The sequence below is a fragment of the Pempheris klunzingeri genome, chromosome 15, assembly GCF_042242105.1.
Source record: "Pempheris klunzingeri isolate RE-2024b chromosome 15, fPemKlu1.hap1, whole genome shotgun sequence".
NCBI lineage: Eukaryota > Metazoa > Chordata > Actinopteri > Acropomatiformes > Pempheridae > Pempheris > Pempheris klunzingeri.
In genome coordinates, this window is record NC_092026.1 from 13,248,250 (window position 1) to 13,320,338 (window position 72,089).

The 72,089-nt window shown below is 38.9% G+C and overlaps 3 protein-coding genes across 3 annotated transcripts in view; 1 reads left to right on the top strand and 2 right to left on the bottom strand.

The window, feature by feature from the left end:
- The first annotated feature begins 16,217 nt into the window (after positions 1–16,217).
- cacnb2b (calcium channel, voltage-dependent, beta 2b) lies at positions 16,218–37,039 on the top strand. Its single transcript, XM_070844911.1, has 15 exons — positions 16,218–16,316; positions 21,132–21,197; positions 24,207–24,329; positions 24,581–24,720; positions 25,872–25,933; positions 26,038–26,063; positions 27,226–27,306; positions 27,474–27,532; positions 27,636–27,745; positions 29,873–30,024; positions 30,177–30,272; positions 30,959–31,132; positions 33,330–34,037; positions 36,369–36,392; positions 37,028–37,039. Exons 1-15 carry the CDS (start codon positions 16,218–16,220, stop codon positions 37,037–37,039), a joined length of 1,932 nt encoding a protein of 643 aa, XP_070701012.1.
- Positions 37,040–39,530: 2,491 nt separating this feature from the next.
- LOC139213893 (macrophage mannose receptor 1-like) lies at positions 39,531–57,401 on the bottom strand. Its single transcript, XM_070844587.1, has 33 exons — positions 57,275–57,401; positions 56,595–56,951; positions 55,486–55,656; positions 54,598–54,753; positions 54,165–54,272; positions 53,042–53,179; positions 52,759–52,938; positions 52,268–52,422; positions 51,818–51,931; positions 50,995–51,110; positions 50,681–50,829; positions 50,390–50,589; positions 49,354–49,475; positions 49,086–49,158; positions 48,811–48,967; positions 48,571–48,609; positions 47,637–47,800; positions 47,455–47,516; positions 47,121–47,221; positions 46,813–46,955; positions 46,525–46,630; positions 45,871–45,998; positions 45,720–45,758; positions 45,572–45,613; positions 45,354–45,386; positions 44,724–44,826; positions 43,656–43,879; positions 42,622–42,787; positions 42,242–42,418; positions 42,022–42,138; positions 41,311–41,469; positions 41,098–41,124; positions 39,531–41,012 (listed from the first exon to the last, which is right to left on the bottom strand). Exons 1-33 carry the CDS (start codon positions 57,336–57,338, stop codon positions 40,747–40,749), a joined length of 4,356 nt encoding a protein of 1,451 aa, XP_070700688.1. The 5' UTR covers positions 57,339–57,401; the 3' UTR covers positions 39,531–40,746.
- A 2,170-nt stretch (positions 57,402–59,571) lies between these two features.
- Positions 59,572–72,089, bottom strand: part of LOC139213895 (macrophage mannose receptor 1-like) — an 18,514-nt gene continuing 5,996 nt past the window's right edge. The window contains exons 10-31 of the mRNA XM_070844590.1: positions 70,987–71,102; positions 70,681–70,829; positions 70,383–70,582; positions 69,366–69,466; positions 69,019–69,133; positions 68,764–68,917; positions 68,521–68,559; positions 68,016–68,179; positions 67,841–67,902; positions 67,053–67,153; positions 66,322–66,464; positions 65,920–66,025; positions 65,179–65,347; positions 64,862–64,876; positions 63,932–64,068; positions 62,881–63,113; positions 62,101–62,266; positions 61,735–61,902; positions 61,536–61,652; positions 61,202–61,360; positions 60,115–60,159; positions 59,572–60,021 (exon numbers count right to left, since the gene is read on the bottom strand). Coding sequence (XP_070700691.1) covers positions 59,780–60,021; positions 60,115–60,159; positions 61,202–61,360; positions 61,536–61,652; positions 61,735–61,902; positions 62,101–62,266; positions 62,881–63,113; positions 63,932–64,068; positions 64,862–64,876; positions 65,179–65,347; positions 65,920–66,025; positions 66,322–66,464; positions 67,053–67,153; positions 67,841–67,902; positions 68,016–68,179; positions 68,521–68,559; positions 68,764–68,917; positions 69,019–69,133; positions 69,366–69,466; positions 70,383–70,582; positions 70,681–70,829; positions 70,987–71,102 — 2,901 coding nt within the window. The 3' untranslated portion in view covers positions 59,572–59,779. The remainder of the gene's footprint in view (positions 60,022–60,114; positions 60,160–61,201; positions 61,361–61,535; positions 61,653–61,734; positions 61,903–62,100; positions 62,267–62,880; positions 63,114–63,931; positions 64,069–64,861; positions 64,877–65,178; positions 65,348–65,919; positions 66,026–66,321; positions 66,465–67,052; positions 67,154–67,840; positions 67,903–68,015; positions 68,180–68,520; positions 68,560–68,763; positions 68,918–69,018; positions 69,134–69,365; positions 69,467–70,382; positions 70,583–70,680; positions 70,830–70,986; positions 71,103–72,089) is intronic.

Consider the following 72,089-nt stretch of genomic DNA (forward strand, 5'->3'; position numbering starts at 1 on the left):
TCTTCTCGGTCAGTCTTTCTCCCACTCTTTTTGCTTTTTCATCACTACAGTCATTGTTGCCTTTTCCTTCATGTGTCTCCCCAGTCTTTGTTAAGTCCTGTTGCAGCTAATATTATAGAGTCTCAGAGCTGTGCATTGTGTGATGGCGCTGACTGCAGAGGACCCTATCGTTTCCTACATGAAAAAGGCTTACTGTCAGCCGTCAACACTCAATAGCCTGTCAGTGTAGAGCCTCGCAGATTACCACAATCTGCGCTGCTGCATGCTATGTGTGCCCACCTCAGCAACTAGCAGGGAAAGAAACTTACAGAATTGAAGAGCCATGCATGTCGAAAAGCAGGGACACATCAAGGCATGGGACCTCGTGCTCACATTTAGTGTCACTAATATCACAAGTAAAAACCCTGAGCCAAGCAAATGTATGTAAATGTTAGGAAGTCAACAAAAATCTACAAAATGTGTTATTTAGATGCACTCAGGCTTGAAAAGCTTATGATAAATGGTTCATGCTTTTCTGCCTTATGTGGCGCAAGTACACTACTCCATTTGTCACAATACATAATGTGCTGCGTTGGTCACTATTCAGTCATCAATGAGATTAGAAGGGATTGATCAATCTAACTCTTTAGTTTAAATCAGCAGAAGGATAAATCTGGGAGTCCATGATGACTAACTAGATAGAAAATAAACATGTTCTCTCTTTGAAGATTTTCCTCTAATCTTTGCGTTTTTATTGTGAAGCATGGATAGTTTTCTCTCATCATTCTTCTAAAAGCTATTTAAATGAAACAGTCTACAGAGTATCTTCAGTTTGGATCATTAACCATAAAGGTTTGAAACCACAGGTTCATGATACATTTCTTATGTGGCATGATATTCATCCAAATCAACAGATTTTAAAGATTTTTTTTCCAGGCGTAATGTCAATTTTATTCAAAATAATAATTTCACATTGTTTTTAGATCTTTTCTAGTGTAACCTTGACCACGGGTAATTAAATATTCAGATTTTTTAGAAATATTCCTCCAAGTGTGGCCTTTGCTGGCAGAGAACAGAGCTGGATTACCATAAGTGCTTGTCTGGCGCTAAGAAGGATCTTAAGATTTCTTTCTGTTGGTGCTGTTGTCATACTGCTGAGTGTCAGGACTGCTCAGCCAACAGGTGAGGAGCTGGGCCCAGTTATCCTCATTATAACTCTCTAGTCATTTGCTCCTTATCTCACAATGCTCTCCACATGTTGTAAAATTGTTGGAGGGAAAAACTAACTCTCTCTCTCATGTCCATTTTGAAGATCTTCAAAATAGCCGAACATTTAGTAGTTAAGCTTAGCTCGTCAGTGTGTGAAGTATGTCTCGTTTTAAATGAAGAGGAGCTGACAAGACCTTTTTCTCCGCATGATAATGTTTATGTTACTGTTGAAAAACATGCTGTATTTTAGACGTTTGTAAGGAAACAAGAGATCATTTTATGGGAGTGTTCAAAAAGATTAGTTATTAGTATTTTCACTATGTCAATATGTCACTTTACTTTGGGAGCGTTTCAGGTGAGTCATGTGGCTCATGTGACTCTCACAATGTGAAGAATTTAGAGAATATAAGCCTTTATAATGAGGCATTGTTAGAAAATCATCTTGAGTGAACATCACTTTGTGCAGGATTGTAAACGCTTGATGAAAATCGTGCATCACTTAATGTGACTGTTGTCAGAGGCTGAAGATTTCTGACAAGCAGATAATGTCCCTGATGAAAGTATTTAACTTATCTGATGAGATCAGAAGTGAAGGACGGTTTGTCTTTTTGTTGTCCTACACACATTCACTGAGACAAAAATCTGATGACTCAAATGTACAAAAAATGCTCTCAGATGGATCAAATCTTAAAACTGGAGAGGTCACATGTAAACATGTTCTTCTTGCAGTATCTCACAGCATTTACAGGAAATACACAATTACTTCCAGCATTTTCGCACATTCAAGATTTTGTCCCCACATTTCTGCCTCCAGTTTTATTTCATGTGCAGGATGCAGCATTAAACATGATCTGTTGAATTTTTCATACTGCAGAGGTAGTTGTGATTCCTTTCCCCCTGTAGCCAGATTCTGGTGAGGTGAATCTATAAGGACCACAGATCCATACAGTGCTAAGGTGGACATTGATTATGATGCTGGATCAAATCCTGTGGATTTGGTAAATGCGCTGCAAGCTGTGGTCTGTATTGACTTGTTTCCACACTCAACACTCACACTGCTATTTCCCACTTCACCGGAGGCGATGGGATTGTAGATCACAGACGAGTATCTGTGTAGGACTGAAAAAAGCTCTTTAGGGCTGCTCAGCCTCAGCTGTTTGTTTATTTTTGTATCTATTTATGCATCTATTTATTTGTATATTCTTAGAAATGCAGTTTAGTGGAGTAATGGAGCATTACATAGCTTATAAATTTTTTTTTAAAAGGATAACTTGACGCCGTTCCAGTTCTTGGATTAAACATATCGTTTCTGAGTAGAAGAGGCACTTAGGTGGTGATATATTTCCTGTAACCATTTAGATAAATGTAATTAAACTGCAGTCTGTTAATTTGAATGTTTTTACAGTTAAAGTAACAGTTAAACATTATGGCAAATACACTTATTATGTTTATTTCCAAAAGCAGAGCGATATGACGGGGGGAAACAGCAGCCGGCTCTTTCTGAAGTTCAGAAATATTCTTAACAACCATTCAGTTGTCAAGGTTTTTCTCCACATGCTGAAGCAGTGCGCATGGGGTTGTTCTAAGGGAGATATTGTATATTGAGCTTTGAGGACCTTTTTTGTCTTTCCAAAACCATTAACACAAAAGCAAAAATGTAAGTAGTGGATTAAACTGTATGTAGCATGCCTGCTTAACTATTTACCTACAGTGGTATCCTAAATGTGCGTTACTTCCAAAGCCATGAGTTAGAATTAGCCAACCAAATTGTGTGGGGTTACGGGCTACATTAGAAAAACCCCTGTCCTTGGCTCCAGCATTGTCCTTGAAGTACAGACATGAGAGTGGTACAGTATCGATCCTCTCATCTCACTCTTGTAAAGACCGCTGCAGTACTAAGTGAATTTCCCCAAACGTTGAACTACACCTTTAACTTGCTGGGAGTGCATTATATTTAGCACAATGTGACCACAGGAGGGGCTCATGTTAAAACTGAGTTTGGGATTTAGGATTGGCAGAGAGAGACATTTCTATCTATAATACCATCAATCTCTTGCTCAGTCAGTCCATCTCTTCCTCCCTCTGACCAATCACTGTCGTGGAGTTCAGCAGCATGATTACAATTAAAAGAACATACATGCATGATGACTTACACAGAAACTCTATGATAATTACAAATGTGCATGGAATCTCTCTCTCTGTTGTCTGTCTTGGTCGGAAATTGAGGAGTAAAATATGGAGAAATATTCTGTATTTCACAACCAATTCGCTGTTTTTCTTTAATCTCATGTAAGAGACCAGTAACCTGCCTTCCAATCTGTGTCGCCCCGCTGTGCCCGCTGCTGACTGGCCCTCTCCAGTCGCTCTCCGACCATCCTGATCTACTCGGTTTCCCTCCACCTCTCTACCTCTGCTCTCTTACCCTTCTGTCGCCACATTCCTTCCTTTCACCTCTATCCCCCCATCCGTCCCTTCTCATTCTCTCCTCTCCCAGATGTTAGGAGGGCAGGATTGGTCGTTTGCCGGCCCCAGCCTCTGGCATCACGGAGGAGGGGCCTCAGCCAGATGTTTGGTTGCATATTCATACAGGGTTTATGAATCTGAAGAGAGCAGACAGCCACTGACAAAGGAGAAGGAAGAGGAGGATTCAGGTGAAAGACTGGAGGAACCTTTCTGCATGTTCTATTTCTGCCTCTGCCGGGCACTTTTGGAGTTATCCTATCTTTGTCTCTTTCTCCCACTCCTCCTCCTCCTCCTCCTCCTCCTCTTCCTCCTCCTCCTCCTCTTCCTTGAGTCAGTTTTGGATCATGTTGAGCCGGGTGTGATTTGAGGGCGACGCTCCAGGCACATGTAAATCTGGTGAGGGTTCTTGGCACAGGGGGGAAACTGTGGAGGACGTCAAATGAAAAGCCTGTCTCCGTCTCTGAGCGGGCTTCTGATACTGAAGGTGGACTGGGATCTGTGTGTTTGTGTGAGGACGCTAAGCGTTCCGGGAGTCAGGCCCTTGGCCTCTTCACCTGCAAACCATGTCAAAAGTGGCCAAGAACAAAAATGTCTCCTGGGTGAGTACTGAGTGGTAGATGAGGGGAGGAGTGGAGAGGGGATGGAGGGGCAGGGCTTGGATTATAAGAGTGTTTTTTCATTTCTATCAGATTTATCTGCTTTGGAATCTTTGGCTGTAATTTCTTAAAAACTGATGCTATATATTTTTTAGGAATTTGAACATACAGCAGTTTGGTGTCGTGTGTATCCAAAGGAAAGTTGCTGTTATTTGGATCATGTTTTATAGGCTATAACTTAGCAGCAGATAAAGCATAGTCTTTGATGGCTCTTTTGCACATCTGCCTTGACATGTCCAACATCTGTGCAGTCAAAACTATCCTACAGCCTTCTGTGCTCTTTTCCAGCCTGCTTTACGCCATCATGTCCAACAAAAGAGCTTTAAGAAAGAGAGAAAAGGTGATAATTAGGTACAAATCAACGAACGTGAAGTGGGGGCGGCTAATATGTGCTGACATTGCATGACTGTAGTTAACAGTTTGATGAAAATGCTTAAACATTTTAGTTGCATCCAGTTCCAAGTAATAATGGATTGTGGTGTCTGTTTTTAGGTCAGGGCAGATGTGTGGTTTCTAGCTGTGAGGACACATTAGAGGGCAGAGCGGAAGGCCGAGGTCTTGAGCTTTGCCTGAAATTGTGCGTGCTATCCATCTCTGCCCTGCACTAGCCCACTGGCCCCAGCTTGACAGCACAACCACACACACACACACACACACACACACACACACATCACATATTCTGGTTGTAAGAAGCTTAGGGACAGATGTTTGTTTCTGTATGTGTGGGAGCACATGGGCACATGAACACGTGTGCAGCGTATGCATAGGGGGAGTGAGATGTGTGAGAGTGGCGCTCTGAACGAAGCAGCAGTAGCACAAACTAAACGGTTTGTCTCTGTATTAGATGAATGAGATGCTTCCTAAAACGTACATTCTCAGTGCGATCATGAGTTTGTTTTTCCAATATTATATTTAGAATTACTCTTCATTAATTTGTCCTACAGCTTTAATTGAAGCACAAGCAGCAGCTCTCAGCCGTTGGTCAAGAAATTAAAACTTTCAGCTCAGCTGTACTCTTCTCCATGCACCACGTACATTAACACAGGACTGCTGCAACACACCACATGCACAATAGTGTTGTTTGTCCACAATAATGTGAATTTGAAATTCTTGTATGAGACATGTTCAGTTGATAGGCACCACTAACTGTATACAGTTAGTGGTTACAGTTAAAAGTGAAGCCAAGTACATGTCAGATAATCATTTTAAGTAGTAATTTACATGCTGATTTATGTTCAAGCACTGATTTTTCTGATGAATTTGGTTTTAATTACTCATTTGATGATATAAAAAAGGGGTTGTAAAAAAAAAACGGGCTGTGATGTTATGATTTACAGATAATTGTAACCTGCAGTTGAGTCCGGTGGGTGTATGGGTGGGACCTCAAAACAGCAACCCGATCACTACACATATTCTGACTCTAAATGTCATTGCCAGCGCAATATGGCAGTGGCTGTATCCAGGATATTTTGGCTGTTGTCGATCTTTATATACATACTGACATCGATCTATAACTGGAGCTCAAGGCATTTACTGTCAACTCATTCTAAGTGTACTTTTTCTGTGTGTTTACTTCGGAAAAACAAAATTAAGAAAGCTTTTTCGGCATACAAAGTTTTAAAGAGACTTGAGGTTCAGAATTAAATGCTTTCCTACTTGCGGGGTTTGTGACACTAATGTATAGAGTGTATAAATGTTCATAAATGGTGGGTGTGGATAATATTTTAGCTTCTTCATGTCCTCCATGCAGCTCTGTCAGCAGCAGAGGAGTGATCCGACCGTCTTATGTAACAACCTCACAGTTGTGCTTAGAGGGAGTCAAAGTTAGCAGAGACTCTGTTTGCGTTTGGTTGGCACTTGAGAAGAGCTGGCTCTTGCCGGAGGAGATTTGAGGTGTCATGGAGCAGATTTAGTAAAGCCCTGAGTCTGGTTCAATCCCAGGTCATGCGCTAAATGTTGTGTCCTTCCATTTACAGTCTTTCTTTCTTTCTCTGTCACAGCTGGTGTGATTACAGCGGTCTGACCTCTGATGGCAACGCCCACTTCAGTGGTAGAGTTATTGATAAGGGCATTTATGTGCACAACAGTTGCCTGTGTGTGTGTGTGTGTGTGTGTGTGTGTGTGTGTGTGTGTGTGTGTGTGTGTGTGTGTGTGTGTGTGTATTGTAGGTCCAGATGTGCATCTGACCCAGAGGTCAGTGTCACAGCTTCTTGCTCCACGCTGCCACAGCCCGGCCCAGCTGATGCCAGTCCTGCATTTCTGTGTCCACCATTCTCAGTTATGTAACACTTTCATCTGTGTCCCTCGCCTCCCAAAGCTCTCCCTGGAGATTTTGGTACCTCACCATATCGCCCATCTGCTCATGTCCCCTGTCTGTCTGTGTGTCTGTCTGGGTTACAGGCCACAGTGACAAATTGACCACACAGCGTTACTTACCTTTAGGCTAAACGGCAGGGGGAGTGAGTCCTTCATTCAAAGATCTGCTGAAGTAAAAGTATGCATGAATGCTATGTGTCCAGGCACACGGGTATTTCTTTGTATTATTTGTCTGAGTTTTGAGATATGAGATGTTTATTGGCATGACCACAAAGAAATAGTCCCTTTGAAAACTCAATTCTTGCGCTTATTAAGAGGGAACCTGTTTGTAGAAAGAGACGTTGCAGCTAAATTTTCACTGCAACACAAACAAAATTCCATTCAGCTCCATTGATATTTGTGGAGGCAGAAGGCATGTCACTGGTGTCCTATGGCTCTGAACACTCTCTGCATGGTTAGATACCAGAGAATAATTTTTAGCAATTTGGATTAACTGAACCTTTAATTTTGTAGCTGGCTGGTGACAAGTCAAACTGCTGTACCTATACTTGAAATCCTGTATACTTTTAGGTATTAATGCAAAACAAAATGCAATTTATTATCTAAGTCTATCACATTTAGCATGTAAAACATTGAAAGCTTGAAATAATCAAGTACCCAAAAACTGTTGAATACATTTCATTAATTTATTTCCATTGCTTCCAGTTTTGCCTTGTGTTCACTTAAATGTAGAGGGCTCTTATCATGTGTTATGGCCTGAACTGAGAGGAGTTAAATCAGTCAACCCTCCTGAATATGTTTTTAGATTTGGGTTAACGTATCACAGAGAGGACAGTTTCACAAAAAAGAGCTTAAAAAGAAAATTTGATTTTTTTCCCCCTTCCATTTATTAATCTTGTGATCCCTCAGACAGGTTGGGAAACAATGTTTTTAGGGTGCTGTACTCTACTTATGGCACATATTTATATTGTAAATATGTGTAATAGCTGAAGGCAGTACCACACAGTATGCGGGTTACTTGAGGACACAAGAAGAAAATCTGTGACGTGAGGAGGACAGCCTCTGGTACTTGGCAAGTACAGAGTTTTAAGTAGTGACATAATGACAGTGAACTCCTGTTGTGAGAGAATATCACGATTATCACACTCGGGATGATGAGTAGTAGGTCTGTCTGTAGTTGTATGCTGCAAATCGGGTACACAAAGGAATTATGTCCTGCTAGCTTTTTAATTTCATCTTTCTATTTTGGAGCCGGGCCATTATAATACTCCCATTTGTGCAGCCAAACCCCAGGAAGTTGCTTGGACGCACACCCACACACGCACACAGAGACACACTAATCAGGCATCACACGCGCAGCGGACTGAGGCAACTCTGGTCAACTACATAAATAAAGAGACGCTCCTCATTTTGCAATTTAGCACGCGTGGCCAGCGTGGACGGGCTGGACACCTACTTGGTGTGTTGGGTGCTTGAGGTCAGAGTGAGCGGTGTGCGGCTCAACAGATGCCGCTCCGAGAAATAAGCCTTTAATACCCCTAGGACTCGGGAAAGGGTAACTACACTCAACTCACAATACAGACTTAAGTGAAGCCCCTCACGCAACTCATCCGTGTCTCTGCGCGTCGCTTTTTTTTTTTGGAGGAATATCTCAACTTTACGCACAAAGCGGCGCTGAATTTTTTGCCGCACTTAACAGCATCCTCGGAGATATGCACCTGTTTCAGAGGTAAACTCAGTCTCATGGCAGACTTGTCCATGTGTCTTTTACTGGAGCCACTTGAGCGATAATTTGATCTGGGCGTTAAGACCGTGGAATAACACTAGTGGACCGCTTTAACCACCATGCCACCCAAGAAAAAGGTAAGATATGGAATATTCTTGTTTTCGTGTGTGTGTGTGTGTGTGTGTGTGTGTGTGTGTGTGTATGTATGTGTATGTGTGTGCATGTGTGTGCATGCGCGCGCGCGTGTGTGTTTGTGCACGGGCTGAACAGGAAGGGTAGGAGAATGCACCATCTGTTGCACCGGCGTTAATCCTGTGTGAGGCCTTTCCACATCATTGCATTCACTGAATCAGTCACAATGCACAGGGCGGATGGAGAGGCATATCCACGTATCAGCATATATCATGTGTCCAGTTAAAAAACACAGGCTTCAGAGAGATTTGCATAAACAATTGCCTTTGAAGATCCGATGTCTTTTTCTTTCACTTATGACCCTTGGACTCTGTGAACTGGGTGTGATATTATACTCAGGCTCCATGAATGGGCACTGTGTACGTCTCTATTTTCACTACACGTGATAAGAATGTGATAAAAGTTACAACAACAGCAGCAGCTGTAGTCAAGTTCCTCATCCTCATTCTGTACAAGCCATCAGTACACATACTGTAGTACATGACTGCCTGAGATACATCTTTCTTACAGAGTGAAACATCTCAGTCTTAATTTAATTGTAGTATTTTAATGACATAGATTATAGTCATCATTTGCCTGAAAAAGTATTTTACTCTTAATTGAAATACCACATGCAGTGGCGTCATGAGACTGAGAGAACCGATGTATTTAGTGAGGAAACCAAACCCGTCTACGCTTAGTATGTGTTATCACTACATTCAAGTCACAGAGCCAAGCTCAATCTTTGAAAAACCCAGAAGGTTGTTTAACAACATACTGCTGTTCTGAAGGTGTTTCCTGAATCCTTAAAGACTCTTTAAACCACTCCTGGATGCAAAAAATATTCTGTCTGCTGCAATATATATATAAAAAAAGAGGGAGATTCACTTTCCCATGTTGCAATTCTCATTTCCTAATCCAAACAAAGACGGCAGCTGGAAATGATTTAATTTAAACAATGTGAACCAAAATTAAAATGTGTTATTATCAGTTCCATTTGTTTATTGATGTTACTTGCCATATTTTATATTTTCATTCAAAATAGTGCATTCATATTTTTCTTGTGTCGTTCAAAACAAGCAAGGAGTTGTGTCTTTCTGGCAACTTGTTGAGGAAAAATAGTCACAACTTGACAAATTCTTAAAAAATATTTTTATCGTGCAGCTGACAGAGGAGTTTATGTGGACAGTGTTTTTGTAGTTCCCTTTTCCAGCCCTGCAACTCCACTTTTTTGGTTCACTCTCACTGCTCTCGTCTTTGGCTGCAGCAAGCAGCAGCAGCTTTCATCAAAACGGCTGTTAAAAGCTGACTGTAAGCTTGTGGAAACTGAAATATCAGTTTTTGTCTAGCGCAGATGAGGGGTGGTAATTAAATACCTGATGACACAATATGCTGTTTCTCACTAGATCTTTATTGCTTACACATATATGACTGAGGAGTTCTTATAATACTATAGCAGAAATAACACATTAACCGTAGCCAACAACAGGATGCATATGATTTCATTCAAGGTGTTAATTGATCTTTACTCTCTTTACATGGTCGTGACATTTTCTTGGTTTAAGACGGACTGTTCTTGTTTTATCCTTCATACGTCATGACATCACAAACATCCTGCACATGCACCTACACCCTGTTCCCGTCATTTTGCAAATATATTTGTTGTTTTTTAGGGCACTCATACACAGGAGGAGGTTTCAACCATCCTCCAGGCTGAACTCCTTTACATCTCTTTTACTTGTATGTTTGACTCAAACATTGAGTCACATATCATGGTGGACATATAAGATACATCGATTTATTCTACACATGATTATAAGAGGAATTTCCCTGGCACCGCCCAGCACCGAAAGTTAAGGGCCACCTGGAGAACACAGTGGAGAGTTTGGCGGCTAGAAAAACCAGATGCTGGTGGAGAACAAAAACAGAGCTAAAAGGAGAGTGAATTTGGAACTCGAATTCATCCGTTGGCCAGAAGCAGGACTCCAAATAAATGATAATGTTTCTCCATATCTGCAGGATGAGTAAATAAGCAACTGATTGCTAACAAGGTTGCCATAGCAGCTTAAAAGGTGATAATATGTCAGGTCTGGGTTTACAGCTTGTTTGTGTGAAAACAGCCTTACAGATCTTTCAAAGGTCTCCGGGTATTTATTTATCCGGAAAACGCATCCTCAGCTCTGTGACTGAAACATAATGATGATGCATGAGAGACACAAACTGGGGCCTGAGGAACCCTCACTGTCTCTGGATGGCCTACTGTCTTGCATTACACTGCGCTAGTTAGTGCTGGCCCACTGCTTGTTACCTAGAATAGGAAAAGCCTCTTAGTAGCTGTTAGTGGGGCATTACATCCAGATACTTCCTCTCCTTCCAGAGAGGAAGTGGAGCAATGGAGCTGTCTGGAAAATTCCAGAATACTTTGGAGACATGTTTCCTTTGGCACAGTTTCCGAGTTGATGATTGTATTGTTTTCATTTTATCTTTTTTTGGGTTTACCCTGACAAAAATGCTCTCAATATTTTTCACACTGCAGAACAGTGACAGAGATGACAGTTCTTGTGATAGCAGTGGTTCAATAATTGCCTCAGTGCAATAACTTTGGAATTATCAAAAGAGGAATGCTTGGAATAATGTTCTTTTTAATTTGTTTTTTTTTTCTTCTGTAATCCCCACACACACACATACCCCTCCTTATACCAATAGTAATCATGTTGCATCATAACACTGTGCAATGCAGCGGAGCAGAGAGACCAGACCTGCCATCTATGTTCTATAGAGGAAATGTATCTGTTACAGGAACAAAGCAAGCCAGGAATTAAGTTGCATAGATAATATTAATGCAGCTATTGTATCTCCATCTCATGACTGGCGGGGAGCTTGAGCACATGCAGTCCAAGCAGCAGTGTTGGCTGTCTATGAGGAGTTTGCATTTGTCTCCCTCTCTCTAAATCCTGGATTGACGCATGCTATCTTAATCTCCTTACTCAGAGACAATCATGACCCAGAGAGAGAGAGAGAGAGAGAGAGAGAGAGAGAGAGAGAGAGAGAAGAGCTCAAATACACATTGGTTTTTCTGCCTGTAATGATTTTTTCCAATTTAGTCTTTGGTGCTGTGATTTTCTTCGAGGCATGTCATTTTTTTCTGTTTGATGTTTCCTCAAATGTGTGCATTCTCTCTATATTAATAGTTAAATGCTATGAATGAAGTGCCAAATGATGTGAAAATTGTGTATTATTAAAAATGGATGCATATCATCCTATATCATTACGTTTACAGTCATGGTTCAGGCCTAATCCCACACTAAAAGAGATTAATCAAAAGAGAAGTGACAGTTTCCTAAATCCTCACAAAAATCTTTGGACTTTACACGTCCAAATGATGAGCACAGGGGTGAGAATACTCTGTGACAAAAGATTGGATGGTGGTTTCTTTCTGTTACCCTCTCCGAAACCAAAGGCACATAAGAAGAAGTGTAAGAAGGCTAGCAGCCATTTTATACTACATTGTTTTGTCAGGTTACAGATTACATTAAAAACAAAACATGTAGTATTTAGCCTACTGTGTGCAATCGGGTTCTGGATGCTATATTAGAATGTAGGCTAGCTTTACTGCCTCTGTCATGTGCTGTCAGATTTGGGAAAGTTTACACTCCAACAACCCCAACAACAACCTTTGTGTTGTTTGTCCAGTTTGTAAAATCAGCAATTAAAGCTGGGTTATGCTAGAATGGAATATTTGATCTCAAATTTTTCATCATGCTGATAACAGCAGGAATAACTAGCTCCACGCTGCGGTACAAGAACACTTTGGTTCTTTTTTTTAGTTATCTTGGAAAGGTGCATATCTGCTTATATGAGAGAATGAAGAGCCAAACATTGTAAAAGCAACAACGGGTGACGTCATGGTGGCCATGTCCACATCAATGGTTTTAATAGAGAGGCAAAGTGCCTCCCCTTCCGGTGGGCCCCATGGGACCTTATTTCGGAAGAAATATGTAAATAATTATTTGATCCTGTTTGAATTGTGCCATGATTTACACATATGATGTTATTCAATTTAAAAGATGCTTTTGCAAGTCTAGAAAGTCACACTTTTGTTGTAAATTTAGTACCAGTACCAATTAGTTGAACCCGCTCAGTGAGCTGTAACTTCTCAATACATCACTTGCTAGCTAGCTAGCTAACTCTGCTATGCTTCACACATAAATGTAACATTATTGACTTGACTTTCAAGATTATCTTCTAATTTTACAAACATCATATGTGTAATTCATGGCACAATTCAAACAGGATCAAAAAGTCATTTGTGTCTTGCCGTTGACTACGGTACATATTCTGTCCGAAATACCATCCCATGTTTGTCCACCAGAATGGGAGGGACTTCGTCTCTCCATTGGTAATCATAATGATCACATCCATATAAACATACTGTACAGACATAAATTACATTTAGTGCAGTACATATTCGCTGCCACTCTTGATCTATAATTGGAGATCTAAGGGCCATGCTGCAGCCTTTAACTCCACAGACACAGACTCGTGCCAAAGTAAAGGTGGCAGTGCCAGCCAAGCCATATCTACTCTACGGTAGCATCAGGCAGAGGGCAGGGCGCCAGTCTCCTTCAGACAGATGATGTAAAGCAGCTGATTAGACAGGGCTCGGAGAAAACTGGATTGGAACACACGCTGCATTCAAATGAACCTGCTGTTAATGAAGATGTGATCGAGTAGCAAAGAAATCATCACAGTTTAAGGAATAATACATCAGAGTGAATGAAAAGCAGCTAAACGGCAAGGTGATTGGTGTTATCAGATACAATTTCATTGTTCCTCAGCAGCAGAAAGAGCCAATACAAGAGAATAGTTATAGGTGAAAAATTAGGGATTTTTGAACACCTGGGCTTAGTGCCAGCTGTTCATTGGAGGACTGACAGGAAATTAGTCACAATTAGATTAGTGACCTGCTCCACAGACAACAATTAACTGTAATAAAGTTGGTGTTTTGGAAGCAGGCACCATTTTTATCCTTTCTGATGCATGACTCTGTCTACTGAACCTCACCAGTGATGCTCAAAATGTCTCTGCAGATCAATTAGAATATCCTGATAAACCAGAAAACATACGTGCTTTACTTGTTCACAAGGGACAAAGTTACCAACAGGTTCTACTTTAATACTTTGCAAACTAAAATCAGCAGATGTGCTTTGAATGGTCACAGTAACACATAACACAGTCTGCTCTCCTGTAGAGTCATTGATGGGAGGAGTCAGTCTGGCATCCACGGCCTTACAACCGTGTGGGGGGTAAATCCTGAGTTTGCTTATTTTGTTCAATCTGAATCTTGGAGTCTTTATATGAGGGCAGAGCAACAGCTAACTCACGATCAACCTGTGCAAACACTGCACAGACAGATGAGACAGACAGGCTGGATAGTATTTGAAATATGACGCGTCAATAATAACAAGTAACAATTAGCCCTTTTTGTTAATTTATTGTGTTGTTAGACCTTTTCTTGCAGTTTTAACCAAGGTTGAAGATTCCTTGATCGTTTGATCATATTGTTTATCCTCAACTATTTCCACCTTGGTTTCTGATCAGAGTGATTCCTCAAATGTGATTCTACATTTGTCAGGGTTTTACTCACATGAACATTTGTAAGCACCTGCATATACATTTGCACAATCCTGCATGATGAAACTATTTTGCAGGACAGTGGATGGTGCCAGAGTCATGATGTTTCCTCACAGCTGGCAAGTAACTTCTGAGTTGTGGAGCTCATTGTTCTTAACAAAGCTGTCACTTCACCTTCAGCTGCTTCATGGCTGAAGGAATCAAGGATCTGCTCACTCTGGAGCTTCTGCGAAGTGCTGTGGAAACTTTTAACTCTTTTTGTATTTTCATTGCTACAAATGAGACACCCTTTAGATGACAGCAGCACACTTCATCTCCCTATGCAAATCCATCAGTATAACAATGTCTATCCGAGCTTGCAGACTCACACACACACTCCCTCTCACACACATCCACACCCTGTTGTCTGCCACCCACCGTTCCTCTAGACACGGGTCTAGAGTGTCAGTCAGTGTGGAGTTAACATTTTCAGATGGTTCATCTCACAAGTGCTGCTTCCACGTGGACTCTTTGATACCTCAATTTTATACTGACGCTAGATGATTGTGGGCTGTGTGAGGAAGATGCACATACTATGCAGGGTAAGCAAGAAGCTGCTGCTACAGTACTGTTACATTGCCTTCCTTTCTGCTCCTCCATCTCTCTTTGAAAACCTTTTTTATGCGTGTGTGTCTACTTGTCAATGTATGAACATCTGAATTTTTGTTTGTGTTCATTCATTTATGTGACTGGCATATAACCAGCTTGAATGACACTTTACCGTAAGATGTTTGACATCTTCGACTGTGACAAGTACAGTAGCAGTGATGTTGAACACTGCCAAGCTGACTTAATTATACTAACATTCTCCATCTAGCTGTCAATTCACTGGCTCCTTTATGGATCTCCCATTGATTTTAATGTAATGCTCAATTACTGTTAGCACCTTTAATCAGTCAATGAGGATTTAGTAGATTGAAAACATGGAGTTGGAGATAAAGGGGATGATTTTTTTTTCTCCCCCCCCAAGGATTACAGCATACAAGTCACAGTGGGAGAAGTATTTCCGTCAGTGTAAGTCGTTTATGCTTAGGTGGCATATTCCTCTCAATGGTTGCCATGGAAACATCTCCCCATTTGTTGAGGGAGTGTGCAGCAGGGATGGTATCTTTCGTGCCATAAGTGTTCTCTATCTGCTGCAATGGATAATTGTTACACATGCTAAGCTCGGGATGTTATTAGGTGGGGAAGAAGGAGGATCGATGGACTCGTTCTTTTTGGTCTTGATGATGTTTCATTCACCAAACTGATTGTTAAGATTGAGATAAGATTTAGAGGCATAGCTTTACAATGGAGACCATGGGGTAAGTACAACCAGCTGTCAGGTAACCAGCCAATATTGATTTGTTTGCTGTCTGAAAACTCGTGCCCTTGATTGTACAGCAGGGTTTAGCTTTGCCTTGTTTCTTCACCTCCACTTAATAGGAAACTAGGGAGGTGGCTGTGTGAGTGCAGGATGTTAACCTACGTTACGTTTGACAGAAGGACATATTATGCAAAATGCACTTTGCAAAATGTCTTTTCAACATTTTCAACATGTCCCCGGTCTATCTAGAGAACCTCAAACAATGAGTAAGACCACCCTCTCTCCTTTTCTCTTTCTCCATCTCAGTAAATTTGTGTGAAAATGCTACAGTTGGATTTGGTGCCTCTTGTGACGTCACATATAGGGATATGTTGAACATGTGACCTCGTTCAACAGGGTGATGGCCCTGCCCATTGAAAACCTGAATCCACCTTGCTGTCCACTATTGTTGTTATCCCACTAACACTAGCTCTGGTTGTGCTGTTGATGGCTGCAAAAACCCACACAAAAGTAAAACTATTTTACAGGGGACTACTTTCTTAACAATGGCCGTTAATGGTAAACACCCAATGATGGAGTGATACCCGCTGTCTGTGACCCGACCTCAGAATTAGAAGCTTATTTTTATTAGAAGAGTTTTTTGCTGTGTTTTATGTTGTTTTGCAGTTTAATTGGCCGGCCACTCTGTTGAACCTGGCGTTAGCACGTTGCTCGGCTAATGTGGTTCCCCTTCGGAGACGTCAACGCTGAGGTTGGTGGGCGGTGCCTGCTCAGGCTTGTGGGAGCTGACCAATCAGAGCAGGCTGAGGTTTTTCATGTGAGGGGCCTTGAAGAGACAGGAGCTAAAACTGAGCGTTTAGAAAGAGAGTTAAAAGAGCAGCATGTAGTATTCACACTATAAGAAAGATGTGATGTGTTTTTTGAACATCACAGCATGAAAACATATTCTAGTAGGACCCCCAAATATAAGTATGAACCTAAAAATAAGAGTAGTATGTCTCCTTTAAGCCTGTTTTTGTACAACTTAATCTTACCATTTGAACACACTTCCAGTCAAGTATAAATCTCACCTGTGTTTCCCAGTCATTTTTGGATCCTTCTTAAACACTTTGGACAGACTCAAAGTAAAACTTGTAAAATGAACTGAACGAGTATTCAAGAAATGTATATCATGATGGTTCCTCAAATGTGTCAAGGCTCCAAAAGCACGTGAACATGGCCTTCTGCTTCTCTTTGGTCTGAAGCTTCTGTAGGAAAGTTCTGTCACACTTTTGCACACCAAAATGTTCTCTCTTGTTTGCATGATACAAGTGACGCAAGGCTTTGAAATAATTGCCATTTAAACACATGCTGTATTTGGCTTATTTCATTAGACCAAATAGTCTGTCATCTTGCTAGGTTTGAGGCTCAAAGGGAATTCAGTAAAGTCTGTCTGTGTGAGGTTAGTTCAGCATGAAAAGATCTGCTTTCTTAGCTGCTCAAACAATAACGAGATTAAAATGTAAAATTGGATAAACTGCATGAAATGTCTCTGATGTGAACATCGGCTGGATCTGAGCATTTCTTTAAGACCAGTCCAGAGTTCAGTTTGTCCTCTGGGGAATTGCAGTGCTCCAGGCCAGCCAGCTGGCTCCTGGTGCCTCGATGCCTCTGATTATTTCAGTTTAGGGATGGAGTCCATCTCCCCAATCAGACGCTGCTTTCCTAATGTACTCCCCTGGCGCGTGCCGAAAGAGCTGTGTAAACGCTTTTGAGTAGGAAAGGAGTCACCTTCAGGTAGCACACGAGAGAATGTGGCTTTACTTGTTCACTCACCCCCCCATCATCCTTGTCCTCCACCTTCCTTTGCCCACCTTCTAAGCCACGTAATCACGTTAATGGGCTGGGATTGCTCTCCATCAGAGAGGGATGAGGGAAAGAGAAAAGGAGAGGAAGGAAGAGGGGATGAATGAAGAAGTGGGGTAGAGAGTTTGAATCAAAGGCTGAATTAGAAAATTAGTGGAGCCATATTAGGATTTTTTTTAAAGGACAGTGCATGATATAAGAAAAAATGCTGTTCTGTAAAACTGAGCAATAGGGTTGCAACTAATGATTACTTTTGATATCATATATGCCATCCTTTTGATTGATCATTTTGTCTGTAAAATGTCAGAAAATAGTGAAATTCTAATCGAGTACAAACTGAGTGCATCAAATTTTTATTTGATTTTAATTCAAACCAGCAGTCCAAAACTCTGCTTTTATATAGTATCAGATCCTCACATTTCAAAAGCTGCAATGCTGGAATGCTGAATGTTTGGTATTTTTACTTGAAAATGATCAATTATCTTGATTGACCAATCGATTAATTGATTTAGTTCTAAATCACAAATATGCATGTTTCAGCCAAATACTTGGATAAAATGATAATGTTCTAATGTTGTCATAAAAACATTGATATAAGAAGTTATCATAATTTTTCTTGTAACGGTAAAATTGCTTTTGCTTTTAAAACTCACCCTATTGTAAAATACAATCTAGACTTGTGGTGCCACATTTAAGTAATAATTAATCATTGATGTGGTTACACTATAGGGTAAATATTCAAATTAATACCAAGGCAGAATAAAAAGCCAGTCAATAATTCATATGATTCAGTAATTTTTGCAGCTCTTCTTCCTTCTCCCAGACAGTAGAAATCTCTAAGTCACCTGCAGTAGTGAGCTCAACATTGTTTAATAATTCAGCGGGGGCGTTTCGTACTATTGGCTGGGTGACATTGGCTCGCAGGAGAGGCGGGTGCTGTGCGAACAGATGTCTACACCAGCCATGGGTAAACAAAAACCCATGCCTGGGCATAATTCTGCCCAGGGGAGATTTACTTCCTCCTCCTCCCTTATTCCCTCCTCATCATGTTGAATTCTCTGTCTTGACATAATCCCTCTGCATCCTTCTGCATCTGTACAACTTATTCTCTCTGCTAATTACCAACACTATCCCACCTTGGTAATATGTACATCATGTCCTGATCCTTTAGTCACATGATGAGAGGCCTTATTTGTCTACAAGGTTGTTTTAATTTTTCAGTTTTTCAATTCATTTAATTTTGTAATACATTTAATTTGTAATGGAGCTGTGAGTATTTTGATTTTTCTGTCTAATGCACTTATGATATTGGTCACCAGCACTGCATCTCTTTTGCTTGCTATTTTCTCTCACCGTGGCCCCTTTCTGCTTGCTTGTGTTATGCTTGATGCTTGTTAGCTATTTTGGACAGTTCTCTCTAAGATATCTTTGAACTCCTACCGAGATGAGTTTTGACACTGAGGGTATTTTTCCTTTTAGAGACACATCCAGTCCATTAACATTGGTGCTAGAAAACACTTGCAAGAAGAAACGTGATAAAAGGCCCTCTAGTGTCCAATTCCAGTGGGGAAAACGTGATGCAGGGCTCTCTAGGGTGCCTTTCCAGTGGAGAAACCATTATCAAGAGCTCTCTAGGGGGCTCTTCCGGTAGAAAAATGTAATAAATTGCCCTCCAGAGACCCCCGCCAGTAGAGAAAGCGTGATGAAGTGCCCTCTAGGGTGCCCCTTCAGTGGAGAAAATGTGATGCAGTGCCATGTAGACTGTCCTAAAGACTAAAAAGTTGAGTAAGACATGTTTTACCATGAAGACTGTCACTGCATGCAGCTGGTGCCCTTTTTGTTTTTTTTGCCACAGCCCCTCAGACAGCCTGAGACAGCCACTGCTCACTAGACTCAGGCAGCGCAGTGTTCACTCATTTGGAATAACATACAGGGTAGGAGCAAGTCATGGATTAAAGGGCAGAAGGGAAATTGTTCATTAAACACATTTTGAACTGACATTCAGATTCACCCACTGTATTCTTATAACTCTGTTTAATCAACATAAAATAGGAAAATTCCAACTTCTGTACAGTTCACTGTGCCAGAGATGTCTTGGAGGAAACATAATTTCTGCCTGGGTTACATGACAGCTTTTGCTCCAGTCTAGGAAGTGTAACATCCTTACTATGCAGAAATCATAGAAAAAAGGTTGACTGGACAGTTCATGACCTGGGTTGACCAGGCTACTAAAACACTTGGGTAATGAAATACTCCAATGTTTATGAAATATACTGATTTGCCATTTTTGAGATGAGATGAGATGAACAAATTCTCATCTTTACATTTCTGTTTGAGTGCTGTATTCTTTGTTGTTGTTGTTGTTGTGAACATGTATTTGCTAATGTAAATTAGATGTAAACATAATTTTCAGGAGACAGAGTTGAAGAGGCTCAGCTACAGACGAGTGCAGTCAGCTCTGTCATGCCTCACTAACATTACCTGTTGTCCTCTGATGTCTCTCTATTGCCGAAGAGTCTAAAAGTGCTTTTGTTCTGCATTGTGAACCTAAATGGTGCAAAACTAAAGAGATCATTTCCAGTACTCAGTATATAGTTAATATGCCTATGGACATATTAGGAGGTCACATTGAGGTCATATAGCCTATAGCCTATCGAGCTGAATCGACACCTCTTGAATAAAATCAGCAAAAATGTAGCATTAAGATTCCCAAATTTTAGGGCAGGTGGTTTACTCCCCCACACTTCTTCTCCACATGTCAGTGTCCTTAAGAAAAACACACACACAATGTGTAGAAATAATAATAATAATAATTGTGAAAAACTCCAAGTAGTTTTGGACAAAAGCGTCCGCCAAATTAATGTAATGTAATGTAACATATGTATTGTTTAATATGAAGCTGGGAAACATTGGTTACACATGAGTGTGAACTTCTGTACATGACATATGGTGTAAAATATTGGGCCCTTACCAAAGCTTCATGTCATTACACAGAATATGTCACCATGTGTGAAAAATGAAAACAATGTGAGATTAGATTTGAGAATACTGACTTTGACAAAGTGGAACTCACCAAGGACTCAGGATTACTGTGCTTGTTAAAATACATCAGACTGAGCAGCCTGCCTACAAAAAGAAAGCTGATTTGTGACTTTAGGACGCAAGTGTGTATCTTGAGTGCCAGACTGATGTAGAAGGCTGTGTCACCTCCTGGCGATGACACAGAGGGCATTAATTACCATGTCTTTGAGGGGACAATCTAATCTCTGGGACGCATGGCACATAAACCTGAGCATCCCAGGAGGGATCTGCAGCAACACTTCCTGACAATTAAAGGGAGGAGGGTTCTGGGAAAAGGAACAGTAAATGAGAGGGCATGTCTTGGAGATGTTATTAGGTCAAAAGCTTGACAGTGAAGTGTTCAATCAGGTCGAATTATCAGGTGGGATTCTCAGAAAGTTTGAGGAATTGATTAATTGAAACAGAGACATACACAAACATTGAAACGCATTGCAGCATTAAGGAATAGTGTAGGATGCTATCTGCGTGCATTATGGGGCATCAGCTTGTGACATTTTGTGTTATATCTTTCAAGCATTTCTTTTGTACTTCTTTGTATACTCTCTTTCTCTGTCATTCTTTTCTTACTTTTTTTTAAATCAAAAGTCAATTTTCCACATCCTCAACAAAAGATATTGCTGAATGTGTGTATAATACAGTGCAATGCACAACAATCAAATCAGTGCAGAGAATTGATTAAACTGTCATTACTCTGTCTCTCCTGCAGGGAGAGCGTCAGGACTCAGATGCCTTTGAGGAAAGAAACGCTCAGGTGCAGCTGGAGAAGGCCAAGGTACTTTCGCACTGTTGCATCACGGTATCACCCGACCCGACCCACCACAGCCCTCACAGACTCATTTTTCAGAGAGGCTGCTCTCAAGGACATGATTACATCACAGACAGGAAACACAGACATTAGGACATCGGATTAGTGGAGCAATATTCTGCTATTAAAATGAGTCACTGCAGTCTTCTTCCTTGTCATCCCTTTTTGTGCTCAATGCCTATATGAAGGATATAATGAAGGATCTTGATTATTGCTGATTCAGTTCAAATTAATTCAGATCATTTCTCCAGCCAACTGCTTTGTTGCCATATAGAAATATGATGTATTTTCACTGAAAGAGTCTAATGCAACAAGAATTCAAGACAATTAAAATGTTTTTGCTTTTGCAACGATGACACTATATCATTATATATGCTATATATATATGAAGGATTTTATTTAATTTAATGTTTCTATTACGTGTTCAAGTACATTTTTTATTATATTACACATTTGTTCAGATACAATTCAAAGTTATAAAAGTAGACTTCTTAAGTGTTATTTTGATTACATTACAATACTGACAGAAACAAAAGTGTGAGTGTGATGCATCGGACATATTTCAGTTTCTGATCAATTATACTAATGTTTCAAAAGCCTACAGTACAGGCTATGTTGAGTTCCACTTATATGATCTGTTTTCCTAATATTTGGAGAATAATTTACATAAATCAACAAACTGAATTAGAATTTAGCACCAAGTGTGTCCAGAATTTAGCTGCCAAAGATGCAAAGTTTTCCAGTTGGGCATTAATGGGTTAAATCCTTGACTACACGGCCTGATGATGAAGAAAAAAATCTTCACCACTTTGACAACAGATGGGCAGCACTTAGGAATAAAAGAAAAGATAGCCAACAGCACAAGCTAATTAAGGAATCCATTTGGGAATCTGACCACACATATGCAGCATTTAGAAACGAAAAGCACAGCAAATGCAGAAAACACAAGCAAATAGAGAAAAGCCTGTCGTCATGGGGGAGGTGGGGGAGACCCTGTATAATTTAAATGTGGGAATAACTGAGCACATTTTCAGACAGTGGCTCCTGGAAGACATTCATGGTGGTCACATGAAAAGGGACAGAAATAGTTTTGTCAAGAATTTCAAAAAAAGCCAGAGAGAGAAGCTGTAGTTCCTTTCTCATCTCCACACAGCTGTCCAACCGCAGTGTGAAGTGTGTGTGAATGTGGGATCGTTAATATTGACACTGTGCTCTCCAAGCCACCATATGTCACACTGATATGTCATGTGAAATACAAAACGTACAGTGTATTTGAGAATGTATCTGTGGAGTGTATTTTACAAGGAAAAAAGTCCCAATTCTTCCTAAATTTATTTGAAATTTGAAACCAAGTCAAGTTGAACTATTGCGGCCACTTAAATTCAACTGACATACTTACAGAGGATGGTACCCACTGTTTTTTCCCCTGTGGGCTTTATGACCATGAAGGTCATGACACAAATATAATAAGCATAATATCAAATCGTCACAGCTGGTGTCAAACTCTTCCTCTCTCTTTGCTTTTTAAGCAGTGCCTGCTGATACACGTCCCATTGAATATTGAATTAAATCCTCCCCCCACAGATTTAATGTGCTCCCACTGGTGTTCTGTAATTAAAGCAGCAAAGACACTCAGCCTGTCCCCTGCTGACCAGCCTCTACCTCAGACTCATCTTTACAAAGTGGAGTAATTAGCAGCTTGATCTGCATGCCGCTGACATTTGACACTGATAGGATTACAACTGCAACGGGCATTCAATCAGAGGGAAGCATACAGTGGCTGCAGTGCAGCACAGAGGAAGCTGCAATAGGCCTTAATCACAGCGGACATTTTGATTTGTCATAGAGGGAAACAAACTGGTGTCACTAATAACATTAATGATGGCTGCGTTCCTGTGAACTGAAAGTGATGCAGCAAAAGTAAAAGATAGAAGAGGTGAATGGTATTTTCAATTTTATAGACGGAACACTTTTAAAAACAGCAAACATTAAAGTATTTTGTACCAGAAAGCATAATGTAAAACAATGTTTGTTATTTTAACATCTGTTCAAGGGATGTCAGAGTTAGCACTCTATTGTTCAGCAGGTAAACAGGCTAAACATAATTTCACTGCACAATTTCACTTCAGGGCACAATTTTGTGCAAAGATGCAAAGTTGCCCTTTTTTTCCATGATACAAGCTGGGTTCCATATATCTGCAATATCTGTTGCTATCATTTCCAAATATATCCCACTTAAACAGTTTTGCATTATATATTAATCTCCAATAAATAAGTAAGATCAAATGCCACCTTGTAGAGGTGTTTTTGCTCATTGTGACAGTAAGGAAAGGCACAATGCCATTTAAAAAAAAAAAGTAGCACATGTACTCATATGCACTTATAGAGGACCCATATAGAAAACATGCTACACATGTCCAGGGGGTTATTCCATCAATGCAGCCAAGCTGCACTTACTCGAAAAATCCAAGGTTGGATTAAGGCTGGCTTTCACTTAAGACTCGAGCCATCAAATCAACATCACATTCAAATATAGCAAAAAAAAAGTTTTTTTTCTTATCCCCCATTATGGTTCCAAATGTAATAGAATTGGAGCTGAAGGTGAGTTTAACTAGTTAATACTGAAATGTCTTTTGGGAGTCTGTTTCCGCCTATCAGACATTCTTCGACACTCTTAGCCTGTTAAGGAGCTGTTAAGGAGCAGTTAGCTAGTTCTGCTGTATAAATTACCATGATTACTGAACAGGAAATCATGTAAGCCACATTGATGAAACTGAACTCTCACTGAAGTTATTGAAACTCAAAATAAACCAGGCTTTTCCTATATTCCTTGAATTTTAAGTGTGTTGATTCATCATAAAAATAAAACCAGAATTATTTTGTGGGTGTAAATGTTTATGTAAACTGAAAAGTAGGGATTAAAGATGATTGTGATGTTAGTAATAAGGTTTTGTTTATGAACACCTGTGTCCCCAGTACAAGCCTGTGGCATTCGCAGTACGTTGCAACTTCTCTTACACGCCAGCAGACGACGACAACGTTCCCGTCCCGGGTCAGGCCGTCACCTTTGAGGCCAGGGACTTCCTCCATGTCAAAGAGGTTTGAAAGAAACACACTCCCGTTACTGAGTCACACAGAGGTGGAGGCAGTTATTACAAGGACTTAGCTGATAACGTTTGACACACAAGTTTGACAATTTGGATTGATAGGATACAGAGGACAGTAGATAGCAATGGCATAAAAGTTAACACAGGTGCTGAATAGAGTTATTAATATATTAGTAAAGAGAAAAGATAAATGTAAGCCAGGCCTTGAATTTATCCCTATTTTCTTCTCTTTTTAATGACCAGAAATTTAACAATGAGTGGTGGATTGGACGGCCGGTGAAGGAGGATGGTGTGGTGGGCTTCATCCCCAGTCCAGTCAATCTGGAAACCATTCTCATCAGAAGAGAAGTCCAGGCGAGGAAAGCTGCCAAGGCCTTAGCCAAGTACGTTCAGCATGTCTCTCTTTTCCACCAGTTTCAATACGACAGGGTTGCAAACTAGCACACAAGCCCATGTTGTAGTGTGCTGCTTTATCTTGTAATCCTAATAATCTTTATTGGTCCAGCACACATACAAACAAAACATCACTACAAAGTGAAATACACAGGATTATATGACATTTTAGGCATTCAGCTGATGCTCTTTGAAAACATCCAGAGATTAGTCAAACTACATTCTGACCAGAGGTTTTATCAGCGTGAAAGGGTCACACCAGGAATTGTTTTGTAGATAAAAGCAAGCAAGCGTGGCTGGATTAAACCACGAGGGTGCACTGTGGTAAAAATGAGCTGACGGCCCCAAACTGAGACCCCTTTCTCCCTCTCTCTGTGCATTAGTGCGCAGAAGTATCCAACAAATGCAATGAATACTTCAATCTGGTCCTTGGTTGGAAAAAAACCCAGATTTGGGCAAGTTACTTGAGACCTGTAGTCAATTACTCATGAGTACTGAAAAGTAATCAAATCAAATCAAAAGTAATTACATTACAAACTGGTAATGTAAATAAATTACCTATTTCTCTGCTGCAAAAGTAATAAGTTACATTACCTGTAGGAACCTTTAAAAAACTCCAAATTCATTGACATTTATGATTGTACATGTTTTATGATATGACAACTTCCACATACTCACAATAAACTGCTGATTATCTTTTTCCAAAGATTCTTTAAAAGATTTTTATATAAAATTGATATAAGAAATTACATGAATGTAAGAATGTTTTCCTTTTGTTCAGTCAGTAGGTTGTTTTTAATCTAATCAGCAGGCAAGAAGATCCAGTACAGGCTGAGAGATTTTGAGTTGACCCACTTAGGCTGAAACACATCTAGAGGATCTCATGAATTTGGCTTTGGTGGCGACTGTGTGAACTGAATTACTTGCAGGGATTTACCCTCTAAGCTTTACATAGCTGAGTCTTATACAAGTAGATATAAAGTCTGTATGTGCTAATTATTTTATGGCATTGACACACACTTTACTGTTGTATTTTCGACATGGCTGAAACTGTGAAATTTAGATTGCAAAGAAGGCCCAGTCTGTCTCTGTCTTTGACAGGAAAGATCTGAGTTAATTTAGGACTTTTCTCTCATTTCAGCAAAGCAGCATCTCAAGTAGCCCAAGATATGAACTCAAAGAAATACACTCCTCCATCACAAGGTCAGTGTGTGTGCTAAAATGAGCAAAAAGCTTTTTTTGTTGTCCATTTTTTGACGATTGGTGAGTTAACATTAGATACCTCTCTTATTCTTCTGTATGAACAGCCAATCAGCAGGTGAAAAAGAAACCGGTAAGTGAGCCAACGTTGGCTCTTCTGTTGGCATCTCTTTCAAAACATTGTTTATAAAGACAGTCCTCGTGACAAACACATACACTTACTTTCCGTATCAGTCAATGGACAAATTTTAATAGACAGTTTTTTGTAATACAAAGAACTCTATAAAACAACACGCCAAGAAAAACAACTCAGATTTCATGCACTCAGTGTTTGCACTGCCAGCAACATTGGTAGGAAGGACCCAGACCAAGGCACAGGATGATCTTCAGAAATCTTAACATGGAAAAAAAACTCACAATAAAACAGGCAGGCAAACAGGAGCAAATACAATTCCAGATACAGGCACAAAACTCACGGGAACCGAAACCAACTATGAACTATGAGACATACTGACAAGGTACAGAAGATCTGGGCTGGTACAAGCAGTGACTGAGGAAAGGAGGGAAAACAGATGAGAGAAGCTAGGAGCAGGTGAGGACAGTTACAGAGAGAGGCAGAAAAACACACAACAGCAGGAAGTAAAGTGACAGAAACGAGAGACTACAAATTAAAACAGGAAACGATGAATGAATTAATAACAAGACTACAAAGTAACATAACTAAGGACATGAGAACCAAACTAAATACAGCTAAATAGAAAATGTGTTCTTCATTTATGCTTTATATTTATTAAGTGCGCACATATATTGATAAGTTTATCAGCAAAATATCAGAAAATATTGAAAACTGCCCATTATATCTGACCAAAAATCCAGAATTAAAAGATATTTTGTTTACTGTCATATCGAACCAACAGCTGTTGTCAACTTTGCTTTAAAATTGACTGGAATTATTAATCAATGGTCAAAAGAGACGTAAAAGCTGATTACTTCTGCGCTGATTGACTAATCAATGATCAAAAAATCATTGCAAGTCTAATATTCATGCAAGGACTGTAATTTCTATGGCTGGTCATAACTCCTATTTATCAAACAGAATCACATTTTCTCAGCTGATAAACTTCTTCTGTCAGTCTATGTAAGGACTGAAGTGAGGCTTTTAGATATAAAGTCAATGCACTTTTAGTGAAACTGATATGTTGCTTGCAGTGTAAATATCACAGACATTTGCCAATTCTCCAGATAAAACTTCATCTCATATAGTCAATTAAACTTGTGTTTCTTTGTGGCTGTAGGGGGAGCAGGTGGCTATGTACGATGTAGTGCCTACAATGCGTCCTGTGGTTCTAATGGGACCGTCACTGAAGGGCTTAGAGGTGAGTCCACCTCACACATGCTTTAATCTGAACTTTTAATATGTTTGACTTGTAGATACTATAAAGCTGAGAAACCTAATCTAGCATTTCAAATAATGAGTGGTATTTTGTGTTGATATTGTATAGAAGGGAATTTTATTCAAAATCTGTTTCCTGTGGTATTCCAGGTTACAGATATGATGCAAAAAGCACTATTTGACTTTTTAAAACATCGATTTCAAGGCAGGTAAGTTCTGATTTAATTCTTACGTGTTACACCTTTTATGTGGAAATACAACAATGAAAATCATGACTATGCAACCATCCCTGCTTCTCTGTCTCCTCCCCAGAATCACTATTACACGGGTCACAGCAGACATCTCTCTGGCTAAGCGGTCCATCCTCAACAACCCCGGCAAAAAGGCCTTAATTGACCGGTCGAACACCCGTTCCAATTTAGGTACACGGCTTTATCATCCCAGCCTGAGGCCGGTAGTCGTGGCAAATTATCTTTGGCGCCACTTTATCTGCTTGGAGAGCAAGAGGACAATTCAGATCAGCTACAATAAAATGGTTCTTGTATCAGTAATAGAAAAGTACACTAAACTGACATCTGAAATAACTTCTCGTAATTGTCTTAGCTTTCTAGAACTCATCGTGCTGTCCCTTGTGGCAAACCTCACCCACTTGCAGCCCTAATTAGGTTAGAACAAGCAACTGATACTATCTGACCCAGGTGTGAAACTAATGTGACAGACATTCAGTTTCTCGCAATAGTTTTCATTCACAATATTTTTCATGTTTATATATATATATTCATTGGGATTATAATGTCTGACCACTGTATGCACCACAATGAAAACAAATTTAACAAGAATAGTTTGGTATTTTTGGGAGATTTGCTTATTTGCCCTCTTGCAGATTGGTACCACTCCTGTTTCTATGCAAAATATGAAGCTACTGTCTGCAATCAGTTAGTGTAGATTAGCATAAAGACCAAAAACACAGGAAAACAACTAATCTGGCTCTGTCAAAGGTAAAAAGAAAAGCTGACTAATGAACCTGTTAATGTCAGAGAGGTTGGTATCCAGCTTTAGAGGGAAACTACTCAAACATAGACACGGGAAGACCTGTTGAAAGTTTAATAGAAAAAAAAAACTTACAATCAAAATAAAGCAGACAGATACATGCGAAAATCCAGGGGAAGCTAACTACAAGGCCAGACACGAACTGCACACTGAAGACAAACAGACAACAAACAAAGGATGAGGGCTGGTATAAGAGAAGAAGGCGACGTGAAGACGGGTGAGGTAAACAAGGAGCAGATGCAGACAATCACAGGAAGGAAAACACACAAATACAGGAAGTAAGACTAGACTACTACAAAATAAAACAGGAAGCCCATTGGCTGCTGGCTTTATATTTAGCATACAGGTATGACGGTGGTGTCAATTTTTTTTTATCTAAACCTGGCAAGACAGCAAATGTGTTGAAATAATCCTTTAAGCATTAGATAGGACAAAGCCATCTGAAGCATAAATAAGTTGCTGGATTGTGTCAGTAAAGTATATATAGTAAAAGCAAATTGCTGGATATTTACTGGGCATTTGCAGTCTCTGCCCCAGTGACATTGTGCAGTAGCCTAGCCCAGAATTCCCGCTTAATTACAAAAACAAAGGATGGGTATCAACCAAAAGCAGGATAAGATTTACTTGGTTTTCTCTACTCTTGTCTTTCTCATTGCTCTCTCATCCCAGATGCTGCTGGTATGTATGACTGAAAGCATTGGTAGTCAATGTCTGTTTGAATGCTCCACCTTCCTCCCTTTCATCCTCTCATCACCTCATGTCAACAGCCACTTGCTCAATGTGTATATACACGCAGGCGCTGGCACAAGCGGATGTTCTCTGTCATTTATTTCTTTTAATGAGCTACCAGATGTGTAAGATGTAATATACTGTTATGGGAGAATATCTCTGAGTACTATAACTTCTTAAAGGACTGAAACACCCGCAGCCACCGCCTCCTCCGTGCCTTGCTTTCCTTAATGGATTAGCTACCCATCAAAATAAAAATACATTGAGTAGGCAGTGTTTCGTCATAGATTTACAGTTTTTAATCTGTTGAAGCGCTTTGTGAGCTATTCTTCATTTTGTCGTGTGAGTCGCTCGCAAGTCTGTACTTTTTACTTGTGTTCTCTTCCACATTGGAAATAATTATATGACTTTGGTGTTTGCTTTTTGTGTTGAATTGAGAGGTGTGTCTAATAGTTAGGAAAAGCCTTAGAACAACTAGTAAATGGATGTTATGGTTAGATTCTTTTGTCTAAGGGTGAACTTTCAGTTTCAACATGTGACCTTTATGGTTTGGATGGTATACCCTTCAAAATAAAATACTCCACATTGTGCCCTCATTTCTGCATCTTGACTAAGTAGAATAGAGAAAAACTACAATAACTGGTCATTGACAGGGAAATAGCCACTGAACGCTTCTGAATTACCTGATACATATGTTTCCAAAGCAGTGAAATATGCACAACTGAAGATGTTACATGTCAAACTCATGGTTTCACTCTCTGCTTATGCAGCCCAGATTCAGGGGGAAGTGGAGCGCATCTTTGAGCTTGCCCGCAGCCTGCAGCTGGTAGTCTTAGATGCGGACACAATCAACCACCCTCTCCAAGTGTCCAAGACCTCGCTTGCTCCAATCCTCGTCTATGTCAAGATCTCCTCACCGAAAGTGAGCTTCACCAAAGACCTGCATCTTCTTTTGGACTGATCGCTCCTCAGTTGCCTCAATATTTGGTCCCATACTGAAGAAACACAGCCACTATAACCTTTTCTCTTTCTTTCTCTGCCTCTGTTTTCCCCTCTCTTCACTCTCTTATGTAGGTGTTGACAAGACTGATCAAGACTAGAGGGAAGTCACAGACCAAACATCTTAATGTTCAGCTGGTGGCAGCAGACAAGCTTGCCCAATGCCCGCCAGTGAGTGCCATCTAGTGTCCACTGTCTGAAATTGTTGCAGTGTTTGTTACTGTTCAATAGTACCACATTTTATCTTGAGTTGATGGATTGTTCTCATGTCATGAAATAATGTTACATGTTTCAGTTGGTGCACAGAATTAGGAAATTGGTTTTGTTTCTGTAGTTGAAGTTGGTAATAACTAAACAGAAATGGGAAGAAAACAGCAATGAGTTTGGTGCATATAATAATGCAATAATAATGGCCCTGAACCCCCTGGATTATATTCTAGGAACTGGGGTGTCTTGGGGTGAATAGTCAACCATTCATAAACTTATGTGTGATGATTTTTTTTAGGCTGAATCCAGTATTTCTAAGACTTTGAATTTTACTGTTGTCAATAATTATAGTGGGGAGGGCAGCATTGAAACAGCATTAAACCTTCAAGTTGGGAAATCGAATTTACAGAAAATAATGGAATGAATAAAATATCCAAAAGAATTTTAGAGAGATTTTTCTTTGGTGTCCATTCAGTATTGTTAGATCCTGCTTTTGTGCACATTATAAATATCAGATCCTACACTTCAGTTACAGGCTAGTCCTTTGTTTGTTTCATACTGTTGGTCTTTTACTTCTTTTACTTTCTTGTTTTAGTTCTTTTAATTCTTGTTCTTATTCTCGTCTTGTCCCTATTCTCATTTTCCTGTAGGAAATGTTTGACGTCATCTTAGATGAGAACCAGCTAACTGATGCCTGTGAGCACATTGCTGATTATCTGGAGTCTTACTGGAGGGCCACTCATCCACCAGAGATGGAGCCTGCCAACGCACTGGTGGCCCAGCTGGCAGAGAATACACTGCCCACCAGCCCGTCAGCAATACAGGTACGCGAAACACAGGCACATACGTGGGCAAACAAATACTATCATAAACAATTAAGTTATTTCATACTTTCATCTGATCTCATCCCACTCATCTCATCTGTGCAGAAAGTCTGCTGAATGTGGACAGGCTGTTGAGGAGAGTAAATTATTAGCTCAGCAGGAATGTTGATTTTTCACAGGCATAGGAGCTTCACAGTGTGCTGCATCCGTTTCCATTTATTCATCTAACATTTTCATTTCATTTCTCCTCATCCCACTCCACTGGAAAGTTGAAGAAATGAAATAGGTCTGCGTCTGGTGAGTGAGATACCTTCAAATCCTGCCGTAGCAGTTTTCACCATTCCACCGCAGTAATAGAGATGAGTTACATTGGCGCCCTCTTTAGATGCTAGCCAGAAATTAGGTGTATGCACCTTCTAAAAGAACAGATGAAAATAGATGGGTTTTCTGTTAACAAACAATCCAGGAGACAGGAAATTCAATGTCACAATGTCATGATAGCTTACATGTGGATTTATGTTTAGTATTTAGAAATAAAGCAATTCACTGAAAACCAGTAGGATTATTTTTAGAGGTAAATGTATATTCTGTCCTCATCCATGTGTTTCTAAAACTTTTTTACTACATTCTTCATGTTGATAGAAATCTGGTTCAGTCTGAGCTAGCTAACGTGACACTTGGAATTTCAGTCGGAAATGACACCAAGTAGCGGTAATAACACATAATGATATATACCACAATAACATATACACAAAAAGTATCTTGTAGGTACAGAGAAATTAACTACACACAGTTGCCAGTTTATTGGCTGTTGACTCAACTGTATAATCATTGTGGGGGGTGTGGTCTATGGTGCTGAAAATAGATGTTTTATTATTTAAACGACCTTCATTGGTGAACATGGGGAGGAGAAAATAACAGTATGCAATACAGTTTAACAACACCACAAACTGCACCCATACAGTTGAATCAACACCTCTCCACAACACTTTAAACAAAAACTGAACATTATAACCCTCTTGAAGGTACGATTTATTGCAGGACTGTTGTGTGAGACTGCATTAGTTTTAGTCTGGTGTACCTAATAAACTGGCAACTGAGTGTAAGTGTCCCAGAATGGGTAGCACAGGTTGAAATCAAAGAAGCCTCCCTCGCAATAGCAGTCATAGTCTGTTGTTTGCCATCAAAATATACCAGATGTCAGATGTCCTATGCTAGTGCAAAAACTCGCTAGGTCATTTGATGTTCCTGCAGTCTGTGTAGCTAAAACTCATAAGAAAATGTGTCAGTACAAGTACAAGTGTTATTTATCAGCCTCTTCATGTAGTATAGGTGTCGACAGATTAAAACTAGAGAAAGGCCTTTAGTCACACAAAATCTTTAAACACAGGTCAAACTGATCACTAAAACACTGATCACAGAGCCTGACCATTGCAAAAAAAAAAAAATCCCCCATTAAGATCCACAGCTCTGACCAGATCACAAGACTTAGCTAAGTAGCTAATTCTGCACAAGCTGAAAGTAAAGTTTCCATCTGAGGACACTGAACATCCATTACCTCACTCATAAATTCTCACGTATTCTACTTTGTTGTCTGTCCTCAGTTTGCATGCATATCTCACAATAACATTGCTTTTACACCATGAATGATTACTAAAATGTATAAGAATATGAATATTAATATGAATTTTAGCATCATAGCTGCCACATTAGCTTTTATTATTTTCTTTTGTCTGCTGATCAGTATAACTTGAGTTAATGTTTGTGTGTCTAAATTAATGTATCATTTGTTTCTACATTTAATACACAAGATGAATTTTCAAGTAATCTAAAGCAAACAATCAAAATTTTAGATTACTAAATCAGTTACATAATATTGAAAATAAAGTGTAGTTGCAGCAGCTGTAGAGCAGATGCAGATAAGACTGAGGTAGCAAGTGTGACTGTTTCCATGTGAGTAACTGCACTGAGTGGCCAAAGGTCCCATGATAAAACTGAGTATTATCATCCAAAAATGTTCAAAATGCCTCTGGTGTGATTGCAAGCGTAGACACTTGATGGCCAGCTGCCTCTCCATTAGCAGCTGTGTGTGTGTGTATGTTTGAGCTTGTGCAAATGGACAAATGGAAGCTTTCTACATATATGTGTGTCCTTCACGTGCATTTATGTGACATTACGCTGCATTTTCTTGTCCCAGGATGGGCAGAAAAACAAGAAGTCAGCTGCCCCTAAGAGGAAGGGTTCCCGGGAGAACCATCTCGACCCAGAGCCTGCTTCAGCCCCAGCACACGAGCAGAGGGCTGAGGAGGGCCAAAGGGAGGAGGAGGAGCGGCTCCTGAGGACTGAAACAAAGAGGCCCCAGCACACCCACCACCATCACCATCACAACCACCACCGCCGGATGGAGCATCACAGCCACACCCAGCACAACCAAACATCCGGTGGCGTCGAAGTACAGTCGAGCAGGGATTACAGCCAGAGGCTTCCCCGCAGGCACCCGCCTGAGGAGAGGGACGAGGAGGTGGAGGATGTGGTGGAGGAAGAAGAGGTGGAGGAGACTCGCCGGGGCCATAACCACCACCATCATAACAGCAACCACCACCACCATCACCACCACCACCACCAACATCACCGTGGTAACAGCCAGCCGCACGCTGGAGAAGACTATGAGCAGGAGCACAATGAACGCAACCGGCAGCACAGGCACCACCAGCACGTTCCACAACGGACACACCACATGGATCACTATCCTGCACACAATCATCACAACTACCACGGCAGAGACAGAGACAGAGACAGAGACAGAGACAGAGACAGAGACAGAGACAGAGATAGAGAAAGGTACAAGGACAGGGAAAGGGACAGAGATCGGGATCGAGGCAGAGATAGAGACAGAGACAGAGAGGCAAGACAATGGCACAGGGATTCCTATATACACTAGTGACTATTGTTTCTTCTGTGGGTTGGTGCATGGTTTTATGCTGCTCAAGTTACAATGCACTAGAGGAAGAGGCAGAGTGAGTCATCTCTGTAGACAATGTTTCTCCTGATACTCATTGCCATTTTTTATTTTTACCCTCTGTCACTCACGCACACAAACTTTGTCCTTCTGTCTTGTTTATTTCTTCTTTTTTTTCACTAAAATTAGTGTTATCACTTGGTTTTTGTCCGTCTTATTTTTCACCTAATTCATATGGCTCTAACTGTGTGGATTTTTGCACAAACATAAGTCAAAATAAATGCATCAGTGTGTTCATGCAGCATCTGTTTTAAATGTATTAATTTTGCATTGGCCAAGACTGGTCATGGTTGCAGTAATTTTATTCTGTCTATTATCTCAAGATCACAAGTTAATTTTCTTTTTATTTCAGGATGAAATGTTTGTTTTATTGTGACAAGAGGAAAACTACACTGCGCATCTGGTTTATTAGGTACACCTAATACACTTATATAACACCAGTAACACCAGTCTAATACAACAGACCCACAATAAATCGTACTTTCATGAATGGTATAATGTTCAGGTTTTATTGAGTTTTTAGAGAGGCCTTGATTCAACTTTATGGGTTTTGACAGCATTTGAACTGCATTGCATTATACTGACAGGTGTTTATGTATGTATATGCAGGTTATCATGAGAGGACATCTGTGTCATCCCGACATAATGAAGTCCTGTGATCTTGAGATAACAGAATAAAATTAATGAAACAATCAGTCCGTTCTCGTCTCTGTAAAAAAAAAAGCATTGTTTGATTTTTGTTTCTACAGAGTTACACAAAAGGATGCTTTATCTAATTAAGTTGTCACAACAGATATCAGTATCACATCGGACTCCTTCCTCCTGTGTTTAAGTCAGTGTATCCTCAAAAGTCAACAGTTTATTTCAAACACTGGTAATGAAAGTCAAACTATTTTTCTATATGATTCTAAAGGGAAGTCGTACTTTGCTTCCTACTTTTCTAAATGGTGTTCAAGCATATCTATTGACTTGCATTTGTTCTGTCTGGAAGCATGAAAAATCTTTTGGTGACACTGACCTGTGCTGTATGCTGGATACTCTATGCATCTTCTTGTGATACAATATATTGCTTGAATACAATCTCTATGCATTTGTACATACTTCATAATTGCCTTGTTAGGTAAATGTAAGGAGAACCAGAGAGCCTGTTGCACTGTTTGGTAGAACTTGACCTACTGTGTATGATTGCTTTGAGTTGACAAGACTGAATTGACTCTGTTCCTTTCAAAATTATTTCTTTTGGTTATTTTCGTTTTGTACAGCATTCAGAAGTTGATTTTGACAAACTGAAAATCATTAAAATATAAAATGAAGAATGCATTAAGTGAGATTTTATTTGAAGATGTCAGCACCTCCCTCACTTATTACTTATGACCAAAAGTTCAACTACTTTTTGTCCAGCAAAAGCGTATTTCCCAAAATGCCGACTTTTTTTCTGAGGGTCCTTGGTTGTTGTCAGAGTTAAACAATGTGCTGAAATTCACTGTAAAGCCCCATAAAGCTGAGTTTATTAACTCAAGCTATGTTCATTATTAAGTTTACCACAATGAGCGACCCTCTATATATTATTATTTAATACATTGTTTGCAGAGGTGGAAATTAACTGCATTTACTGTAGTTCAGTGGTTAGGATGAACTTCTAATGGAGTATTTCCTTTTTCTGCTACTTCTACTTGTATTCCACTACATTTTAGAGGCAAAATGTAATTTTTACTTCACTACATCGATCTGATAATATAAGTTACTTTACAGATTAAGGTAAAACTTTATTGATGAAACAGCGCCCCAGGACGTAAATGCTGGTAAATGTGCGGACGAAGACGGTACTGCACCCTTAACGAAGTCACTGATAGCATCTCAGGTGAGACTGGCATCTTGATTAAAAGTATCAAAAGTATTAACAACAAACGATTAAACACGGCGAAAATGTCTCTGAAAAAGATACTCTTGAGTAAATTATGGAGACAGTCGTTCTTAGGCTTTACAATACTCATTAGAAGGTTAACAACTCATTTAATGCTAAACGAAACAAGCTAGCGTTTACGTTAGTTAGCTTGTTTGCCTTGTTGCTAATGCTAATAGAGTCGGTGTTTTGGCTCTCTAGCAGCCACAGCGAGGGGAGAAAACTCAGAAAAGGCCTTCTGTCAACAACTGCATCGACCAACACGGCAACAAGTGCCCCGAGACGATATGTGGATACTTCATCTGCAATGACAGAAGGAAAAACAGCCCTCAAGTAATGTAAGTCAGTTACTCCTGTCCATCTGTGAGTCTGTAGCACTGTGGCTATGGATGACATTTAAGACTGTCCGAATTAATTCAGTTCAATTTTTTTTCAATTTTGATTAATTGTTTCAATTCAGTTGGCTTAACTGGCATGAAAGTTTTCAAAACAATGTTGACAAGGCACCAGAAAATATATAAAAAATAAAGCTGTAGTAGTATTGTAGTATGTGTGTGTGTATAATATGATATTTGTATGCCTCCAAGTCATTCACTGTCCCTCAGGTTGTTACAAGATCTGCCCTGTCTCCTGCTATTATTTTAAAGTATTTTAAATGTGTAGAGCTCTTTTGGCTCTTTGAAAATTGAGAATGCAGAGGTGAATTTGTTTTAGTAAATGCACCTTGTTTTGTTGAGTGTTCTACATTTTAGGAAGATGTGGATCTGTGTCTCGACCTCACCTGTCCGACAGTGACCACATATTCTGTCTTTGCTTGGTTGCCGTGATTTCTATTCTTTATGTTGTCTTTCTTCAGGGTTCAGTTTACTGTCACTGAGCACTAGGCTCTGTCTCCGCTTTCTATCTCTGACAGCAGAGAGATATTCTGCTAACTCATAATCTCTGTTTAACACTCTCTGTTTTTGTCTCTCAGTGTTTTTATTGATGTTATGGAGGCCATATTTTGTGCGCTGCAGCCTGGGTTTTAACCACTATTCACTGTTGATGGGGCAGAGCCTACAGGACACTTGAATACTCTGGGAATTTCTCTATTTTATTGAAAGATTTGGCTGTTCGGTCACCTTTGGATGTGTGTGATCTGTGACAACAAAATGGAGGATAAGCTCAGAGTAGTGGACAAGGTTATGGCTTGCAGTGGTTTTCCTGGAAATACACTGTGTTCCAAATTATTACGCATATGCTGTTTTTGTTCGTTTTTCCTACATAGTCAATACAAATGACGGTCGGTACGATTTTTTAAATCCACAACAATTATATTATAATCAGGATTTTATTAAACAAAACAGATGATTTAGATGATGACAACAGTGTTTTTTTTTAATAACTCAAAAAAAACAGTGTTCCAAATTATTATGACATACATGATATACAACAGAGTTTCAAAGCATTCAATAGGTTATAAAGATCTGAAAACAGAAATCTGTTGTATTTTCTGCATTAGGAGAATTTTTTTTTTTCTCAAAGTAAATGCTGTTTCAATCAAAAACATATTTACAGGTCAAGTTACATGTTAACATAGGAGCCCTTCTTGAATATCACCATCACAACTCTCCCATCCATTGAACTTGTGAGTCCATGTATAGTTTCTACCTGGATTTATTTTGCGTATGCCAGAATTGCCTCCCAGAGCTGCTGTTTTAAGGCATACTGCCGCCCACCCTCATAGATAGGGTTCTCAATAGGGTTGAGGTCAGGGGATGATGGTAGCCACACCATGACTTTCTCTCCATTTATGCCCATAGCAGCCAAGGACTCAATTGTATTTTTTGCAGCACGGGATGGTGCATTGTCTTGCATGAAAATGATTTTACCCTGGAAGGCACGGTTCTTCTTTTTATACCATGGCAGGAAATGATCCGTTAGGAACTCCACATATTTTGCAGAGATCATTTTGACACCTTCAGGCACCCTGAAGGGGCCTACCAGCTCGCTCCCCATTATTCCAGCCCAAAACATCACTCCACCACCTCCTTGCTGACCAACCACCAGCCACCATGTCCCAACAGCCTTGTTGGAATATGGTGGCCATCACCAGCCACCCAGAACTCCATCCATCTGGACCATCCAGTGTAGCCAGTGTTTTAAACAGACAAGAGAAACAACACAAGTGAAACATTTCATTGAAAAACAAAAAGCTGGGGACACACTACAAGAATTTTTTGCCAGATTTTACCCACGATTCCCAGTTGGGCAAAGTCTGCACCAGTCTGCACTAGTTGGGGACAGTCGGCATGGCTAGTTGGCACAAAAATCTGTTGGTGTGTGAGGGGTGAAGATGCGAATCTGCAAGTGTGTGAGGGGGACAGACCCGAGCCGACCTCAGTCGCAGTCAATCAAACATGTTTACATTTTTTTTGCCAAATCTGTATGCAATCGGGCAGTGTGAACTGATTACCGACCCAACTGCAAACACGTGTTGCTAACAGCCTATGAAAAAGAGAGGGTGGGACACAGGAAATAGCGTCACAAGACAACGGAATACTGTTATTGGCAGTTTGCGAACAACAAATTGATGCATCACTGCCACCAACTAGTATGTTTGTTTACCCTTTAAGCTGTCGCCCTCGTGCAGAGAGTTTGCGCGAGAGTTTGATGCGTTCAGTTGGCTTTAGTTGGTTTGACAAATCATGTAGTCTGTGATCCCTCATCGGGTGCAGTTTTTAAGCGTGTGATCCCCAGTCTTTCAGTTGTCATACAAAAATCTGCTGAAACCGTTCTGTTAGTGTGTACTCCTAGTCTTTTCGAAATCTGTAAAGACTGTGAAAGTTGTGTAATGTGTCCCCAGCTTTAGTTGGAGGTGTTCCTCAATAAGAATCTTTAGATATGCTTCACGGTTGGTATGGTAGTTGGTTGTCCATATTGAATCACAAACTAGACACAGCTGCCAAAAATCATATTTGTTTTAATCCTGTCCTTAATCATTACTGGAGACATGAGGCACCAGCTTTTCTCCATCTGGTTTCACATGGTTTGTTGTTGGCATCACAGCCTTTGTATGGGAGGTGTGATGTTCTCCTATTAAGCTGGCAGTAAGTGAACTGTTTCTCAACTATCACCAGTTGCTTTACGTACATAGCAGACGTCAAAAGAAACAATCCCTTCAAACAGGTCATGACCCCAACAGGGAGGGAGGCCTGGCTGATAACACTTAAGCTGCTTTTTTGTGGCCTGTGCCACACAGTTGTTATGAATCTCTACGGATGTAGAGGATCTACAGGATCTGATTTTGTATGTGTTCGCTGGAAGGTTTTTGCCAGTACATGAGGACACCTGCAAAAATATATGCTTTTACTTCGGTTTTCAGTAAAACCTTAAATGCAGTGTGTCATTATTTCTGTAAAACAAGAACTGTATTTTCGCTGTTAGTTCGTACCATTAATTTCCCAACACACAAGATAAACTCTCAGAGACAGAGATCTCAGTTCAAAGTTTTACTTGCAACAAGCAAGGAGTACAGGCAAAGATCTACATCTGCACTGAGCGGTCTCAGTGTCTTTCAAGCATATATTTAACATGTATAAGCAAAGTTCCTCCTCTCAGCAGTCCTCTGCCGCACCCTGCTCCCTCTCCTCCTCGCAGGGGCGGTTGGTGAGAAACGCAGGTACGCTGACTTCTCACCGTTCAAGGCCTTCTCGAACTCTTCTTTATCTCAAGAATGCAAGCACAGTCTGATACATCCTACACCAACACACATCTCTTTGGTCTGTGTAAAGGTCACAGCAACTATCACACAGTCCTGCATCAGGCTAAAACTTCCTGATAATAAAGCATAAATGTACTAACATAAAAATGTATTAGCATAAGTGTGTCTGCACATTTTCTATTTCCTAACACAGTGTGACCCTAGACTCTCCCCAGGTTTAGCAATCACAGTACCCCTCACATGTAGTGATCAATTTGACATAGATAGATAGAAAGATAGATACATAGATAGATAGATAGATAGATAGATAGATTAGTTTAGTATTGTTTCTCCAGGTTATTTTACTTGCTCATAGTAAACATGGCTTGCCTGTTTTTAAAATATATTATAAAAACAGCAAAGTAACCAATGTACCAACGTTCAATGTTTATTTTTGATATTAAAAGAATAAGCAGTAACCACAACCAACACAAAAATGTTAATCATATAAATGTACAATATTTTTGGTTGAGAAAGGGTGGACTAAAAGTCTGAACAGTGTACAAAATGTAAAAGACATTGATTGTTTATGCTAAGTAAAGCTAAGCACTTAAATAAACTTTGAACTTTGAGCTTTATGAGCTTTTGCTTTAAAGTTTAGGAAAAGTCAAATATAACATTCAGTGTAGATGCCAATGGCTTGTTATTTACAGCGTCATTTAATAAAATTCATTTAATTATCAATACTTATTGTATCGTATCATTTAATAAATGAGTAAAGTCTTAACTGTTATAAAATATATGATTACACATGCTTTCAAAGTTACTAATAGAGATTTGTATGTAAAATAAGACATGTTACATTTTAGATCGTTTTTTACATTAAAGCCCCGTATTGACAACTGTAATGAATCTTCTGTCATTTCAGAGAATTACAGAAAATGAAATTCTTGCTCCTGCAAATGTGAATACAATCGAACCTCTGCCCAGCATGCACTTTAAATCCTCAGTTACACAGTTATAACAGGCTCAGGGTTCTCCTCTGCTGTTGCTTCTTCATTTGCTACCAGTTTATTTGTGTCAACAAGATCAGACTGGTCATTGTTGAAGAAGAGTGGGTTGTCGAAGGTACGTAGCTTTTCAGGGATAGGCAAGTGCCGGCCAGACTTCTTGAACAGAAATAAGATGATGACTGTCCCTATGACAAGTGTCAAAATAACTAGCACAACTGCCAAAATTAAGTGGCCACGGGTTTTGGGATTCACCAGAGAACTTGCTGTAAAAATTAAACAAGTACATGATGAGCCAGAGGAACAAATTCATAATGAGTCAAATAAAAACAACAAACAGATGTAACTTACCGGTTGTCGGTGGCGCTTGTCGTAATACTATAATGAAAACAAATGATCAAAAACGATTAAACTCCAAATATATAAATAATAAATATAAAATTCAATTTCTAAAAATATTTTTGATTTCATTTGTAGATCCAACACTATATGTGCTATACACTCCTGCTAAAAAACATTTAAACTTTAATTCAAACAGAATGCCAGTAAGCATAATGGTCTCACCTTTGGTTACTTTGCAGATATATCCTCTGTCATACCACCGGTTGCCTGTCCTCCATTTCCCATCTGAACTTCTAATCACTCCATAACTGCTGTCATCAGGTTGATATTCACCCCAGTTACTGTAGTCCACAGGAGTTTTATCCAACCACAGCCAAATGCCTGAGAACAAATTCAAAGTCAGTATTTTTGTTTTGTTTGTAGTTTCTTTTTGTAACAGATGAAGTGATACTAAATATCTTTTATTTCACTGTGGATAGAAACAAGAGTTTGCAATATCAAAGTTTTCCAAATGTGCATGCATAACCTGTAATGTAACATTAACATTATTTCATTGTAAAAAATAAAAATAACGTGCTAAAAACAAGCAGAAAACACAGTATTGGCATATCGTCTTCATAAAGTTGTTTAGGTAAATATGTGTGCAAATAGTTGCCTGACTGCAAACGCAGAGCAACATTAGCATTTCTACATGTGTTTCTGGCTACCTGATGAATGCAAATTGAATATTCAGTCTCCTGGCCCGATTGTAATCTTACCCAAACTGAGGAAAATGTATTATTCTTTAGCTACTTAATGCTCTATTATGTTCAGCTTTTTTATTTTGTTGAAAATAGTCATCTGCCGCCTGCAAAGATAATTTTCCCACTGTATGTTCAACAAAGTGTTGCTTAATGTTTTTTTTTCATGAAAAAACAGACAGTATGACTGTACCTTTGTGAGTTTTATACAAGCCGATCCAGAAAGAGTTTAGGCTGTCTTTATATACATTGATATTAGTGGTAATGAAGGATTGCTCAGAGGGATCTTCAATGCTTGCAAGAGATCCACCTTCACAAGCAAACAAAAAAAACAACAACTTGGTCTTTAGTTAAATCTGAATAAAGCTGAGTGATTATGAATATGTATTAGAGCATCAATAGATATTCTTTACCATGTCTTGCACAGTTAGCAGATGCATCTGGCCACTCAATCTTTTGTTTGACAAAGAGGTAACAATGACGCTGAAACGGCAGCCAGCTGTTCCTCTGCCCTCTGAATTGGGCCCTGTCTTCTTCTGGGTCGTCAGGGCAAAATCCTGGAAAATCGTTTGACTCTGTTGGTGGCACTTCTGTGGACGAGAGAGACATTGATGACACTGGGGTCAGCTGATGACCCTATGCTTTGAAGTAAGCACCTAAATGAAACTAAAAAACATAATGCAATGATGATAATTGTAATCATGCCCGGAACAGCTTAAGACAGGATCTATGTCAACATTTAGAGGACACTATTAAAGGTTCGAGAATTTATTAAAATGTATTTGAGCCCAACCTGTAGACTTCATGCAAACGCTGGTCATGTTCTGATTGCACTCAGAAGTCTTCCATTTTCCATCCACATCCACAAACACACAAGATCGGTCTGAACTTGGTTCCCGTCTACCCCAATTGGTAATGGTGATGTGCCAGCCATCAATATATCTGAAATATCCGCCAGTCTGACAGCAAAGATTGATCGGACTGTACTCAGCATCATGAATTCAAAGTCTATAATCAGATAATTTTATTTTAGGAAATTTGTTGCAAGGACTTCAGTGCTTTTGTAGGAAGCATTGAAGTTCTTGTATGGACACAGGCATAGAAAACATTCAGCTTAATAAAAGCTATCAATAATATGTATTAACTATTTGTAAAATACTCAATAGTAAACGTGGCAATCTTGAAGATCTTTGTTTCATTTTCTTTGGTGGCTCCCATGGCAATAAGTAATAATTGCAGGTGTGTTTTGGACCTTACTCTAACAGAGATCCAAACAGCGACTTAGCTGACGGTTGCTTTGCTTTCTTGACTGTTTTCATGTTCGTCGAATTTGTTTTTGTTTTTTTTGTAGATACAGTTGTTTTTGATCTTTCATTGTCTTTAGTCATTGATTATTGTTCAGCCATAGTAACCGTTGACTCGCTACATTAGGAGTGACCAGAAAAAAACAGCACTGGCATACTGGCTCCGCCTACCCTCTCTGGCAGACCAACCACTGCTTGGTGATTGGCGTCACTTATGATTTCTCCTGGGAATGCTGACTCAACACCCAGTATGTAATGCCAAAAATTCTTGTGTTAACTCATTCAGCGATAGATAATGACTTTTGTTCAACTGAAAATCCTGAAGATTGCCACTTAAAAATCCAAAAACATATTTAAGCTTCAACTATCACAGAATACAATTTGTAAGCTACAAATCTTTACAGGAACAAGTCACAAAGTCGTTGTCATGCATCAATATTTTTGCCTGAACATAAGCAAAAGTTGAAGTTAAGAGCAAGTTGGTTGTGTTTGAGTGCAGTTTGAGTGTCTTTCGGCCCTGTACCTCCATTTTGTTCATTCCAATCCACAGAGGAGCTTTTAAAGCCAGCAGCTCGATATAGAGCACTGACCACTCATTTCTCAGGCTAGCCATTTTGGCACCGTCACTGTCACAGTGCTTCTTAGCTGCATCCCAAGTCATTAGTTGAGGGACAGTCTTGATAGAGTCATTGGATATTTTGACATAGCTGGTTAATGTTGGTTCAGGGGAGTCTGGGAGAGAGGGATCTGTTTAAATAGAGAAAATGGACAAATTCAGTTTTTTAATCACACTTTCTGTTTTTCGTTGAATAGATGCTTGAGTCATTCTTATTCTTTTTCCTGTGGGGAATTAAATTTCTTGCGTAATTCAAACACATATTTAAGATACAGTGTATCTTAAATATGTATTGCTGAAACCATAATTTTGATCATTGGAGAATATTTATTACAATACACCAGTTACACAACAAATCATCGATTGCATTTTTACAGTTGGTGCTGTTGTACATAGAGTTACACCCAAATTGAAAATGCATGTACTTATATTTAATCAAAAGCTCCACTGAGGTGTGTGCAAAAATCAAATAATGTAATTTTCTAAAGCTGTGAATTTGATCTTTTCTTAATTTCAAATAAATGCATTAAATGACAATCACTATGTCTCCATAGTGTACATAGCCAAACAATTGTAAAGCAGGTCTTGAATTTTAGGATTTACTTAATTATCTCAGATGTTTTCATCACAATTGTCTTCTGTAAAATACACCAGTGTTTGCTCTTGTAGTCATGCACACGCCATACACCATGGGCCTACTGTTATAGTGCAAGCACCTACAACTAATGTTCACACTGTGCACGACATACAGTATGTGTTGGTTGGCTGATAGTTTTGAATATAATACTACAAATACAGAAACAGTGGAGTATAGACACATCAGATAGTCTGACTGCTTTATGACAGTACTAGAATAAGAAGGTTTTGCTCAAAGCCCCGTAAGAAATACAAAGATTTTGTTCCAGACCTTGTCTATCAAAATCTTTCGAAACCATAGAAAACATGTTTAAGATAAAAGGTAGAGGATAGACTCACCAAGTTTTTGAAGACAGACATATCCATTGGTGTCATTGCAAGACTTTTTTATCCATTTCCCAATACCACTTTTAACATTGGTAGTCATTACAGCACACTCTTTCTGATTAGAGACAAAAAGAGCATTGTGAGGTAAGCAGCAAACTGTGGTAAGGTCCAGGGTAGTTTACATTTTTGCCAGATAAATGCAGTCATGCAGAAAGATGTCTTGGAATCAACTCCTCTTATGGCAGTAGCATGCATCTTGAGCAGCAGTGACAAATGACTGGCAGCATCTTTCCCATAAAAAAAAAAAAAATTACTAATGGGCAAAGTATGATCAGTTGACCAAGATATCAACTATCTATTGGCTAAGAGGAGACAAACCTAATCAATCATTAATCATTTAAATTTGGCCTGGAAGGTAAAAACACTTGTATTTCTTTATTATTGCTTTACACTGACTTTAAATGTTTAAACTGAGTGAAATAGTGAAGAAATGAATAAGCATAATAACATAACAGCACAGTAACAAGAGTTTGATACTGGATTGGTATTGTTATTGTCCTTTTACTTGCAGTTATGACAAATATGCTGAAATTACACAAATGTAGCTGTATTGCACATTACAGTGTGTCAGAAAACTCTTACCTTTTGCCTGGTCGTAATGACATCATAATCCATCTTCAATGTAAAGTCAGGATGTCATGTACGAATACAGAAACAGACAATATATTACAAACAATACCGATGCATATAATTTGTTAGAATTCTGATGAACCAGAGGCATGACTCCAGCTTGTCATAAACGTGTGATGTATTTTAACTCCAAGTCAAGACAAATTAAGTGGTATTGGAAGTTGTTTTACCTCATAGTGCATATAATGCAATCTGTGAGAATAGGGATCACCCTGCAATGGAAAATCAGGATGTATTTAGTAACACACCATAAACGGTATCCTTAAAGCATAACAGCACAGTTATATCTCAAGTACATTAAAAAACAATTAAAGTTACCCAATGGTCATCTATCATTCTTGGTGAGTCGTGGTAGTGCTACAATAGGCAGAGTCACATTTAATCAAACCAAAAACATTAGTAATTTTTATGCATGCAGCTTATAACTTCAGCACTTAACATTATAATGCAAAAATCTGGGTTCACTTACTTCAGTCCCCCAGTTGGCGTAACGCATTGGTCGCCCATCAGTCCAGTAAAATGGACCTCCCTTTACATTATGCAATCCAATCCACAGGTTTGTGGTAGGTGCCTCGACCATTTTAGCAGCCAAAAACACTGAAAATGTAATGCATATTGAAGATTGAAGGTATAACCTCATCTTTTTAACGCATTTTGATGAGGACATAACATATCTCACTTTAGCATTTTCATACTTTTTACACTCGTAGCAAAACTTTCCACTGCTCACCTAGCTAAAAGACTTCCCAAGACTTGCTTGGTTCTGGAAAGACAATAATCATACGAAACATTAACTTTTCTTTCATTAAAATAGTGTGCAGTCTGAGCACCATTTTATTGTAATCAGCTTTTGGCTGTACTAGGTAGACCCTGAATGCCTAAAGTTTCAAGATCCACCCTTGTATATTAAAGCATATATTTATTATGCTTACAGGAAAATATGAATGAACTCAAAAACCTAAATTTTTGTTAATGCAAAAAGCTTAAAATGTGAAAAAAAAAACCTTTTCAATAAGAAAGAGTATTGTCTATGTCACACTTAATTTACATTTTAAGGAAATGTAAATCATGCATTTTTGTGGAAAATAAGAATGATAGTTTTCTGGAAAAACATAAAACAAACCTTGCACCTCTCGTGAGAGAATTGAGGCCAGATTTCCTCCCATTGCTCTGCATTGTGTCCTTGCTCCTTCCCATGTCTCTTTCTGATTATTAATGAAGTTGTAACACTATGGGTGAAAAGTCAACAGGTTAGTGTGATATCTGAAAAGAGCAGTAGCTTATATTTATCCACAAATATATCACTGCTTTGTCAGATTGAATTAATTGCAGCCACTGGGAAGTTAAATCTTTGCATCCTCTGGTAACGCCATCTTTCCAAAGCAGCTATGAAAATCAAGTGTCGTCTGACCTTTAAGTCAAATTTTTCCCAATTTGGTGGGCAGCCACCCTTTGGAGGAACAGTTGGCGCTACAGTAGTGTTGACAGGTGGTGAGCCACTGCGTTTACAAATGGAGTGGTGCTCATACCCACAACCATAATCATGCCAGAACCCTGTGAACCAATCCAAAATATCAAATATTTCAGCAAAAACAATGTGTATTCGTACATTTAAAATCTACTATCAGACTAATTCATTTTTCATTCATAATTCACGGTTCATTATAATTCATTATGTTAACTATGTCAGTGAAGATCAATTAATTTTAAGCTACTCACCCATAGAGGTAGTCATGACAACACAGTTCTCGTCATTGTTCAGGAAATCTGGTTGATTTTCATCCCACCTTTGAAACACTACTGGAGATCCATCCATCCACCTTTTTGGAACACAATAAAATAATTTTACTTAAATTTCTTACCTTCATTTACCTTCATCTGGTTCAGAACCACTGGCACCAGATCAACTTGGCAACAGTAACTATTTAAGAAGAATCCAATAAAATTGCACACAGCACATCACTTTATTCTGCTGGACACATCACCTACACGTCACATAATTTTGATACTTTTCAGTTTTATTTAATCTATGCATTATTTAATTCATACTCACCCAAATGTTTTATCAAGATCTACAGTCAGTCCTATCCAGAAGTTCCTATAACTTCTATAGATCTATAATAGAGACAGAGATGCACGGTAGAACCAGTATTACTTACATTACACTGTGTTCTGAAATTAAATGCCATGGCTAATGAGTAATGTCAGTGATATAGTATAAATGTCTTTGCTCACCTGTTTCCATAAAAACACAGCTTCAGCTTCACTGTTGATAGTTACTAAGTCACCATGCCTCTGTTGGCAGAAGTGACGAGCTTCTTCCATGGCCATCCCTACTCTGTTGAAATAATACTGATTCCCATTCCATTCTAGCCACCCGTCTGAGGTCCTATTGTAGTCTGCAAATATGTTAGAAATGTGTAATAATTTACAGTGCATGCACAAGTTCAGATTTTCAGATGCTTTTTAGCCACGGTAGTGGCATGGTTCTCTGAGGTGAAAACCTCAAAACTTGATTTCACTTTTCACTTATCAAATAAAACATCTCAATTTCTACTTGATGGATTGGCACAAAATAATCTTTTTCTCTCTCTCTTTTATATACAGAGATTGTTGTTATTATTAGTACTGTTGGCATTTCCTTTTTATTTGATAAGCAGGGGAGAGAAAGGGTCGGGTTCGTACCTAAGCCATTGCAGTAAGGACTCGGCCTTGATACATGGCATGAGGTCTATCAGGCACCCATGGCATTCTGTATAGACATTCATCATCTGCAGTTGTACTGCTCCTCCTACTTTGGAGATCCCATGACTTTGGCACCATTAGTTTCACATATGTGGTTTTGAGTGAAATGGCTTATTAAACATTATACTTGCTTAACATCAGGATATAAGCGGTGTCATTGTGGCAATATTAGCATTGTAACATTAGCATTTAGCTTAAGTACAGCCTTACAGAGCCGCTAGCCTGACACTTGTTCTAGGTGTATGAATTCTGATGTGTAAATGTAAGCATTTGTTACTTAAGTTCCACACTAAAAAATGAGGATCAACCCACAGTGAAGTAGAAGCAGCAGCAAATTTAAGTCATACAATGGAAATTAAGATTTGGGCTCAAAGCATATGTGCCATGTTTTCTATGTGGCTGAATAGAAAAATGGTCTACTTACCAGGTTTGACAGGGTCTGGAGGCAGTTTTGGAGTCACTCCTGTAATGATGTGAACAAAAGATAATTATACTCCTGTCACTTAACAGGCAGCACTGAGTTGAGAATATGTTACTTAAATAAAGGAAAAGGAAGTCAAGTTCTCTGTTAACCTTCAGCAATGGTTATAAAAGAGTTATGTACTCTTCTTTGGACTTTGGTAACCAAATAGGAGAAAGAAATAGTTTCAGTCCCTCATTTTACCTGCACGGATCTGGCACAGCCATCCATGGCTCAGCTCACAGTGCACATCGTTCCAAGATCCTCCTCTCCTTTCCCGTCTATGTATTTTGAATTCAGTGCAAGATTCCACATTGTTTTTATTGTTTGGCTCTCCTTCCTCCCAGTGTTGGAACTGCAGCTGTAGATAAAAGCAAACAATAAAAGACATTGATGTATCATTTTATTTCTCTTTCAATTGAGTGTCCTAAACTAAAAATTACCGACTTAACTATTAAACAAGAAAACTGTTAACTCACTGGGGATCCATCGCTCCATACATAACCAGTGACTGGGTCAGGGGCACTAAGTCCAATCCAGAGTGTGTCATAGCTAGATGGATAAATTCAATTAATGATTCCAGTATAAACTCTGTTTGTTAAACGTTAAAAGAGCAAACCTGTGTCTAACTTAATAGTTATCTGTACCATCACTATTAAAGTACTCTGCTGTCTTTAGCTAACCTTCAACTTCTGCTGCAATCAGTTTTATATTTTCTAAATGTTTTATACTATGGTCATACTGTACCGGTCTGGTAGCATTCGTAGCTCATCCTCACTGTGGATGCTAAGCAGGTCTCCTCCGATGGCCCTGCAGTAATCTCTGGCCTGATACCAGGTCTTCTTATTTGAAGTTGATTCCATAAACAGCTAAAACACAAGACAAAGAGCTTCAACATAATTTGGTACAAGGACATCACAACAAGCTCTGATCATCATTTAAAGGGAACAATAGTGTTTCATTGTCTTAGCACTCTTTGCATTTATGCTGATTGGAGTAGTATCAGCATGTTGTTTAGTAATAACACAAACAAATACCCATTTCTGGTACTTGAAATGTCTAAGATGCCAAACGTACACCATAGATTTCAGCTGTTGATTAGAATATTGTTTTAGACTTTGGATAGTTGGGTTTTTATGTGGCAAGTTTTGTCAGTGCAGCTATTATTTATCAGCAGTAGCATGCTAGTCAGCTTAGTCTGGATAGCTACAGTCAAAATGAACAACGATTGGGTACAAACTGTGTGCGGACATTGTTAAATATGATGTCAGATGTCTGATGTCAGGTATGTCTGTCTTCAATCATGTTATTTATGATGCCATCACCCAGGTGTGTTGAAAAGTGGAAGACGTGTCAAAAGATAGAAAAATTTGTTTTACCTCGCAGAAGACAGGAATTTGCTGTGCTACTGTTACCTTAAACAATGAACTAAGATGCTAGTTGGGATTTGAACTAACCATTTAAAACACCAAGGTCACACAATAATACAAGGACACTAAATGATCGAGGCAGTAGTAGACTAGTAACTCCCCTGTTTCATGTGGTAAAATTACAGCTTTTGTCAGTGTCTGGTGGCTTTGAAGAGAGCTAAGGTGATGAGAGGGAAGTGTTGAAAATCTAAATATAGGGTACACTTTAAACTAATATAGATTTTTTTTTTCAGGTGGCTAAATTAGGTTATTCTGCTGACCCTGACCATAGCAGTACATTACTTAGCGTCTATGCCATGACTCCGGCCTGCTCCATCCTTTTTATCTGTTTGTGTTTTTACATGTGGCTGTACCTTGTAGCAATAGTTTCTTGATCCTATTTTAGTCCAGTCAAGCGGACACTTGGTAGGGGTAGGAATTGGCGGTGCAGGGGTTAAAGCAGCCCCCTCTGCCTGGTGTTTGCAGATGTATTTCTCCTTATTGGTGCAGGGCAGCACATCCCAGAGGCCAGCAAAAATCCCAGTTGTCATAGCAACACAGCCCTGATGGTGACCTTGCATTGTTTAGGGAGAAATTGTGAAAAGTCAGTTTTGAAACCAGTCTCTGTCACATCACCTTAGAGATAGTTTAAAATTTTTCCATACCTGGCATTTCAGCGTTCCAGTGAGTAAATCTCACTGTGTCTGTGTTGGTCCACACAAATACATCTATGTTTTTCTGGTTTGAGAGGCCCAGCCAGAAGTGTTTCTCTGGTCTCAACCCCACCAAGCTGACAAGGAAGGCGTTATCCACCCTGGAAGTATTTACAGAAGTAGAAGCTTAGAATTTCTGATGTATTAGAGTAACAAGTACTTGAATGATTGTTCTGTTTAGATTCTGTAACGTAAATCCTAATACGTTTGAACTTTTGAGGTGTAGTGTTACTCAGAACATTTGGAGTAAAAGTAAATGTTCTTACCCACTTGAAACATCAGCTAAGTAAGAATTTGAGCTCTTGCAGTCATCTTTAGCTCCATCAAAAGTTTTGCTCTGTGTCCCTATAAAGTAGCAGTATGAGCCATGTCTTCTCCACATCTGCATCATTGGAAAACAAAAAAGCTGTTGGTGTTGGTAATTAACCAATATTTAGGGGGAGGAAAACGGAAAGTAACACACCACAACAACTTTTACCATTGGTGCCTAGTTTTCCTGTAAGCTTTCAAACCTACTGTATGCTATATCAGAAACATTTGCAAGGTACTATAATCACAACAATCCCAAGAGCCAACACCCACTTGGACAGTTGGTTGATGGTTTTGTAGATACACTACACATTCTCATTGGTTGAACAATTGCTGGTGTTACTTTCATAAGGAGAGATGCCTTTTTAGTTCACTATTTTTATGTATTTATTATGCTGTGATACTGTAATTCAGCACTAGTGGAGGACTGGCACTGGATTGAAGGAGTGATCAGTATGGAGCGCAAGAAGAAGAAACATGTGTGTGTTGACAGTGCAGGGAATTAATTAGCAAAGCAGTAGAATAACTTGCATGCTTTGTGAAGCAGGGCAGGTTTAGCAGTGTGAATTTATGAGAGCTTTGCTTCACTGAAAACTGCTGCTTGCTGCTCTCTGAGACAGCAAACAACACTGAAGTCAGAAATGGTGAAAAAGCTCTGTTGAATTACTGATGGTAGAGTTAGGAGAGATGCCCAGAAGTTCAGGCACTACACCCAGGTTAAACTTTGAGGATTATGTAATAAGAGAGAAATATTTTTATAAATATGTAAACTTAACACACAGCTTTGCATCCAGGTTCCTGCTGAACTTCTTCTCCAGTGGGTATTGAGCCACTCATCTTCATACAAATGAAGCCATGTTTCTCATCACACACACGGTCAGCCCAGTTCCCATTCTGCAACATAGTACCATAGAAGACTGGATGTACTGGAAGGTACCAAAGTCAGTGCACTTGTACATCAAACGTCAAACAAGGCGCCATAGATTTAAAACGGTTCAAATGTAACATCATACCATAGATACAGACATGTACAACAGACAGTGCACCATGTATTCAATGTAATGCATGTAAAGGGTTAAGTAAATTGTGATATGTAGCGGCATAATTTTTGTCTGCCTAACAGAATTAGGTTAAAGAGCATTACTTAATTCCACTTTCTCTTAATGAGTAGATGTTAAGTGCATAAACATTAAGGTAATATGTGCACCGTATCCACGTGGCTCTCCTTACCTTTTCCCTCATGAGAACACAGTCTTTTATATCAGTGGAGACAGCAGGTTTCCCAAATTCCCAGCTAGTGAAGCTGACAGTAGAGTGGTCAATCCAGTCAAATAGCCCCTCTGTCTTCTGGTCATTCAGTCCAATCCAAAGCTCATCAGTGGATGCTGCAGACAAGGACAGAATAGATAATCTTTTATGTAAAATATGTCAATAAATAAAATGTGCTATATCAGAAAGCAAAACTCATGCATTTATTGGATAGGGCAATTGTTTAGACCTTCATCTTGTACCTAAAGTGATAATGAAAAAAAATCGTTAGGATCTGTCAGCCTCAGCTCAGCACATGACAATAGATCATTTTAGATTTTACATTCACTTTGTGGTAGTTAATTAGAGCAGGGCATCACAATGCCAGAAGAAAGACCTGAGTGCTTAAAAGGCTGTTCTTTGTCAAAAGAATTTCCCCCATGATTGTGTGTGTATTTGTTGTTTTCATGTACCATATTCAAGTTGAGAGATGATAAAGCTTTGGTCTTCCACATTGCGGATGCTCACTAGGTCCCCTGCTTCATTACGACAGTGTCTCTGGGCATCAGACCATGTTCTCTTAGTGCGATTGATGTGGAAGCAGTGGTCATTGTAGGAAATCCATGGTCTTGAACAAAATCCCCACTCAACAGCTGATCATGAAAAGAATAAAGAAGTACATTGACTTAGTGATATACCAAAGGAGCTTTACAGTTCTGAGGAGATGTGTAGAATAGAGTATATCTTTTTGCTTACCATGTGTGGGCACTTCCTCAGCTGCTTTACTGTAGCAGATGTACCCGAGTTTCTTGGTGCATGTTGAGCTTTGCCAGGTGTACTGGACAGCAGGATCAATGATTGCACAGTTGTGTCCTGGATTAGGAAGTGGATGTCCTAAAACAAGAAAATGGTTATGCTTGACAAGTTGCACACAGCCTCACATCAGCTTTCGAAGTCGCTTCGAGGTCGCATTTCAAAAAATCAGTATCCGATTCTGAACCACATATGAAAGTCGCCCAAATCTGGTTCAGAAGGATCAGAATTGATGTGTTTTTTGCTGTTCACACTGTCACGGCTTGCAGTGTGAATGTAGTCACATACATAACCCTCTGTAAAACCACAATGTATGTCATGTATGTTCTTTTTTTGGATGGATTTGACAAACAAGATATAACTAATAATATTACTTATTATTAATAATATAACTAATTTGTCAGCTGTAGGGACGCTGGTAGACAAATTTTGCCCCCTTTGTACAGAGCCAGGCTAGCTGTGTCCAATCTCTATGCTAAGCTAAGCCTTATATATATGAGAGTGATGTTTATCTTCTCACTTAACTCTTGTCACTAGGCTCATATGAGAATTGTAATACCAACAGCAAAATCAGCAGTAACCACAGAAAGAACAAGCAGAAATAAAAGAGGTAACATCACTTTTCGTTCGAGTTTACAAAGTTCCTAAACACATGATCTTTGAATAAGTGAATACTTGAAGTACAACATGAAAAAAATCATACTGAAAAGAATGTTTTGAAATGGTTTGTAAAATATTGATGAATGAAATGGCGATGAATTCCAAAAAACTAATTTGAAAGATATGCATAATCATAACTAGACCAATTTAGGTAGGAGGTAGGTTGTTCCATAATTTAAGGGCTTACTTTGTAGTAATTCAAAGGGATGTGATTGCCTCATACAGATTTGAGCATAAAAGAGGAGCACTTTCAGCTTACTTGACTGGCTTTAAATAAAAGTTGAAAAAATTAGTAATCACAGGTGTTCACTATACTGGATTCTATCTTGTTTAAATGAAAAGTGTTTTGCCAGCCAGCTTCCTTCTGCTTGACATTGCAGATATAGGTTGAGTATAAAGCGCCTACCTGAGTCCCATTTCATATAACGGTAAGGCCTCCCGTTAGTCCATGTCCAGCCATGTTCTGGATCCAGGATCAGCCCAGTCCAAAGCTTGCCCCCTGACCCTATTAGTACTGTTGGGGGCAAGGGAGACAAACGTGACAAAATAATGAGTTCCTCCTTGTGTCACCAGATGTTGGTCACCACATTTTGACACCACAACAGTATGCATGCAAACATTCACATTCATCAATGCATGTAATGCATTGATGAACATGTAAATTAGTCAATTTTTAATTAAGAGCTCTATTATGAATAAGATCCAGTAATAAAATATAATAACCAGCCTTAAGTGTAGAAAACTAATGGTCCAAAATGAATTGGTACATTGTTAGTGTGTGTACTGAAATACATGCTTCCTTTATCAATACATTCAGTAAAGAGTCAGTGTCGTCTTACCTGTGACATAAGCCTGCTCGTGAGGATCGGTGATACTGAGCAGGGAGGCCCCCTGCTGTTTGCAGCTGGTTTCAGCCTGTGACCAAGTCACAGCTGCATCTATGTTGAACTGGTAATACGCTCCTGTTGTTGGGTGTATAGTCCAGCCCTCTTTGGCTGTAAACATGTATCCAAAACATGGGTAAGTTATGCTGACCACAAAGTATAATACTGTCTCTTTGTAACCTGAAGTTGTATATTTTTGTCTTTACATCACAATTACATGATGGGGGTTGAATCAACCACAAATTAGGCCTTAAATCAAATGATAGCTCCTGACAATGTTGCCAACAGTTTTTTAAGGTAAAAACTCAAATACTTAACATCCAATCACTGCTCCCTGCTGTTTGTCCATCCAATTAATGTGTAGGAAAATGATCTAGGAACTAGTTTTCATAAAAATATTCTCATATATATATATATATATATATATATACAGTTTGACATCAGGGCTCTACTGATTACATTGTTGTCATCTGTTAAATTAATTGCCAAACATTTTGGAATTAAGAGGTTTGTGTTGTTTTTCTAGAAAGAAAGTCAAAATTACCTGATTCCATCTATTTAATTATATTATTCTCTGGTTTCTTTACTTCTCTATGATGGTAAACTGAATATGTTTGGGTTGTGGACAAAACGAGGACGTTTGAGGACGTCATCTTGGACTTTGGGACACACTGACAGACATTTTTCACTGTTTTCTGGCAAAAAATAATCAACATATTAATTGCTAATGAAAACAATCGTTAATTGCAGCCTCATTTGACGTAATCTAGTAGTTGGCAACACTGGCTCCTGGAAGCTCTCCCACCCACTTCTGCATACAACGTTTTCACAGGCAGCACTCACAAGTAACTGGGCAGTAGCCCCAGCGTTCGCTTTGAAACTTTGTTTCAACCGCACACCAGAGAGTCTTTTGTGGGGAGTCAATTGTAGTGCAGTCCGGGTACCACTGGTCTTTGTACTGGAAGGGAAACATGCACAGCATTCCAGCTCCATTTCCACCAATGGCATAAAGCTCTGAGAGGTGATAAGAACAAAATTAAGAATGGTTTCAGAACATCTGTACCTATATGGAATCAGATTTGTGTCAAAAGTTTCAAGCAAAACGTATTAAAAGTCGATTAAAATAGTTCAGTTGTTCAAGGATGTAGTTTTGCTCTCGACCTCTCTCTCTTTTGATTACGCTTCTGGCTTTTTCGTTGACGCTGCCAGATTCTTTGTTTGAGTTTTGACACAAACCTATCGTGTGGGCGGGCTCTTTCAAGGGCGTGTTCCTATTGGCTGTTGAGTTTTTGATCGACATTCGCCATGCAAGGCATGCATGAAGAGGAAGCATAGGGGGGCGAATGAAAGATTCTTTCTCCCGCTTGGTGATTAGAAAAAGTTAAAAAAACATTATAGATCCCCAGGAGTCAATTCAAGCAAACAGGGGAACAACCTCTGGGTCACAGCCGTGTCGCTCAGGAGTTATTTGTTTTCAAGAGACATTTTTTATTTTGAAGGTTATAATTTTTTGCTTGAGTTCATTTTTTTCTCTCTCAAATCCATTTATTTTGATTGACTTTTAATAAGTTTTGCTTGAAACTTTTGACACAAATCTGATTCCATATACCTACAGTGCTTTAGCTGTCTATCACAACCGATGGCAAGCCGCTTCAAAACATGATGCTAAATTCTTTTTTAAATGCAGGAATGAATCCTGAGATTATGTATGTTTTATTTTTCCACAGTTCATATTAATATTTAAGATATTTCAATTATGAGTAGCTGTTTACCAGTTTGACCTTCTGTTGGATAAAGCTAATATGTAAAATTAATTTTTAACATAACCCCACACCTTTAAAATACTATCTAAATCTAAATCATCTTCATTAGTTTAGTTTTGTATTTGTAATTCTATGAAAATGGTTATGATTTAGTGTGGCTAGTGCAACTCCTTCAAAACAACACCGTACCTCTGTATGTTCTTGTGCAAGCACCGCTGGATGTCCCTGAAATTATGAGGTGGCTATTGGGTCCTATTGTTTTGGAGAGAACTGCTGTGTTGTCTGCTGTGAGATCAATGTAGAGCTCTTGGTCTTTGAGGGCGAGCACTGTTTCATTCCTGCATTCCCACTTCTGGAGTTCGCTCTTTTCGTCACAATCATAGAGGCTTATTTCACTTCCCACACTTTTGCCCTGGACTCCTAGGCACTTCTTCCTCTGCTGGACCAAAATTCGGTTGTCAGTCGTCCAGCGTAAGTCATTGCAGTTGTTATTTGTTTTAACCAAACAAAAACCAGTGGCCTTGTTTGTTAGTTGAAATGGTGAATCTGAGAAATGAGAGACAATTCAGAAAATCCTTCAGACAATACAATCTTTGCACAGTGTCTCACTGGGGTTGTTTCAGTTGTATCTGTTTATATATTATATTATTTAGGCAATAATACTGACATTTAATCACAGAATAATCTGATATGAATATGAAAACAAAAAGTAAATTCTCAATCTCAGTTTTGAAACTGAAGCAAATACACATGAATGACACACCCATGGTAAAGGACACAAAAGCCTTGCTTACAGAGTAGAGTGCACATCTACACAATCTCACTAAGAAGTCCAAATTAAAAAATAATTAAATGTTGGAATACTGTACCATCTGAAGCCAAACATTGTAATGTTTGGATGAGGAGCACAAAGGCTGCACAAGTTATCTTCATTGTTGATACTCTTCTAAGACGTCTTACAGCAGAAGACTTTATCCATGCATGTCTCACAGTGGATTTAAGAACTGTGTGAATGAATGTTGAATGTCAATCTTAATAGCACTGACACATCCTGTCTCGTCGTGTCGTCATGACTTTTTTTTTGTCATGTCTCAGACTTTTTTCTTCTCCAACATTTTACTTCAAATGAACAAGGAAGAGAAAAAAATTTACCGCTTATTTTTTTTAATACCGGAACTCAAATGCTGATACTTGCACACTTAGCTTTTTTTTCCCCACTGTAATGCATATTGCATTCCCAGAACAACTTGCACATTACCAGTGGATGTGTGCCATTGCATAACAAACGGACACTGTGGGAAACAGGAAGTACTGGTATCTTGGTAAATGACCTTTTAAATAACAGCCAGTCTACGCAGATACTAAATACATGAACCAGAGCACGACATTGTGATAGTTTTCCTTCATCTTACCAGTCTTTAACACTCCCACTGGTTGCCATTAAGATATAACCAGATATTCCCCATATTAATCATACAGTAGTTTTCCTGAACCCCATTCATGAATATGGTGAATGTGACTTCTTCTATGGTTTTGCCACCCTATGTAAAGATGGAGAAGCAGATGTGACACAAACTGCGGTTGGTTCAGCCAAACATGATTCACAGAGATTCTATAGAACATTGTGGTTGACCGTTTGAAATTCTTGTCAATTTCAACTGCACTGGTGAAAGTATTGTGCAATATTCAGAGCAAGGAAGCTATCATAATGCTGACGTTCTGTTTTCTTGGCGTGGGGTTATGTCTCTGTTAGCTGCACCTACTCAAGAACTAAATAGCCAGAAAGTCCCTAAATCTCTTGGTAGTTAAATCACTTATCATTTTGTGTTTCACAAAATGGTTTGTTTGGTCATTAAATTGTTGCTTTGCATAGTACTTTTCAGCAGACATAACTCAGTACTACCACTCAATCTGTCCCTGTACCTTCATGGGTTTTTTTTTCTATTCTTGTCACTTGTCACATGTGAACAACAGTGTAAAACACTGTATACTGTGATATAAATATAAAAAATGTTGTCAATTAACATAATGCAAGCAGTAATTATTTTTCCTCCACTACCTATTTGACAAACTGTTAAGTAGTGTATAAACATAATCTCTAGTAGTCAAAAAGTAGACAGTTGGGCGTTTCATTGGATGGTACTTCTGAAAACCTACAGTGACAAGTGGAGATGAAATGGTTAACAACTCTGGCTTGTATAGAGTTCACTTTAAGGCCATAAAAGACATAAGATGGGCTGAAGACGCAAAATTACGGTTGATGAATCACTGTCCGCTAAAGAGTAAACGCTGCAAATCTGCCCTCAACACCTCACACCCTTAACCCTCGGCTTGCAGAAGCAGCAGAGGAAGTAGGCTTGCATGTGTGACCGGAAGCGAGAGAAAAAGTGTTTGATTAAAGAAGTGATTTGATGTTGAAATACTAACTTAGTACACACATATGACTTCCCAGTGATTTTTTTTTTGTGCTGGAAATGGTTTACACGTTGCATTTACTATATCATTAGAGTTCATTAGGACCCAGTTACAGATAATGTGATTTGGTTGTTTGGAGCAAATTCATGAAAACAAAATTCATGTGTGACTTGTTGAATGAAAAAGAATGTCATGTTCAAAGAGGAAGTGGCTTCTGTGAATCTGAGAAGTGAGCTGTAACAACACTGGTGATGAGTAAGAAGTCAAAGAGTAAACAGGTGAGATGTGCTGGTACAAATTGCTTAATAGACAGAGCAGTTGTGCAATATCCAGTTGAAATTGAGCATTTGGTAATCTTTGGTTAATCATTGTTAGATTGTTGCCAGTGTGTTGCCTCTTCTGTCCAAACGGAATGATTTAGTATCTCGCTTTAAATGCAGTATTAACCATGATCTAAGATTAGCTTTGGGTCATAAATTATCTCAAAAACAGAGGTCCTCCAAACCCCTCAAAGTTTAAAAATACTGAATAGAAAATATCACTTACTAAAACTGTCATCTATTTTGTTTTAACATTGTTTTATGAGCAATGCACATCTTAAGAGATCACCAGAATTAGCCAAGCATCATGCAACTCTAAAGGATGAAATGCAGTCCGTTGTATTTATTTCTTTATTTAATTTTAATTAGACATTACAACTCTTTGATTTACACAGCAGTCAGCCTGTACCAAATATTTAAATACACAGCATTATCCTACCAGTTAGAATTAAATATAAAATGAGGTGCGTAGAGTTATTTACAGTGCATCCAGTCAATCAGTCTCATCTTAGTCATTACAAAAACTATGATTCAATATGATATCATTCAACTAAGACATCTTACAGTCTCAATTGTTTTGGCCATTTTAGCCACTTATTGTCAATTCTCGATCTGTCCCAGCAGATTCCCCTGTCTTAATCACATCGTTGTAAGAGGCTCAGGATTCTCTGGCTCTGTATTCTCTATCAGTTTGCTGGTGTCAGGCTTGGACTGCCCATTGCTGAAGAAGAGTGGGTTTTCAAAGGTCCTTAAATTGTCAGGGATGGGTAAGAGATGAGCAGACTTCTTGATGAGAAAGAAGGCAGTGACTGCCAAAATGGAAATCCCAGTAATGACCAGCACAGCCATCAAAGCGATGTAGCCAGGGAAAAGATGAGTTACTGCACAGAATGGAAAAAGTAGATGATGATCAGCCAGAGAAATTGAATTACAATTCTGAGTGAAAATAAAGAAGATAAAGAGGTGTTATTTACCAGCAGGTGGTGGTGGTGGTGGTGGTGGTGGCGTTGGTAATAATACTAGAGAGAAAGAAGAGAAACGTGAAAATAGTTCACCAAAATCTGACAAGATTAGCCTGATAATGGCCCAACCTGACAGATAAGAGCAAGAATGAGCACTGGGTGTGGCAATTGTTTTGTTTTTTGGGTTGTTTTTTTACAATGTAGTCTCTCTTTGTGGAAGACAACCGACGCAGAATCTGGGAATCTTCATGACGCCCAGGCAGTCACGTCAGAATTTGTCTTTCTCACCTAATTAACAACTTCCACAGCATCAAGCAGTTTTAAGTGCAGAACTTTGAACATGGCGCAGTAAAAGGTCAATGATGTTTTATTACACTGAACGTCTAACACTGACTGTCACTTAAAGGACAGAAGTAGAGGTGGGCAGCACACTGGCATACTCCTCACTGGTGTGAAGTTGTGCTACAACATGGATTTTGTATTACCATTGTCAATGTGATAAAATCAACAATTCTAAAAAAATAAGGCATGTCATTTTCTTCAAAAGTTCAGTTGTGGTCTGAATATTTGTCCTTGTACAGTGTAGTAGCTTGTTGCAAATAAAATACTAAAACCTATTGCTGTGTGTGTTTGTATAAATGTGTGTATATATACAATGTGATTTCCTGGATTCTTTCCCCCCATTCTGTCTCTCATAGTTGAAGTGTACCTATGATGAAAATTACAGGCCTCTCTCATCTTTTTAAGTGGGAGAATTTGCACAATTGGTGGCTGACTAAATACTTTTTTGCCCCACTGTGTGTGTGTGTGTGTATATATATATATATATATATATATGATATTTATATGATTTGTTTTCTGTGTGTCAGTGAAGTCAGTCATTAGTACCATACAGATCACTTTCATGCTTCATACAAGACTTGAAAGACAAGGCTATGATTAGTCAGCCTCCAGCATGTAGTCTGATGTGTCAGATGTCTCAGCCAAGACACTTTATGACTCTAATCTAACACAGTCATCAAAGACAAGAATATTGTGTAGTCAGGTCCAGGTATTATAAAAAACACAATTGCCATTCAACTGAGAAGAATTATTTTACCTTTGGGGGTTTTGCAGATATACGATCTACTGTAATGCTGATTGCCTGTCCTCCATGTCCCATCCGAAGTACTAATCTCTCCATGGCTGTGATCTACAGGTTGACTATCAGCCCAGTTAGTGTAGTCCATAACTGTTCTGTCCAGCCACAACCACTCCCCTGGAGATAGACAAACAGATGTTTTATTTCTCATTCAGTCTCTTTTTAGACCAAGTAGTGTACTAATCCTCTTCTTTTACACTACTGAAGACAAGATATTGCAACTTGTGCTAGAACTTCCTCCGTCTGTATGAATGTTTCTTCTCATGAAAAGAAACAGACAGTGTTACTGTACCTCTGTGAGTTTTAAACAGGCCGATCCAGAAAGAGGTTTGGCTATCTTGAAATATTTTGGCATTTCGTTCAATGAATTCTTGCTCAGAGGGATCTTCAATGCTTGCAAGAGTTCCACCTTTATAAAACAAAAAAGTCCTTACTGAAAGCTACAAGTATTTAGTGCCAGAAAAACATCTTAGACCATCCAAAGAACTTACCATGTCTTACACAGCTAGCAGATGCATCTGCCCACGCTTTTTCTTCTGTGAAAAATATGTAACAGTAACCCTTAAATGGTAGCCAGAAAAAATTCAGGCCTCTGTTCGATGTATCCGGGTTCTCAGGGCAAACTCCTGGAAAATCACTCAACTCTGTCGGTGGCACGTCTGTGAATGTGAACAACTAATTAGATCTGAAATAGGCACTTGCAATATTTTACAATGTTTTATTAAAGAAAACCATGTCGCATCTAAAAACAAAGTGTAAAATCAGTATAATTTACATTTCTCAACAGTGATTCAAGTGTAACTTTAAAATAACATATTCAGTTATTTGAATGAACATTGGTCTATTATTGGACTTACCTGTAGACTTCATACAAACACTGTTCATGGTCTGGTTGCAGTCAGCTGTCTTCCATTTTCCATCCACATCCACGTAGACACAAGGTCTGTCCCTGCTCGGTTCCTTTTCACTCCAGTGACTAAATGTCATGTGCCAGCCATCAATATATCTGAAATAATTATTAGTCTGAAAGCAAAGATTGGTCAGCGTTATCATTCAGCAAAAAAACGATAAAAAAGATATCTTGTGTTTTTTCCAGCACTGAATGATGAACATTTTTAGGCTTGTTAGCAGCATGGCTTTGTGAATGGAAATCTGAATGGAAGCCCACACCTGTGATCCAGACTGAAACATTGCAACCACAATCGGATAGATTGCCATGAAACTTCACCATTGTTAGCCTGTTATCATGATGACATAAGTTGTAGACTGTAGACTGTGTTCCTCTGTCTTGCAATAAGCTTCAACCCAATGTAGCTAAAAAGTTTGTATTAGATGTTTTCTCCTGTAATAGTAGCCGTTTATTATCTAACAGTATTAGCATATCAATGCTGCTCAATGAGGAGTTTATGCTACTAGTCATGCACAATTGCATTTTCAATTAACAAACAACTTTATTATTTGTTATTACTGTGTGACACTGGCAATATCCTGCGCAACATACACACACACGCATACACACACGCACACATATATATAGTTGATTTTTATTTATTTTTTAACATTTTTATAGTTGATACAAACAGGCATTGATTGTGTTATTTTGCTATGTGCTATTTTAGAAGCATTCAGCACTGTACCTGCGCTTTGTTCAGTCCAATCCACAGAGGAACTTTGAGATTCAGTGCCAGCAGCTCAACGTAGAAATGTGTCCACTCATTTCGCAGGCTAGCAAGTGTGGCGCCATCATCTTCACAGTGCTTCCTGGCTGCATCCCAGTTCATTTGTTGAGTAATAACCTTGATGGAGTTATTAAGTATTTTGACATAATCGACAGGAGTTGTCGATTCAGGGGAGTCCGGGACAGAAGGGTCTATTCAGGGTGAGAAATTAAATTGGAAAGAGATTAAGTTCTGTTCAGCTTTAGGTCAAGAGCTCTATTGTGTAGATGCACTGAGTTACTATTCATTTCCAATTTCTCGAGATGAATAAAATTGCTCACTCACCTAAGTAAAGTAAAGAAAAATTTGCGTCTTAAAGGTTTTTGTTGAAAAGCTGACTGAATCACCGTTTTAATCATTGGGTAACATTGATTATGATACTGACAGCACAGATCAGTTGCTTTAGTATGATTATTCTGGCTTATTGAATACTCAGAAAAGTATGTTCCTGTAGAAAATGCTGTAGCTCATCTCTTAGAGTAAGCTGAGTCAGCATAAGGGATTGAAAAGGGATTTTCAACATCCTTGATATGCCACCAAATTAATCACTACCTTAAACCTGCAATAACTGATATTTTTGGCCAAGTGGGGCCAGCGAAAAAATAAGATGTGAACTCAATACTGTCATCACCTTTTAAATTGATATGGTAAATTTGTTAGAAATCACTTGCTCATTTAAACACAGTTCAACAATGTGCTGAAACTCACTCTAAAACTCTGTAAAGCAGAGGGGAGCTGCAGTCTCGAGAGGTACTTCTGTATCTGTATTCTGTATGTTCATTACTAGAAGTGACCTCATTCACATTTTCACATTGTTTTCACATTATCTTTCGATATCTTTTTTCCTTTTAAAATCAATTAAGGAATACAAAAGAAATGTGAAAGAAAAAACTATCCTTGTCTGCTTTTGTAAGATTATTTTTATACCACAGAGAATGTATCGGAGAGAAAGGTCAGAAGATGGACTCACCAACATTTCGATGACAGACAAATCCATTGGTGTCATTGCAGGACTTTGGTATCCATTTCCCAATAACAAATGAAGGATTGGTGTTGATCACAACACATCTTTTCTGGAAAGGCCCAGAGAGATAATACTGATGAAAACTGATGAAACTTTCAGGATCCAACTTGCAGAGGCATAATAATACATTTTCTGTTTAAGAATACAGCATACTTCTGATAACAACACTTTGGATGTTAATAATTAACAGTTTAACTGTCACAATAAGACAATAAGAATTTTGGCCAATTAATACCATGAGTTAAACAGTTAAAAAAATACTTATGCTGCATTTACAAACAAAGTGCAAGCAATGTAAAGCAGCAGTGTAGTGTTAATTAACATGAGTTAAATGACATGAGGGCATGATGTCAGATCTGTGCCCCTCTCCACACACTGGCGCTCAACAGTGGACCATTTCACTCTGGTGGTGGTTGCAGTAGTAATACTGGTATTAGTAGTTGGAACACTTTAAATAGTGTGCACCCAGATGAGACGCTTAACCCTCCATCCTCACACGACAGATAAATGAATAGACAGATAAATTAATGGAGATGGATAGATAATGTCATACAGTAATGTAATATGATATTCATTATAATAATATAATATTCTATATGTATATATTTATATGTACAATGATGTAAAATCTATACAGAGTTTGTGTTATCATCCCCCATTGCATTGACAACAGTGTAAAGCCTCAATCACGTCCTGTAATTTCATATTTTCCATTTATTTATGTAAATATTTATTAGTTGGCAAGGTTTTCAGTTGTTACAGTGAAATAAAAAAATGTCATTGATATACTGTAATTTGTCTCAAAGTCATGACAAAAAAGTGGTATCTCACTTTAAAATTAGGCCATAAGAACTTCTTACCTTTGGTTGGTAATACAATCTGTAGTGATGTCTTCTCAGAAACATTAACTGTAATGTAAACCCAGATATTCAAAGCTTTTATAAATACACGAAAAACTGTAGTAGATAGAAATACATTTGACTTTGTCTTCTTACTCTAATAGTAAACATAAATATTTTCTACTTGATGCATACTACACTCTCATACACATTTAGGCCTCAAGTGAAGTTAATTTTGAATGTTACCAGATCATTCCTTTGGAGGATATAACTTGGATTAAAGAATGTGTTCTAAAATGGAAAAACAGAAAAAAAAGTCACATTTTTATACACACACACATTAACACAACCCACTCATTACATTGTAAAACACAATGCAGATTTTGTCCACTTACTTGAAAACCCAAGTTAACATATTGTCTTGGTTGCCCATCAGTCCAATAAAGCTGATCAAATTCTAAACTGCGAAGACCAATCCAAAGGTCTGTAATAGGTGCGTCGGCCATTTGCGTCATCAAAAACACTGAAAATTTAACAGATAACAATGATCTAAAGATCAGATTTAAAGATCATGTGCTCTGTCCGTATCCATTGTAGGTTTGGCTACCAGAGTATCCTAACCTTGCAGTTACCATCATATGCAAATCCATCTTGGCAGGCTCCCAGTAACATGTTTGTGGCCAAACCATGGTGGTTTAATGCTGACTAATCAGCATTAAGCTACAGGCACAGTTCAGGTGTGCTAAAGCACAATCAATTATATCTGACCTGGAGAGTGTTCATACATTGAAATTTGTCTGGCCTCAGCAAGAGTTTTAACTACGATATATGGTTTATTGATCTGACTGATTGGCCTTAGCCTGTGTTGGATGTTGATAAATGGTTCAGCTAATCACTTGCCAAGTATTTTTTTGAACATGCCTTTCCCTTTCCAAACTGTTTCTACAGACAACCCATCAGGAGCACCAGATTAAGTGTATCCTTGTTAACTGCTTCTTGGATGCTCTGTCATCAGTCGATCTAACCACACAACCATGAATAAGAGAGAAGCTTGGAAGACTGGTGGATATTTCACCAAAAAAACAAAAAACAAACCTTCCACATGTCTTGAGGGAATAGAGACCAGGTTTCCACCCATAGCTTGGCATTGTTTCCTTGCTCCATACCATGTATATTTCTGGTCATTAATGATGCTATAACACTACAGGTGAGGAATGATAATTTGATTACAACTCCTGAACACATACCAAATACAGCCGTTGAAATATTGTCTTTGTATATAGATCCCACATTTCCCACAAAATCCCACAGTGTCATATGACAAAAGAGCTTAATGTGAAAAGAACATGGAAAAAAATGTGAAGGCTAAAAGATCAGTGTTTTAAGTTGTCAAATCAAAGGCCCATGCCATTACAAGCACTTACGATTTAATTCTCCCCTCAGTTTCATTCCCATCCCTTCAACACAACATTTTGTTTTTTTAAAAATAACTCAAACCTTGGAGTTGAATTTCTTCCAGTGGGGTAGGCAGCCACCTTTAAGGGCCTCTGTGGGTGCCACAGTGGCGTTGGCAGATGGTGAACCACTGCGTTTACAAATAGATTGACGCTCACGCCCACAATTATTATCATGCCAGAAACCTGTAAAGTGATCCAAGACATGAAAATCAATAGTTATAAAACACAATTTTATTTTTCTACTTAGCCTTAAAGTTTAAATTATAATCCATAACCTTTTCGCAAAGTCGAACTCAATTTTTGATGTTATTTACATCTCGGTGTATTCAAATTGAGTAATTACCTCACCACTGTATGTTGCAGTTTTTATCGGTAGTGTCGGTGGCTGCCATTCCTGCACTTCATTCAGATTGCCTACTTAAGCATGAGGGGTTTATTGCCACTGCTCCACATTAAAAGCATTCATTTTGTTAAACAGACCGTAGCTTTTATTGTGAAGCGGCCACAAGAAATGCAACAAATGTGTCACTGAGAAGAGCTCAAGAACAAGCTGGACGCATCCAATTTCCTCAGTAATGTAACCAACTTTTCTGTGCCCTACTGTTGAGTGCAAAACTACTGCATATGCAACATGAAATCAGATCGGGGTGGCAATCAATCTTTACTTTCTTAAACCAAAGTGAGGTTGTTTGGCTGCTCAACTTTAATACAACTTTAATGCTTTGTTTAATTTGCATGTATGCCAGTGAAGTCGTATTTCAATTCATTCACCTGTAGAGGACTCCATGAAAGCACAGTTCTCATCATAATTCTTGAAATCAGGCTGACCTTCAGCCCACTTTTGAAACAGCACTGGAGAACCATCCATCCACCTTAATGTAACACAAACAAGATCCTAAAAATGTTGTTAGAAAAACAACTAATTGTGAAAATATATATAACATAATAATATATAATATATATAACAATTTTGACATACTGTACTGATTCAGGTCAACAGGCTGAAACTGTATATTTGTTCTTCCAGGCTCAAATTTTAAAAACAAATTACAAATTGGCTAGAACAAAATATGGAGCAATGTGTCAGTGACTCTGCCATTGGTCTATACTATCTAGAATGAAGGCCTTTATCATCAGATTGTCAATGAAATGCACATCTGTCCTTGGCACAGTCGTATTTTCAGTTCAATCTTGGTTCTTTCTGACAAGTTTAATTTTCACAGCTACACCAATGTATTTAACTGTGATGTGTACTAATTTGGCATGGAAAGAATGCATGGCCTAAATTATTATGCACCTGTAGAGCAACTAACCAAATATACAGTATTTCTGAAGGACACACAAATCTGATAATTTGGATCTGCACCATGGTATTTTTTATCATGCTTACCTATTTTAGAATTCAACATTAAGATTATAGAAATTTTATCAACACATACTTAACTGGTGACCTATCCTGTGTTAGATAAACACTACAAAATAACTATGCCATACTTATTTTCCCCAAGAAGTCTGATTTTATTTTATTTATTTTTTTCTCATTTGTAATTGATACTCACGAAAATGTTCCATCAAGGTCTACTGTCAGGCCTATCCAGGCGGAGTCATGCGTTTTGGATATCTGGAGAGACATGGTAAAACCAGTAGGTACTTTTCAGTTTGTGCCTAAGTTAAATGCCATAGTTATTGCACTTAAGTTGTTAATTTCTTCAATTATGCCTTTTAACCGCTTACCTGTTTCCATAAAAATACAGCTTCAGCTTCACTGTTGATAGTTACCAAGTCACTGTGCCTCTCTTTGCAGAAGTGACGAGCTTCTTCCATGGCCATTGACTGTCTCTTAATAAAATACTGATTCCCATTCCATTCAAGCCACCCGTCTGAGGTCACATTGTAGTCTGCAAACATGTCAGAAAGATGTGATACATCTGCAGTATATGTGTAATTGCTGATTTTTTAAATTTCAGTTGGTTTCTGTATGGTGTCTGACTGAGAATTTCTCTAGCTTCCATGGGAACTGTAAAATTGGGTTATCCACCATAATTGAGAAGTTGTCTGAAAGACACATTGCTGATCGCTGATGAAAAAAATCTTTTTTCAGTGTGGAAGAGCTGACTTTCAGTTTGTCCATCAGGCTGGACACTTGTCATTTCTTTCTGCTGTTTTTCAAGGTGGGATAGCTATTGATAATGTCAATAGCTAATTTTTTTTGTGGTCACATACATAATTGTCCACTTACCGGGAGTGATGGGGTCTGGAGGTGGCTTTGGAGTCACTCCTTTAAGGACATAGATAAAAGATGAATATATTTAGAATATAAAGTATTAAGGTGGTATTGGGCACCTCGGGATGAAGTTGTATACACCTACACTTGTGAAGGAAACATTCCTGGAAAAAGTAACCTCGCTCACTTCCAACAAATACTATGAAAGAATCACACACTTTTCTTTGAAACCAATGCGGCCAAATTACCATACTTTACCTGCACGGATCTGACAAAGCCATGAATTGTACTTCTCACAGTGCACGTCGTTCCAAGATCCACCCCAGTTCTGCTTATATAGTTTGAATTCAACACAAGATTCCACATTGTTTTTATTGTTTGGCTCTCCATCCTCCCAGTGTTGGAAGTTTACCTGTAAACAAAAGCAAATGTGTGCAATGACAAATGGATTCATTTTCATAGACTAAAATTAATTTACTCAACCACCGTAGAAAGAGAAAACTGTTAACTTACTGGAGATTTATCGCTCCATACATAACCAGTGACTGGGTCTGGGGCACTAAATCCAATCCAGGCTGTTTGATATCTAGAATGGTTCAAATGTACGTTAATGATTTGATTATGGAACCTGTGTAAAATATTTTGCAGCAATTTGCCCTATACTATAAACAAGATTTTCTGCCAAATCATAATTTTTGTCACTTAATATTAATTTTGACAAACAGGACAAATTCACAGCATCTATAAAGGATGGGAATGGCCGCCTTTGATGTAGCCAATGTATGATTCAGACTGAGAAGATTTGTTTAAGTGCAGCCCTAATTCATACGGTCATACTATACCCATGTAGCACTTGTTGCTCAGTCACGCTGTGGATGCTGAGCAGGTCTCCTCCAATGGCCCTGCAGTAATCTCTGGCTTCATACCAGGTCTTTTTGTTGAAAGATGGCTCTTTAAACAACTTAAGCACAAGGCAAAAAGTAACTGTCATTAAAGGTTTGGTCGTTGCATTTTACCCTGATATCATTCAAAGAAACATTTAAATGTATCTACCTCAGTGTGTGAAAGAAAAGGGCTTGACATGGAACAGGTTTAAGGCCGTAACTGTAATTCTTTTGGTAAACGGTGAAAAATATCCATGACATTTTCCCAAAGGCTGTATTGACCAACTGTCGAAACAACCAAACAATAACACCTAAGGTATTTCGCTAACTGTCATAGAAGGAGAAAGTCCACAAAAACCCACATTTGAGAAGCTGGAACCAGTGAAAATTATTTGTTCTTAAAAAACCAGCTTACACAACTATTCCGTTGATTAATTTTCTGTCAATCAGATATTAAGTTAACCAGCTAATTGCTTCAGCTATAGAGAGGTTTGTGTGTGCGTGTGTATTTTCAAACTGAGGTCTGTTAGAGTGAGGAGGGGATTGATCCACTGGCTGACAGCATTGGTAGATTGTTGGCTCATCCCTGATGGCCGCAGACGTTTTAAGGAGCCAACATGGCTCCTGTGCAGTTCAAGCCTCAGTAACTCGGGTTTGGCCCACTGGTTTGGCCTGCTCACCAACAAGGTCAGCAGTTACAGCTGCATCAGTGGCTGTGACACACAGCTCATGAAGGAAATTAGGATGCTTGATGCAGTTAAATTAAGCAATTTTTGAACGAGGCAGTAATTGTAGTTTGGACTGGCTCAAGTGAAACACATCTGTGGCAGTCTTGTCGATTGGGAACTGAGGTCTTTTGCGTATATTGTTATCTTATTCTATTTAAGACTTATTGTTTGGCACCAAAACACCTTGTATGTGTAAACCTGATTCTGATATATCAGAAATGCAGGTGTATGTGTTTCATTCGTGTTAAGCTGTGTTTGATCTCACCTTGTAGCACTGGTTTCTTGATACCCCCCGAGTCCAGCCATCCACACACTTAGGAGAGGGAAGAGTTGGCGGGACAGGGGTTAAAACAGCCCCCTCTGCCAGGTGTTTGCAGATGTATTTCTCCTTATTGGTGCAGGGCAGCACATCCCAGAGGCCAGCAAAAATCCCAGTTGTCATGGCAATGCAGCCCTGTTGGTGACCTTGCATATTCGAGGGAGAATTTGTGAATTGTCAATTGTGAAGTCACTTTTGGACACATCTTATAGAGAGACATTCACTTTATTTTTGAATTTCATACCTGGCATTTCAGCGTTCCAGTGAGTAAATCTCACTGTGTCTGTGTTGGTCCACACAAATACATCTATGTTTTTCTGGTTTGAGAGGCCCAGCCAGAAGTGTTTCTCTGGTCTCAACCCCACTAAGCTGACAAGGTAGGCGTTATCCACCCTGGAAGTATTTACACGATTTCTTTTATCAGTGAATAGTGTACAGTTAAAATCATAAATTTTTCTTTTGTTTGCAAGTGCCTAATAAATCCCATAACATCTGAACTTCTTAAAACTAGCATGCATGTTTTCAGCATGTTCAAAATAATTGTTCTTACCCATTTGAAACATCAGCTAAGTAGGAGCCTGAGCTCTTGCAGTCATCTTTGGCTTCATCAAACGTCTTTGTCTTGGTCCCTACTAAGTAGCAGTATGAGCCATGTTTTTTCCAACCCTAGGAAAACAAAGGTGGGAAAATATCATTGGGTTTTTGTTCTAATTTGTGGCAAATTTTCAGAGCACAAGGAATCCAAACAAAATGGCCATAATATATCTGCACGGATTTGAATGGGTTGCTTATTAATTTCATTGACTGAGTAATTCACAACCTGCTAACTGGCTTTCAGTCTACAGCAGGGGTGCCCACACTTGCGAGCTACTTTGACCAGGTCAAAATGATCTACCTACATTAAAAATGCTAAACATATATTTATTGATGTAGTATACTTTATATATACAATATATGTTGCATAACTGCAACTAATGTAACCCTTGGTATTACACATAAAAATGAACAGCAGTAATGCACATATGTGACAAACAGTGATGCACACAATATATTATAATATATTATAATATTGCACATAAGTGATAAGAGTAATTGGAACATTCAGTACATTTATGGTCACTACCTTCCTCTGATAACTTGCACTGAATGGAGTCAAATATCCCTTCCTATCCTATTCCCCATCCCAGAATATCCCTTCTTTAGTAAATATAATTTGTAAGGTTAAAGCTGGAGTTTTGCAGTAGCTAGCACGTTTGACCGCGCATGTCCCTGCCCGGGACCCTTAGCAGAGAAGAGCTCTCAGACTGGCCGCCCTGTACGCCAATCAAGTCGCAAACACGATTCATTACATATGTTCCTTCATTCATTTTCTAAACCGCTTAGTCCTTATTAGGGATGACAGATGATGGACTAATATCTATTTTTTTTTAATGTCACGCGATCTACCGGCACTGCCTTCGCGATCGACCAGTCCATCGCGAAGGCGTATTGGGCGCCCCTGGTCTACAGCACCAATTCTCTTTGGAGCAAAAGCTTCTTACCCACTGTGTATTTATGAGCCTTAAGGTTCGAATGGCATAAACTTCCTGTGTATCAATTCAGTGATTCAAATATCAAAATAGCATTTTACCACAATTCATTAGTCAGTATTAT

Coding starts and splice junctions, on each gene's coding strand:
- cacnb2b (XM_070844911.1), top strand. CDS start 16,218: ATGTGGTTCCCCTTCGGAGACGTCAACGCTGAGGTTGGTGGGCGGTGC. Junction 27,307..27,473: donor CGTCACTGAAGGGCTTAGAG/GTGAGTCCACCT, acceptor GTGGTATTCCAG/GTTACAGATATGATGCAAAA. Junction 30,025..30,176: donor TCAAGATCTCCTCACCGAAA/GTGAGCTTCACC, acceptor TCTCTTATGTAG/GTGTTGACAAGACTGATCAA.
- LOC139213893 (XM_070844587.1), bottom strand. CDS start 57,338: ATGAAGATAACTTGTGCAGCCTTTGTGCTCCTCATCCAAACATTACAA. Junction 50,830..50,994: donor TTAGCTGATGTTTCAAGTGG/GTAAGAACATTT, acceptor AAATACTTCCAG/GGTGGATAACGCCTTCCTTG. Junction 50,590..50,680: donor CTGGAACGCTGAAATGCCAG/GTATGGAAAAAT, acceptor AAACAATGCAAG/GTCACCATCAGGGCTGTGTT.